At 35.9% G+C, this 72,089-nt stretch overlaps 1 pseudogene across 1 annotated transcript; it reads right to left on the minus strand.

Annotated features, from left to right (window-relative positions):
• Positions 1-23,577: 23,577 nt before the first annotated feature.
• Positions 23,578-26,081, minus strand: LOC147365540 (ribosome maturation protein SBDS pseudogene; annotated as a pseudogene). The gene has a single exon (XR_015132274.1). The product of XR_015132274.1 is annotated as a ribosome maturation protein SBDS pseudogene (transcript).
• Between the last annotated feature and the right edge of the window lie 46,008 nt (positions 26,082-72,089).

Below are 72,089 nucleotides of genomic sequence, written 5' to 3' on the forward strand. Positions count from 1 at the left end.
AAAGAAGACATACAGATGGCTAACAAACACATGAAAAGATGCTCAACATCACTCATTATCAGAGAAATGCAAATCAAAACCACTATGAGGTACCATTTCACTCCAGTCAGAATGGCTGCGATCCAAAAGTCTACAAGCAATAAATGCTGGATAGGGTGTGGAGAAAAGGGAACTCTCTTACACTGTTGGTGGGAATGCAAACTAGTACAACCACTATGGAGAACAATGTGGAGATTCCTTACAAAACGGGAAATAGAACTGCCTTATGATCCAGCAATCCCACTGCTGGGCATACACACTGAGGAAACCAGAAGGGAAAGAGACACGTGTACCCCAATGTTCATCGCAGCACTGTTTATAATAGCCAGGACATGGAAGCAACCTAGATGCCCATCAGCAGATGAATGTATAAGAAAGCCGTGGTACATATACACAATGGAGTATTACTCAGCCATTTAAAAGAATACATTTGAATCAGTCCTAATGAGTTGGATGAAACTGGAACCTATTACACAGAGTGAATTAAACCAGAAAGAAAAACACCAATATAGTATACTAACGCATATATATGGAATTTAGAAAGATGGTAACAATAACCCTGTGTACGAGACTTCAAAAGAGACACCAATGTATATATCAGTCTTATGGACTCTGTGGGAGAGGGAGAGGGTGGGGAGATTTGGGAGAATAGCATTGAAACATGTATATTATCATGTATGAAACGAGTCGCCAGTCCAGGTTCGATACATGGTACTGGATGCTTGGGCCTGGTACACTGGGAGGACCCAGAGGGAGGGTATGGGGAGGGAGGAGGGAGGAGGGTTCAGGATGGGGAACGCGGGTATACCTGTGGCGGATTCATTTCGATATTTGGCAAAACTAATACAATACTGTAAAGTTTAAAAATAAAATAAAATTAAAAAAAAAAAAAAAGAATTTCCCACAGTTTGTTGTGATCCACACACTCAAAAGCTTTCACCTAGTCAATAAACAAGAAGTACATGTTTTAATGGAATTCCCTTGCTTTCTCTCTGACCATGATTGTTGGTAATTTGAATCCTGGTTCTTCTTCCTTTTCTAAAACCAGCTTGTATATTTGGAAGTTCTTGGTTCACATACAGCTGAAGGATTTTGAGAATAACCTTGCTAGCATGTGAAATGAGTACAATTGTATGATAGTTTGAACATTTTTTTGTCATTGCTCTTTTTGGATGTTGAAATGAAAATTGACCTTTTCTTGTCCTGTGTCTACTGCTGGCACATTGAGTGCAACATTTTAATAGCATCATCTTTTTTTTAAATTTAAATTTATTTATTTTTATTGGTGGCTAATTACTTTACAATACTGTGTTGATTCTACCACACAGCAACATGAATCCGCCACTGGCATACATGTGTTCCCCATCCTGAACTCCTCTCCTACCTCCCTCTCCGTACCATCCCTCCAGGTCTCCCAGTTCACCAGTCCCAAGGATCCTGTATTAAACCTGGACTGGTGATTCGTTTCTTATATGATATTATACATGTTTCCATGACATTCTCCCAAATCATCCCACCCAAAGATCAACTGGATTTCCATCACCTCCACTAGCTAAGGCCCACCTGATTTCACATTCCAGCATGTCTGGCCCTAGGTGAGTGACTACACCATCGTGATTATCCAGGTCATTAAGACTTTTTTCATACAGTTCTCTGTGTATTCTTGTCACTTCTTATTGATGTCTTCCGCTTCTTTTTTGTCCTTACCATTTCTGTCCTTTATCGTGCCCATTCTTGCATGAAATACTTTCTGATATCTCCAGTTTCCTTGAAGAAATCTCTAGTCTTTTCCATTCTATTATTTTCTTACCTTTCTTTTAAAAAGGCCTTATCTCTCTTTGCTATTCTTTGAATCTCTACATTCAGATGGGTATATCTTTCCCTTTCTCCTTTGCCTTTCACTTCTCTACTTTCCTCAGCTATTAGTAACGTCTCCTCAGACAAGCATTTTGCCTTTTGCATCTTTTTTTGTTGTTGTTGTTCCTGCAGATGGTTTTAGTCACTGCCTTATCTACAATGTTATGAACCTGTGTCTATAGTTCTTCAGCCACTCTACCAGATCTAATCTCTTGAATCTGTTACCTCCACTTTATATAAGCATAATGGATTTGATTTTGGTCACACCTGAATGGCCTAGTGGTTTTCCCTACTTTCTTCAATCTAAGCCTGATATTTGCAATAAGAAGCTCCTGTTCTGAGCTGCAGTCAGCTTCATGTCTTGTTTTTACTGACTGTATGGAGCTTCTCCATCTTCAGCTGCAAAGAATATAATCAATCTTATTTCAGTATTAACCATTTGGTGACGTTCCTGTGTAGAGTGTAGAAAATCTTTGCCCTCCTTCATTTTGTACCAAGGTCAAACTTGCTTGTTCCTTGAGGTATCTCTTAACACCCTACTTTTATATTCCCATTCCCTATGATGAAAAGGATATCTTTTCATCTAACGTCTGTGTTCTACTCCAGATACCAATGCAATTTAGTGCTAGAAAGTGCCATCTAGACACCTAGTCATTCTCAGGTGCACGTACTCATCAAAGTCACAAGGAATCACAACTTATCCAGGTGTTTGGATCCAGGTACTGAATAAGAATTTTAACCATGTATCCTTTTGATGGCAAGCTCCTGGTTTAGAACAACTGAATCCAATTCTTCTATTTGATGAAAAAAAGTAATAACCCAAATAAAAAGCCAAATATTGGATACTTGCTTATGAATATTCTGATACTTAAATAAAATGGAGAGTTATATTGTTTTTAAATTAATATAATAATTTCATATATTGTGAATTTGAGTGAATATTCTGTCTTCATTTTATAATTCTAAGTTAAATCATAGAACAAATCCATTTCATCTTGAAACTTTCTCTCTAGTCTTTTACCAAAAAGTATGATGTTTAACCTAATCAAGTTTAAAAATAAGAAAGAACTCATTATTTGGAAGTTTAATAGTTTAGATGATTTTTTATAAGTTCCATGACTTAAATGTAATATTAACATGCGTAACAGCAATAGTAAACATGGTATAAGAGAGCTAAGCAATTGACATTTAACAAATTTTGTCATATTCCTATAGCAGAGCAATTTTTGAGAATGAAATGTGTTACTCTCTTCTTTTACTACTAAATTGGAAGGAATATTTAGATAGTTTTTTCTGTTTAGATTATTCTGGAGTTCTCACCTTTACTGAGTCAGAGTTTTGATGTTAATTTCCATCAAAGGAGATAATCAAATCTTCATAGAAAGAGAGGACAGGAAAGAAATGAAGGCTTTTCTATCTGGACAGAGAGCAGTTAGACTTATTCCACTTTGACGGGAGGTTTGTAATCTTTGAAAGACAGCAGAACCCAACATTTTAGTGGTTCCAATGCATTTTCTGAAGTGGCAACTGGGACTTGGCCACTAATTAGCTAAGAATCCTGCATTTGATGAGTTCAGAGAGGGTGCTGGGAGCCAGATTTGTTAGGAAAGGATTAGAGTCAGTTGGCAGATTTGTCTTTGAAAAGAGCATGGGCTCTCATAACACAATGGACATCTCAGTGGCAGCCAAAATGAACTGCAGAGCGGGTCTCTACCTCTTAATCCTGGATCGGCCACAAGCATTATTGACCATGCAATCCAAAAGTGAGCTGACACTCAAGTGACTGACATGGGTTTCACAACTGTATGGTGGGGAAGGCAGGAACACTTTATTGATTTAATTATTATTTTTCACTAGAAAGCACATAAATTCAGTTTGTTTTTTGACCTGTCTGACTGAGAGAAAATTTATATCTGTAGTGTACCAGTATATATTATTACGTATAATATATATACACAATATATACAAGATTTAAAATAGTTTCACATGAACAAAATCTTTGGTTTTTTCTACATATTGGTTCTACTGCACTATTTTTGTCTTTCTGTTGCAAAATTAAGCATTCATTTTTCGTGTAGGGTACAAAGGAAATTAAAAGTAAAATGAGAGGGAAATACTAGAATAATTTGATTATATATATTTAAGTAAACATAAAAAATAGTGTTTCTTAAATATACCTAAGAAAGTTACATGAAGGAATAACGCTTACGCTAAACAAACAGTATTTTATCTTATCATGTGCCATATATTCAAAGTTTTCTCTTTTTCCTCTTTCCACTTCCTTTTTTTCTTTTCCTTTTTTTTTTTTTTTTGGCTTGTTTGCTTTATTTTTAGGTTTATTGAACCATAAAGAAAGGGAAATAAGAAAATGGTCTTGCTGTTATTAAATGCTTCTCATCTTGGTTTCAAAGCCTTCTGATTTTCTGCTTTTTCTCTAAACTCACATTCATGATACTGCATACAATAATATGAAAATGCTCCAATTTTGAAAATGTTCATGTTAACACATATATATGGATTTGGAAAAACAGTGCTGATGATCCTACAGGGCATCCTAAAGGGCAGCAAAGGAGACACAGATGTAAAGAACAGACTTTTGGATTAGTGGGAGAAGGTGAGGGTGGGATGATTTGAGAGAATAGAATTGAATCATGTACATTACCATATGTGAAATATATTACCAGTGCAAGTTTGATGCATGAAGCAAGGTACCCAAAGGCAGTGCTCTGGGACAACCCAGGGGGAAAGAGTGGGGAGGGAGGTGGGAGAGTGTTCAGGATTGGGAGACACATGTATACATGTGGCAGATTCATGTTGATGTAGGACAAAAACTATCACAGTATTATAATTATCCTCCAGTTAAAAATAATTAAAATTAAATAAATAAAATGTAAAGGAAAATATATATATATATAGCCATATTACATTCAAAGAAGAAACAAGCCCCATGTCAGAGGCATTGCCTGGATTAGTTTAGGGAGTCCTAGCTACACACCAAGTAGGCTGCTGACTCTTATAATCAAATAAGAGTAACTTAGACTATATAAAGTCATTCTTTTGTTTATCAAAAATATTAAACATTTCATAGAAACTATATATTATATCTCTCTTCCACTTTAAAGCCTTCAAAGAGCATTTCAGAATTGGTCTTTTTGCTCAGACAGTAAAGAATCTGCCTGCAATGCGGGAGACTGTCTTCAATGAAGGAGACTAGAGTTTGATACCTGGGTTAAGATCCCCTGGAGAAAGAAATGACATCCCACTCTGGTATTTGTGACTCGGAAATCTTATGGACAGAAGAGACTAATGGGCTACAGTTTGTGGGGTTGCACGAGTCAGACATAACTTAGCAACTAAACCACCAACCACCACCAAACTTTGGGCCCCACACACACTATCTAAAAGCCATCAAATTCTCTGAACATTCTTTCATTATTTTTTTTAACCATCTGTCACCTCTGTAACATCTTCCCTTGGAAGAATATCACCAATCCAATGGTATTTCTCTTCTTACGTATGTGTGCTTAGTCACTCAATTGTGTCTGACTCTTTGCTACCCCATGGGCTGTAGCCTGCCAGGCTCCTCTGTCCATGGGGATTTTCCAGGCAAAAACACTGGAGTGGGTTGCCATGCCCTCCTCCAGGGTGTCTTCCCAACCCAGGGATTGAACCCAGGTCTCCCAAATTACAGGAAGATTCTATACTGTCTCAGCCACAGAGAAGCCCAAGTATACTGGAGTGGGTAACCTATCCTTTTTCCAGGGGATCTTTCTGTCACAGCAATCAAACAAGGGTCTCCTGAATTATAAGTGGATTCTTTACCAGCTGAGCTTCCCCTGAAGCCCTTCTCCTTTTATAATTAATACATAAATTATAGATGTTCTGCTGTGTTCAGTTGTGTCCAACTCTTTGCAACTCCATGGACTGTAGCCTGCCTGGCTTCTCTGTTCATGGGTTTTCCTAGGCAAGAACATTGGAGTGGGTGGACCTTTCCTTCTCCAAAATCATAGTTAGTAATTATGTAATTTCAGTGATCTCCTAGAGTATTCTAAAACATTTAAATTAACTAATAAGATACAATAATATAGTTACTGAAGTACAAGTTGAGAATTTTATTACCTTTTCTCCGTTCTGCTTTTTATTTTTAATTTATTCTTCACCTTCAGGTTTTTTTGAAGTATAACTGACAAATACAGTGTGGTCATTTGACATATGTATACACTGCAAAATTAATTAGCACATTGATCGCCTTACATAACTACCTTTTTAGTGTTTGTAATGAGAATGCTTAAGATCCACTCTCAGCAAATATCAAGTATACACCCCAGTATTATTAGTCACAGTCATTATTAGGTTATAGTTACATTGTTGTTATTTAGTCCATAAGTCATGTCCAACTCTTTTGTGACCCCATGGACTAGAGCCTGCCAGACTCCTCTGTCCATAGGATTTCTCAGGCAAGAATACTGGAGTGTGTTGCTGTTTCCTTCTCCAGGGATTCTTCCTAACCCAGAGATTAAACCCATGTCTCCAGCATTGGCAAGTGTATTCTTTACCACTGAGCTACCTGGGAAGTCCAATAGATACATTAGATGCATAAAACATATTCAGTTTATAACTGAAGACTTGTACTTTTTGTCTAGAATCTTCCAGTTTCCACCCACTCTCAATTTCTGATAACTACCATTTTATTATCCACTTTTGCAAGTTCCACTTTTTTAATTCTTATTTTTCCTTATTCTAACAATTTCTGGAAATATAAGTCAAGATTTTAAGCTACTGCCAGTCTAAAGTTAGTCTGAATAACTTCTTACTGGCAATTTATAAGATGAATAAGTGAAAGAACACTATATTTAGAAATTTTGATATTTGATATATGATACAGCTCTTAAAGTTGCAGTGCCTGACTTGCCAAATGACTATCTTACTGTCATGCACATAATTTGTTGGAAGGTCAGGTCTAGAAATGGAATCTTATGATTATGGGTATGAAGCACTTTCTATTATAATAAACTCCTATTATTCCTGAAGTTATGACTGAAATTGTAGACTAAAATAAAGTTTAATCACATTATGGAAATTAGATAATTTACCTGCAAGCCAAGGAAAGTCTGAATCAAGCTATACTTAAAAATAGACCATAAGTAATCTCACATAATTAGATTTTAGGAATAGGCAAGAAGCTGGGGGTTCAATAAGGAGATCAACAGTGATTTTCTTTCTCTGCTCTCTTGTCTTCAAGGTCACTCATCACTAGACAGCAACCAGTCCTCCCCGTAGGGTCTGAAAATACAACAACTACATGTATAAAACCCAGATGTTAGAAAGTCTGAAAAGGTCATTCCCATTTACATTCATCCTATATGCAGCCGAGGACAATTTTCCCTGGAAAGAATGCCACCCTTACTTCAGACACCAGAATACAGTGACACACCCAGGGCTATAAGAATCCCGCCCCCAAAATGGGATGGGATTGACTTACTTAGACAAAGCATCTGTGATGAGTAAAACCAAAGAAACTGAATAGTACACATACCCAACAGTGACTAGATAATCCCTGGCCATCAGTTCTTCTGGTCACAGCTGCCCAAACCTTAGTTATATTCTTCATTTAGGTGTCTGCTTTCCTTGTGCAAAAAAAAAAAAAACACAAACCAATTGCCTTCCTTGCTGTGTACAGGCTTTCTCTAATTGTGGTTCGTGATGGTTACTATCTAGTTGCAATGCTTGGGCTTCTCATTGCATTACTTGGGCTTCTTTTTGTTGCAGAACACAGGTTCTAGGTTACACAGGCTTCAGTAGTTGTGACTCATAAGCATAGTTGCTCCACAACTTGAGGAATCTTCCCTGGCCAGGGATTGAACCTGTATCTCTTGCATTAGCAGGCAGAATCTTTACCACTGCACTACCAGGGAAATACACAAATTACCATTTTATTGTGAAGCAGTGTTAGTACACTGTAGTCAAAATGTGTTGATGAGAATAGGTCTGTTTTTCAAAGTATTTGTTCCCTATCTTCATCTAGTGTAGTCCTTTCATGGCACTGCTGCTATGACCAGTTCTGAGCCTATACCAGCATCACAGCACTAATTTGTGTTGTGTGTTATATATTTTCTGAAGCCAGTCACTGAATCCACCTTGAGTAGACATTTTTTTTTTTTTTTTTAATGTCAGGCATCCTAATACATGAGGAGCCAGAAGGGATCCCATTGATTTGCCAACTGTACCATAGTCTGTTGAAGGCAGAATGGCACATGCTGTGACAAAAGAAATGACAAACGGGTATGTACTGAAGGAATAGCACCAGTGTAGATGCATGAAGGAAATGACAGAGGTACAGCAACTGACGGAAATCAAAGTAAATGCAACATTACAAATGACAATGAAATATATAGTATGTGTGTGTATCATACCTTGAGTTACGTGAAAGTGATGCCTATAAGGCTAATAGCTTTTCAGAATAATTTCTGAAATTTTACAGAAATTCAATATCATCAAGTGTTTTGAAACCAAAGAGTAAATCACTCATTTTATAATATTTATATCAACCTATATATAGTGGTGGAGAGAACATTTTTTATGACTAGATTGAGAAAATATTGCTTAAGTTTCTGTTTTCCAATCTAAGTAAGAATGCATATGTATATATACACATAGCAACATGCTTCAAAGCCAAATATTAACCATATAAGGTTAATTTCTGCTAGCCCACACTCATTAATAAGATTTATGAATAATAACAGGATGCAGATCTTCACAGGTAGAATTTTTCTCATGATCATTCAGGATGCAGTCCTCAAAGTCCTCTTTACATTTCAGACCAACAGAGCCCAGACTACGCAAACGGGAGAAGCCATCAATGACTGTAAGCAACAGAAAGAGGAACTCTAAACATTCTATTAATCATGGTGTAGGTAATTTTAATTACTCTAAAGAATGGTGTATTCATCTAAATCCATTTCACTTTTAACAAAAAAAAGTGGTGAGTTTTTATATTTTGTATTCAATTACACAACCATTTGCAACATTTTCTAAGTAACTATGTTGTTCAGTTTCATTAACTTAAAAGCTTAAATTATTTGAAATAAGAACGATCACAATGAACCTGTGGTAACAATTTAAAAAACAACAATAATGCACAGTTTTCTTTCTCTCCATTTCTTTTGCATTGTGAGTAAACAGTATCTATGATAAATAGGTCATTTTTGTATCAACTACATTTTTCAAGATTGCTTTAAGTTTAACAAACATGAAGTTAACTGGTTTACAAAGTTCTTTGTGTGACAGGATACATTAAAGTGCATGGTGATCTGAAAGTTAACAGAACTACTAAGTTTTAGTTAAAGGAGTTTTTACATTTCACCATAATCTTTTAAAAGTAATGATCTAAATACATCCTCTGTTTTACCATTAATGATGGAAAAAATAGGCTCTGAAGTTTCTCAAGGACATGATGACAGCTTGGTTGAGGTTGGAGCAGGCTGAATTGAATGAAACTCATCGCTATCCCTGAGACCCACCACATGGCCACACTGCCTCTGTGCCTGTACCTGATCTGACATTCACTAACCATGTAGGTCCTAGGTGGAGGCAACTCTGGCAATGCACTGTGGATCTTTACGTTATGTATATAATATATTTAATATCCACAATATATTTAAGGGGGTGCCTAGTATATATATAACAGTGATCAATGCAAAGAAATAGAGGAAAACAACAGAATGGGAAAGACTAGAGATCTCTTCAAGAAAATTAGAGATACCAAGGGAACATTTCATGCAAAGATGGGCACAATAAAGGACAGAAATGGTATGGACCTAACAGAAGCAGAAGATATTAAGAAGAGGTGGCAAGAATACACAGAAGAACTATACAAAAAAAGATCTTCATGACCCAGATAATCATGATGGTGTGATCACTGACCTAGAGCCAGATATCCTGGAATGTGAAGTCAAGTGGGCCTTAGAAAGCATCACTACAAACAAAGCTAGTGGAGGTGATGGAATTCCAGTTGAGCTCTTTCAAATCCTGAAAGATGATGCTGTGAAAGTTCTGCACTCACTATGCCAGCAAATTTGGAAAACTCAGCAGTGGCCAAAGGACTGGAAAAGGTCAGTTTTCATTGCAATCGCAAAGAAAGGCAATGCCAAAGAATTCTCAAACTACTGCACAATTGCACTCATCTCACATGCTAGTAAAATAATGTTCAAAATTCTCCAAGCCAGGCTTCAGCAATATGTGAACTGTGAACTTCCTGATGTTCAAGCTGGTTTTAGAAAAGGCAGAGGAACCAGAGATCAAATTGCCAACATCCACTGGATCATGGAAAAAACAACAGAGTACCAGAAAAACATCTATTTGTGCTTTATTGACTATGCCAAAGCCTTTGACTGTGTGGATCATAATAAACTGTGGAAAATTCTCTTGAGAAATATGTATGCACGTCAGGAAGCAACAGTTAGAACTGGACATGGAACAACAGACTGGTTCCAAATAGGGAAAGGAGTACATCAAGGCTGTATATTGTCACCCTGCTTATTTTACTTATATGCAGAGTACATTATGAGAAACCCTGGACTGGAAGAAACACAAGCTGGAATCAAGATTGTTGGGAGAAATATCAATAACCTCAGATATGCAGATGACACCACCCTTATGGCAGAAAGTGAAGAGGAACTAAAAAGCCTCTTGATGAAAGTGAAAGAGGAGAGTGAAAAGGTTGGCTTAAAGCTCAACATTCAGAAAACGAAGATCATGGCATCTGACCCCATCACTTCATGGGAAATAGATGGGGAAACAGTGTCAGACTTTATTTTTCTGGGCTCCAAAATCACTGCAGATGGTGACTGCAGCCATGAAATTAAAAGATGCTTCCTCTTTGGAAGGAAAGTTAGGACCAACCTAGATAGCATATTCAAAAGCAGAGACATTACTTTGCCAACAAAGGTTCATCTAGTCAAGGCTATGGATTTTCCTGTGGTCATGTATGGATGTGAGAGTTAGACTGTGAAGGAAGCTGAGTGCCGAAGAATTGATGCCTTTGAACTGTGGTGTTGGAGAAGACTCTTGAGAGTCTCTTGGACTGCAAGGAGATCCAACCAGTCCATTCTGAAGGAGATCAGCCCTGGGATTTCTTTGGAAGGAATGATGCTAAAGCTGAAACTCCAGTACTTTGGCCACCTCATGCAAAGAGTTGACTCATTGGAAAAGACTCTGATGCTGGCAGGGATTGGGGGCCGGAGCAGAAGGGGACGACAGAGGATGAGATGGCTGGATGGCATCACTGACTCGATGGACTTGAGTCTGGGTGAACTCCGGGAGTTGGTGATGGACAGGGAGGCCTGGCGTGCTGCGATTTATGGTGTCGCAAAGAGTCGGACATGACTGAGTGACTGAACTGACTGAACTAGTATATATGTTCTCGTTTTTTTTTTTCCTTGAAACCAGTAGTTAGAGGAGTTTAGGGACATGTGTGTGGCAGTTGCTCAGTTGTTTCTGATTCTTTATGACATCATGTACAAAGCCACAAGGCTTTGCACATGTGACATCATGTACATATGATATCATGTACAAAGCCACAAGGCCTTTCTGTCCATGGAATTCTCCAGGCAAGAATACTGGAGTGGCTTGTCATTTCCTACTCCAAGGTACCTTCCTGACCTAGATAATGAACCCAGGTCTCCTGATCGCAGACAGATTCTTTACCCTTTGAGCCACCAGGGAAGCCTATATATCATATATATAGAATTAGATATATTAACAAATTAAAACCAAATGCAATACAATGTGTAATTAAGACCCTGGGATATCATTAATCATACTGATATTTTAAAAGATGCTCATGATTACAAGTCATGTTGAATACTGATTCAAATTGGCAAGTAACAAACAGCTAGAGTCAAACTAATGTCAGTATAGCTGAAGACGTTCACTGTGTAGATAAATGATAAGTTATTTTAAGGAAAAATCGCAGCAAATGATAAATTAGAATTAACAGAAGTTCTGAAAAACAGAGTTTGCTTTCTGAATGTTGACTAGAAATGAGCTACATGTCCAATGAGAACGTGGAGAGTTAAACTGAATATCATGGGGAAAATAAACAGACATAATTTGTTGAAAACTTAAAACAAAGAAGCAATTATTTTTATCACATCTAATTTGTTAACTATGGCATATGTGATAATTAACCACTATTTTATCAGAAAATACTTTTTAAACATATTATCTTATTTTGTTGCTACTAATTTTACCAGAAAATAGTCATTTTATTTGTATAAATCTTTGTTTATAAATATCTGTACTACTATTTTGAATCGAAAATGCGGTCAGATGAGCTTTCTATTAATTTGTATGTATTATTCATTTTATACTTAAATAAACATGAAATATTATACTTTAGTGGTGCTGCATCAAAGTTTCTGATTATATAAAATTTTGTGATTAAAATGCAGAGTTGACTATCTTAGTAACATATTGCAAATGTGATGAATAACCACACAATGTTTGGAATTTACAAATTCACATATACATGTCACATTACACATGTTAATAGTAGTTTTGTACATCTAGTCATACAATAAATACTACTAAAGTGAGTTAAAAAAATTGGCTTCCCAAACTATTTTATTTTTGAGAAAATACTAAGAATACAATGTCATTGTTATGATGCTATCAATTTACACATACAATCTAATTTTAATACACGTTTTAGCCCTCTAGTAGTTAAGTCTTTCTGTATAGAGTCCAAAATATATTATGGATAATTTTGTTTCAAAACATATCAATAAATCAGGTATCCAAAATTTACATTTCATGCATTTACATTTCTCCAAACATTTAATAGCTAGCATTACATTGTAAGTAGCATATTCTGAAATTGTATTTTATTATAGTATAAATGTTAAAAAATTAAAATATTTACAGAGACCATATAAACTTATATATATAATATATGTATTAATGTATATATATTTTATATATTTATAAATATGTATTATATATAAATATATATATTTATGCCATCAGAACAAATAAGTGGTCATATGTAAACATATATTACTCTGATACTAGGGCTACCTAATATCTATAAAAGTCTGTCAGCCTCCCTCTCAGGCATACAATCCATACCTTCCTTGTTTCTAGTAAATCGCACAAATTTGAAAAACACTCCTAGTATCTCCAAATCCCTTTGGGTTTGAACTCAGAAATAAGATAACTGTGACTTATTCAAGGTAATTTAAGAATTTCACATATTTTAAAACACAATCTTTTAAGTACCAAAATCTGGGGGAAAAAAAGAAAGAAAGAAAAAAGACATAATAATGTCAGTTTAAATCAGAAGCAGTAAAGAGGTGGCCCATAGCCCCAAACATACTTGTATAGATGACACAACATTAGAACAACTAATTCCATGTTAATATATATGTAGGTACTCCAGTTTGCTGGGGTCCCATGACTATTATTTTAAACCTGGGCTTCTATACCCAGTTTTTTAAAAATACACTTCTTATGGACATGCTTTTGTAAATAATTTGCTTAAAAATTATAACTTCAGTTAAGTAATACCATTCAAAACAAAATAATTTTCTATTAAAATGTGTTTTTCACACATCACATTATTTTAACCATTTATTCATTTACTAAGAGATCATGTAAAAATTGTAAAATAATATTTTAAATTAGGTAAAATAAGGCAAAATAAGATAGACATCTTTTCTCCCCACTCTTTCTAACTCACTCTCTTTTCTTATTTTCCTTTTTCCATGGCTTTTAGCCATATCCCTGGTCACAGGGCTATATCATGCCCTAATTTTCCTGTGTCTTAACAAACATTATCCACTTTAGGCATGCTCTTCCACAGAAAAATTCACAGTCTGAAAGCTAATATTTATCTCTTCTTTTTTTCTTTTTCCCTTTTCCTTCCATCTACTTTTGTTTATTTTCTTCCTGACTCCTTCTTTTTGCTCTATAAATTTACATTCTTTCAGGAATACATATTTCAGTAGTAAGAAGTATCTGTGTGTGTAGTTAATAAATTAGCTAAAATATTTTTTGAAATCATTGTAAACAGAATGCTTTCCCATACCTATAAATAAATACTTTTCTCCAAAAAAGACATTCAGATAACTAAAAAACACAGAAAGAGATGCTCAACATCACTTATTATTAAAAAAAAAATGTAAATCAAAACTACAATGAGGTATCATCTCAGACTAGTTAGAATGGCCATCATCAAAAAGTCTACAAACAATAAGTGCTGGAGAAGGTATGGAGAAAGGAAACCCTCTTACACTGTTGTTAGGAATACAAAATTGATATAGCCACTATGGAGAACAGTGTAGAGGTTCCTTAAAAAATCAGGAATAAAAATATCATAAGACCCAGAAATCCCACTACTAGGAATATACTCTAAGGAAGCTATATTTGAAAAAGACACATGCACCCCAATGTTTGTTGCAACACTGTTTACAATACCTAGGACACAGAAGCAACCTAGATGTCCATTGGCAGATAAGTGAATAAGGAAGTTGTGGTACATATACACAATGTAATACTACTGCTACTGCTGCTGCTAAGCTAAATCTACTCGGCTATAAAAGTGAATACTTCTGAGTCAGTTCTAATGAGGTGGATGAACTTAGAGCTTATTATACAGAATGAAATGTCAGAAAGTGAAAGACAAATATTGTATATTAGCGCATATATATGGAATCTAGAAAGATAGTACTGATGATCCTACTTGCAGGGCAGCAAAGGAGACATAGACATAAAGAATAGACTTTTGAACACAGTAGGGTAAGTAGACGGTAAGATGATTTGAGAGAATAGCATTGAAACATATACATTGTCATATGTAAAACAGATAACCAATGGGAGTTTGATGAATGCCTCAGAGTACCCATGACAACCTAGAGGGGTGGGATGGGGAGGCAGGTTGGGGGTGGGGGTTCAAGAATTTAGGGACATATGTATACTTATGGCTAATTCATGTTGATGTATGGCAAAAACCATCCATTATTGTAAAGTAATTATCCTCTAATTATTTTTTTAATAAAAAAGATTAATTCTGACACCAGAACACAGAAGTCATGTTTTGTTAAATTTTATCATTTGCTACTATTACGAGTCACAAAAATATAAATTCATTTACCAGCATCAATGTGTTTTGTGAAAATAGTTGTCTCTGCTTTTGATTATTGAAGGCAAAATTAGTCACTAGATAACTGGGGTTGCATCCTGATCTATTTCATTCCTTTATTAGACCTTAAGCTGACTGCATTACAAGAATCCCTGTGGCTGAATGAGTGCAAGGTGACCGCCAGGTCAATGCAGGCAGGAATGATCACTATCTCATAGCAGAATCTGAAAAGCCCTGCCACACTGGCACTGGCACCCAAGGGGAAGTGATTCCAGATGCACTTTATCTCTACAAACAGCTTCATTCTCACAAGGATTACTAGCTTCACAAGGTCCAGATTTACAGTGTGAACTTCAAAGGAAAGAATCAGAGTGTCAGTGTTTATCCAGTGAACAAATCTCCCCAATACTGCTGTCATTTACTGGCATATTTCTGCATAAACACATTCAATTTAGTCTCTAGGCAATGACTTATAACTCTCTTCCACATTACAATTTAAGAAAGAACTGCTCTCTCCTCTCTCCTCTCCTTTGCAATTTAAGAAAGAAATGCTATGTATGACTTCTATGCTTCATCTAACAAAGTACCAACAGGCAGAAATCTTAAATGACAGCATTTTTAAAAATACTATTTTTCCCATACTTCTCACCTCTTGTTCAATAATGTTCTCTGAAGACATTGCAATTAAGAAAGTACATTTTCAATGCTCTGATGCTTCCTTATGTTTTATTTCTGGTACCCTAGAGGTTGCAATAGTGATAAGCTTTGATAGATTTCTTGCAATTACCAAAAATATTATTGAAATAAGCCTTCAATTTTAAGAGTAATACCTCAGTCCTGAAACTAAATTTTATGTTTTACTCAGAAAATACACTAAATAAATGGTTGTGATTAGGTGAAGTGCACACAAGTATTTGGATATAAGAAATAAGCTGACTTAACCCAAGGGAATTCATAAGAAACAAAAGTGAAGCAAAACAACATTAAAACTAAATTATTTTCAAGTGTCAGTTTTCCAATCATAGTTGAAATATGTGGATATTAGCTATTTGGAAAGTATTTAAGTAATAACACATATTTAAATGGTGCATTTACATTTTCATGCATTTCAGTTCAGTTCAGTTCAGTTCAGTCGCTCAGTCATGTCCTACTCTTTGTGACCCCATGAATTGCAGCACCCCAGGCCTGCCTGTCCATCACCAACTCCCGGAGGTCACTCAAACTCACTTCCATCGAGTCGGTGATGCCATCCAGCCGTCTCATCCTCTGTCGTCCCCTTCTCCTCCTGCCCCCAATCCCTCCCCACATCAGAGTCTTTTCCAATGAGTCAACATGAGGTGGCCAAAGTACTGGAGTTTCAGCTTTAGCATCATTCCTTCCAAAGAACACCGAGGACTGATCTCCTTTAGAATGGACTGCTTGGATCTCCTTGCAGTCCAAGGGACTCTCAAGAGTCTTCTCCAACACCACAGTTCAAAAGCATCAATTCTTCAGTGCTCAGCTTTCTTCACAGTCCACCTTTCACATCCATACATGACCACGGGAAAAACCATAGCCTTGACTAGACGGACCTTTGTTGGCAAAGTGTCTCTGCTTTTTAATAGGCTATCTAGGTTGGTCATAACTTTCCTTCCAAGGAGTAAGCATCTTTTAATTTCATGGCTGCAGTCACCATTTGCAGTGATTTTGGAGCCCCCAAAATAAAGTCTGACACTGTTTCCACTGTTTTCCCATCTATTTCCCATGAAGTGATGGGACCAGATGCCATGTATTTACACATGTTCTAAAGATATTTGCTGAATACCTTAGAGAAGAGAATGTTCAATAATCATTATGTTCTTTAACTTCTCAGGTTTTATCAGTAATTTCACACCTGTAGGGATCAGGCATAACAAAGAATTAGAATATGGGCTAATGTTTCCAAAGTTTGAAAGTACAGTGGCACTTAGAAAAACTTTAAAACTTCAGAATCCCTATGGTAGTCCCAAGGGGCCTTAGAAATTACTGAAGACAATGATCTACATACAGTGAAAGACCCCAGTGATGGTCAATGTCCAAAAAAAATAAGAGAAATAGAAACTGTATCAAGTTGAATAGAAGTATTTCAAGTTTCCAGGGACATTAAAAAAAAAAAAAAGATAACAGTACAACACTACTTCCACATAACATATAAATAAAGATTTCCTTCAAAAAAATACATTAAGTGGATATTTTTGCAAGATTTATAGTAAATAATATGGTTAATTCAATTACAAACAAGGTATTTGCTTTGTCTTTAAGTCATTATGAAATTCAAGTGTCTTATAAATTATACATTTCTGAACACTTTTTAAAATTTTATTTTATTTTTAAACTTTACAATATTGTATTAGTTCTGCCAAACATCGAAATGAATCCACCACAGGCATACCTGTGCTCCCCATCCTGAATCCTCCTCCCTCCTCCCTCCCCATACCCTCCCTCTGGGTCGTCCCAGTGCACCAGCCCCAAGCATCCAGCATCGTGCATCAAACCTGGACTGATGACTCATGAAAGTATTTTTCCTTATAAAATAGGAGAAATGGTTTTGAATGACCATCTACCAGAAACACATGAAAAAATGAATTATCCTTAACAAGTTTTCATGCATATTTTTTTTCCCTAATTACATAGTTTGCACCCCAGTGGGTTGTAGCCTTCAGGATTCCCATGTCCATGGAATTTTCCAGGCCAGAATACTGGAGCAGGTTGCCATTTCCTAATCCAGGAAATCTTCCCAACCCAGGGAAAAAACCTATATCTCCTGCATCTCCTGCATTGGCAGGTGGATTCGTTACTACTCTACCACCTGGAAAGTCCTTTTCAGTGGTAAAGAATTTTTTTCTAATTACTACTTCTAAATATGTAATTGTAAGGAAAGGTGTTTTGCTTTGCTAGTAGGAAGTTAACCTAGCTTGTCTTGTCCATAAATAATTTTATACATATAATCCATTATATTCCTGAACAATAATTCTTGTTCATATTTGAGAAAAAGACTACTACAAGAATATCTTTTACAGAATATACATGAGTTCAATGCACCTTTGATGCCATGCTGACTTGTATATTACTTCTACAAATGCTAAATGAGTACCTGCCCATGGGACGTTCAATGTGACCAAAAGTATGGTAGATATTGAAGTTATGAACAATGAGTGGTTTAAATAGGGAGTAGATCAGTGCAGTGTCATAACAGGACCCATGGTCAATTTCTCATGCTGAAGAGTTACATGGTGACTTCCATTCTGTGGTGGTAGAATCTAAATAAGTACCCTGAGATCCCCACCCTTAGCTTACTAGTCTTGTTTGCTAAATCCTCTCCCATTGCCAGTGTGATGGAGCATCATTCCCATGATTATATTGCATTACATTGGGGAAGGGATTTGTGGATATAACCACAGTCACCTAATCAGATGACTTGGAGTTAATTAAGAGAGATTACCTTGGGTGAATGTGACCAAATCAGGTAAGGCTTTACAAGAAATTGCTGGAAGGAACAAAGTGAAGACTGTGGGTTAGAGAGCACCATGTGGCAGGGAAGGGTAGTGGCTCCTAGGACCTGAGAGCCTCCAGGTAGACATCCAGTCAGAAGGTGAGACCCGAGCACTAAATCCACAAGAATCTAATTTCTACCAACAACCAGCGGGTTTGGGGGAGGAACCTGTGCCTCTGGTCAGTTGACAGGCCTAACAGATATTTGACTCCAGCCCCGTGGGACCAGGGGCAGAAAACTGTGAAGTCACACCAAGATTTCCGACCTGCAGACATCATATGACAAATGTGAGTTCTAACTGCTAAGTTTGTGAAAACTTGTTATGCACATAGAAAACAAATGCAATCAAGTATAATGGTGACTAAGACATCATAACTGGTGACAGAAAGTTTCCTGAAGAGAAATATTGGATGGACCTAGAGATTGTCATGCTGAGTGAAGTAAATCAGACAGAGAAAGAAAATATCACATATCTTTTATATGTGAAATCTAAAAATAAGTAAAGATGAACTTATCTATAAAACAGAAATAGAGTTAAAATGTAGGGAAAAAAAAAAAAAAAAAAAAAACTATGGTTACCAGGGGAAATAGGGAGATTGGGATTTATCTACACACACACATAAACACACACACTACTATGTATAAAATAGATAACTAATAAGGTAATAAGGACCTATTGTATAGCACAGGGAACTCTATTCAACACTCTGTAATGACCTATATGAGAAAGGAAACTAAAGAATGGATATATGTTTGTAAATAACTGATTCATTTTGCTGTACACCTGAAATTAACACATTCTAAAACAGCTATATTCTAATATGTATATTTTTAAAAGAGTCTTAAAAAATTGACATACATTATCAAGACAAGGCATGTCGAATAGAGGAATGGGAAGGGAATTCTAGAGAAGATGAACATTAGAATAAGCCCAGGAAATTGAAATCCAATAGGTCCCAAGGCAAAACAAATCAAGAAATAAATGCTTCACCATATTTCATTAATTATGGGAGGCCACTTATTTTAGGAAAATTTAAATGTAGTGTGCTGCTGCTGCTGTTAGGTCACTTCAGTCGTGTCTGACTCTGTGCGACCTCATTGAGGGCAGCCCACCAGGCTCCCCTGTCCCTGGGATTCTCCAAGCAGGAACACTGGAGTCGGTTGTCATTTCCTTCTTCAATGCATGAAAGTGAAAAGTGAAAGTGAAGTCGCTCAGTCATGTGTGACTCTTAGCAACCCCATGGACTGCAGCCTACCAGGCTCTTCTGTCCATGGGATTTTCCAGGCAAGAGTACTAGAGTGGGGTGCCATTATCTTCTCCTAAGTGTAGTGTAGTAAGTTGAATAATGCCTCCTCACAGAGGTATCCAGACCTTAATTCCTGGAGTCTGTGAATATTACCTTAACTAATAAACATTAATATGCAGATGTGGTTAAAATAAGATCTTGGTATGTTGAGATTATAGTGGTTTACCAGGTAGGTCCTGAGAGAGACCTGAAAGAGAAAATCACAAGAGTTCTCCACAAGAGGGGCAAGATATTCAGTTCAGTTCAGTTGAGTCTCTCAGTCATCTTTGACTCTTTGCGACCCCATGGACTACAGCACGCCAGGCCTCCTTGTCCATCACCAACTCCCGGAGTTTACATAAACTCATGTCCATTTGAAGAAGGCAATGGCACCCCACTCCAGTATTCTTGCCTGGAAAATCCCATGGACAGAGGAGCCTGGTGGGCTCCAGTCCGTGGGGTCTCGAAGAGTCAGACATGACTAAGCAACTTCATTTTCACTTTTCACTTTCATGCATTGGAGAAGGAAATGGCAACCCACTTCAGTGTTCTTGACTGGTGAATCCCAGGGATGGAGGAGCCTGGTGGGGTGCCATCTACGGGGTCGCACAGTTGGACACGACTGAAGCGACTTAGCAGCAGCAGCATGTCCATTGAGTCGGTAATGCCATCTAAACATCTCATCCACTGTTGTCTCCTTCTCCTGCCTCCCATCTTTCCCAGCATCAGGGTCTTTTCAAATGAGTCAGTTCTTTGCACTATGTGGCCAAAGTTTCAATTTCAACATCAGGCTTTCCAATGAGCACCCAGAACTGATCTCTTTAGAATGGACTATTTGGATCTCCTTGCAGTCAAAGGGACTCTCAAGAGTCATCTCCACCAACAGTGTAAGAGGGTTCCCTTTTCTCCACACCCTCTCCAGCATTTATTATTTGTAGACTTTTGGATCGCAGCCATTCTGACTGGTGTGAAATGGTACCTCATAGTGGTTTTGATTTGCATTTCTCTGATAATGAGTGATGTTGAGCATCTTTTCATGTGTTTGTTAGCCATCTGTATGTCTTCTTTGGAGAAATGTCTATTTAGTTCTTTGGCCCATTTTACAGCCCAGAGGGATGGTATGGGGAGGGAGGAGGGAGGAGGGTTCGGGATGGGGAACACATGTATACCTGTGGTGGATTCATTTTGATATTTGGCAAAACTAATACAATTATGTAAAGTTTAAAAATAAAATAAAATTAGAAAAAACAAAACAAACAAACAAACAAAAAAGAGTCATCTCCAATGCCACAGTTCAAAATCATCAATTTTTTGGCACTCAGCTTTTTATATAGTCCAACTGTCACATCCATACATTACTACTGGAAAAACCATAGCCTTGACTAGATGGACCTTTGTTGGCAAAGTAACATCTCTGCTTTTTAAAATGCTGTCTTGGTTGGTCATAACTTTCCTTTCAAGGAGTAAGCGTCTTTTAAATTCATGGCTGCAATCAGCATCTGCAGTGATTTTGGAGCCCCCCAAAAAAAGTCTGACACTGTTTCCACTGTTTCCCCATCTATTTGCCATGAAGTGATGGGACAAGATGCCATATCTTCGTTTTCTGAATGTTGAGCTTTAACCCAACTTTTTCACTTTCCTCTTTCACTTTCATCAAGAGGTTCTTTAGTTTTTCTTCAGCTATCTGCCATAAGGGTGGTGGTCATCTGCCTATCTGAAGTTATTGATATTTCTCCCAGCAATCTTGATTCCAGCTTCTGTTTCCTCCACCCCAGCATTTCTCATGATGTACTCTGCATATAAGAGGGTGACAATATACAGCATTGGCATACTCCTATTCCTATTTGGAACCAGTCTGTTTTTCCATGTCCAGTTCAAACTGTTGCTTCCTGACCTGCATACAAGTTTCTCAAGAGGCAGGTCAGGTGGTCTGGTATTCCCATCTCTTTCAGAATTTCCCACAGTTTATTGTGATCCACACAGTCAAAGGCTTTGGCATAGTCAATAAAGCAGAAATAGATGTTTTTCTGGAACTCCCTTGCTTTTTCCATGATCCAGCGGATGTTGGCAATTTGATCTCTGGTTCCTCTGCCTTTTCTAAAACCAGCTTGAATATCTCAAAGTTCATGATTCATGTATTGCTGAAGACTGGCTTGGAGAATATTAAGCATTACTTTACTAGCTTGTGAGATAAGTGCAACTGTGCAGTAGTTTGAGCATTCTTTGTCATTGCCTTTCTTTGGGATAGGAACAAAAATGGACCTTTTCCAGTCCTTTGGCCACTGCTGAGTTTTCAAAACTTGCTGGCATATTGAGTGGAGCACTGTAACAGCATCATCTTTCAAGATTTGAAAGAGCTCAACTGGAATTCCATCACCTCCACTAGCTTTGTTCATAGTGATGCTTCTAAGGCCCACTTGACTTCACATTCCAGGCTGTCTGGCTCCAGGTAATTGATCACATCATCGTGATTATCTGAGTCATAAAGATCTTTCTTGTACAGTTCTTCTCTGTATTCTTGCCATCTCTTCTTAATATCTTCTACTTTTGTTAGGTCCATACCATTCCTGTCCTTTATTGAGCCCATCATTACATGAAATGTTCCTTTGGTATCTCTAATTTTCTTGAAGAGATCTCTAGTCTTTCCCATTCTATTGTTTTCCTCTATTTCTTTGCATCGATCCCTGAGGAAGGCTTTCTTATCTCTCTTTGCTATTCTCTGGAACTCTGCATTCAAATGGGTATATCTTTCCTTTACTCCTTTGCTTTTTACTTCCATTCTTTTCACAGCTATTTGTAAGGCCTCGCCAGACAGCCATTTTGCTTTTTTGCATTTCTTTTCCATGAGGATTGTCTTGATCCTTGTCTCCTGTACAATGTCATGAACCTCCCTCCATAATTCATCAGGCACTCTGTCTATTAGATCTAGGCCCTTAAATCTATTTCTCACTTCCACTGTATAACTATAAGGAACTTGATTTAGGTCATACCTGAGTGGTCTAGTGGTTTTCCCTATTTCCTTCAGTTTAAGTCTGAATTTGGCAATAAGGAGCTCATGATCTGAGCCTCAGTCAGCTCCTAGTCTTGTTTTTGATAACTGTATAGAGCTTCTCTGTCTTTGGCTGCAAAGAATATAATCAATCTGATTTTGGTTTTGACCATCTGATGATGTCCATGTGTATTGCTTTCTCTTGTGTTGTTGGAAGATGGTGTTTGCTATTACCAGTGCATTCTCTTGGAAAAACTCTATCAGCCTTTGCCCTGCTTCATTCCATATTCCAAGGCCAAATTTGCCTGTTACTCCAGGTGTTTCTTGACTTCCTACTTTTGCAATCCAGTCCCCTAAAATGAAAAGATCTTTTTTGGGTGTTAGTTCTAAAAGGTCTTGTAGGTCTTCATAGAACCATTCAACTTAGCTTATTTAGTGTTTCTGATTGGGGCATAGACTTGGATTACTGTGATATTGAATGGTTTGCCTTGGAAACGAACAGAGATCATTCTGTCGTTTTTGAGATTGCATCCAAGTACTGCATTTTGGACTCTTTTGTTGACCATGATGGCTATTCCACTTATTATAAGCTTTTTCCTGCCCAGAGTAGTAGTAGATGCCCACAGGTCATCTGAGTTAAATTCACCCATTCCAGTCCATCTTAGTTTGCTACTTCCTAGAATGTCAATGGTCACTCTTTTTTTTTTTTTTTTTACAAACCAAACTTTTTAATTATTTTTGAATAATGAAATTAATATAAGGTAAACATTTTTTTATTTGTCACAGGTTCAGAAACATGACTCAGGTTGGTCTACATTTGACATTTCTTAAAGTTCCAGCTTTTTAGAAGAAATAAGTATGAGAACGGGAAAAACTTAAGGCAGTGTTGTAGTAACATTTATCTTTCTCGCTTTGATATGCAGCTGTTGAACATTTTTAGCAATTATGACTTCTGATCTGAAATACTGCTTTATCTGTTTAAGCTAGAAATAAAAAATGTAAACCTCATTGGCTCAAATTTCTTCCCAGGATTTCAAGTTTCGATTATCGTCATAAAAAACAAATTATGTAAGTAAAACGGAATCAGTGAGGGGGGTCTTGAAGACTGTATCAAAACAATATTTCAATTTCAGCATTAAAGTGTGTGTCCCATGTTATTCAACAACAAAAATACTTCTTCTAACGTTATGAGAAAAAACTTTAGAGTTCGTCATTTCAATTGAAGTTTTTGTAAAATGGGGGCACTTCTGAGAGATTGTATTAGCAGTGAATTCTGTGTGCTTATAAAACCAATCAAGACCTGTTTAGGTCAAGAAATCTTTTTCACTTAAAATACTTCCGTCCATAAAATACATCTGATCTGTATGTTTATTTTGAGTGAAACCCTACTTTGTGTTCTAGACTATCTCTTTTGAGGATAAGCAGATTTTAAACAACTTTTACATTGTCTATTCAAGTGCTCAAATACTAATACTCAAATTCAATTACGTCCCAAATTATTTTCACTAAGATTTACCAGGTATTTAACAGAACAGGCCTGCCTTGAACAACCCCCATTCCCCAAACAAACAAGTTTAATCCTGCTAAGAACTTGCCCATACTCGCCCATCCTACCAGACAAAAGGCAGAGAAAAGAAAGGGAGTTAGGAAGCTGTCTAGAAATACAAGCCATAGCTTAACAAAAACAAAAAGTGGTTTATTGATTACATAAGATTTTAGCTCTAATAATATATAATATAAACTTTAAGAATTAGAAATAAATGACTTTATATTTTACCAAGAATAATCTAAGTTACTGCAGCATGTTTGATGAATATTAAAGTCCTGCAGTCATCATATATCTATTTTTCAGAAAATCAGGAAGTCATCATCCAAGTTTTATATTATGTCGTGATATAGTTACCCCCATACACACGTTTCATTAAGTAGAAATAAGACATTCTATGTTTTCTTTTTTGGCAAATCCTCCTTTTCTGTCATACAGATATACCCTCCTAACATTAATTTCTTACAACGTACAAAATTTAACTTTTTATCCGAAAGAGTTATCTCAATAACTTTCACCTGGGAAAGCTACAAAGGGCATGAGGCAACAACTGAATGCTTCTCTGAACTTCGTATCTTGGATTTTCACTTTTGCCTAAAACCCCATCTTATAATTAAAACTAAATGAATTCCACATCATCATACTTACTGAGGAACGTCTTTTCGTGTACATGTTTGCCACAAAGATGCAAAACAGCAACTCACTCATCTGAACAAGTATTTGGCTGATCACACAAAGAAAACAGGACTGTGGGAAATGAAAACGCTTTAGTGTTTGATAGCTGAAGAGATGGGTGACGGTCACTCGAACTTCTCGTCTCCTTCTTCCACGTCTTTCAAGCTGAGTACTTCCAAGGAGCCCTTGCCTTTTGTCTCCTTTTTTATGAGCTCATCGACTTCTCTGAAGCAGCCGCGGTCAATGAGACACACAATTTCTAACTGTTGACCGTAGTCTTCACTTTCGATAACCTTGATCAGTGGCTTGAGTTTTTCTTTCAGCTTCTTCCCTTCATTTACTGGAAGGATGAACCGAAGTCTCATGTGAGCACGTTCTATCTTCATTTTCTCTTTTAACTGCTTTATCACTTCCAAAGCCTGTTGTTTTGTGCTCTTGTTGGGTTTGACTGAATAGTGGATGTCCTTCATGGCTCTCTCAATAAGGATAATGGTGTATGGTCTCTTTGTTTCAGGGTTCACACATTTGTCGGCCACAATAGTTGCAATGTCCCTGAACATCTGCTCCAGCTGTGTGTGCCGTTCTTTGTCTGACACTTGAACCTCTCCTTTAGTCAAAATCTGCTTACAGATTTCAGTCTGGTCATCTGTTCCAAATGCACTGATGAGATCTTCCTTCTTTGCAACCTGACCTTTGGAGACATTTACAAACACTGAGTGGGTCTGTAGCACTTCATCAAGGTCTTTTTCCACGCCGCTCCGCCAGCCCACGACCTTGTTTTTGTAGCAGGCGATTTCGAAGCGCTTCCCGGCTCGCTTCATCCGTACCATGGCCACATTGGTCAGGCGGATCTGGTTTGTGGGGGTGAAGATCGACATCTTGGCAGCTCACAGATCTTGGGGCCGGCGAACCAAGGGAGGCCCGCGCCGCTGGCCACAGGGCCACCCGCACCTAGATGTAACCACCCGGCGGCGCGCGGCACAGTAACGCCCGCACACTGCGCAGCGCGTAACTAACCCAGCCGCCACAATACAGCCACCCTCAATGGTCACTCTTATCATCTGCTGTTTGACCACTTCCAATTTGCATTGATTGATGGACCTAACATTCCAGGTTCCTATGCAATATTGCTCTTTACAGCATTGAAGCTTGCCTCTATCACCAGTCCCATCCACAACTGGGTATTGTTTTTGCTTTGGCTCTATCCCTTCATTCCTTCTGGAGTTATATCTCCACTGATCTCCAGTAGCATATTGGGCACCTACCAACCTGGGGAGTTCATCTTTCAGTGTCCTATCTTTTTTCCTTCTCATACTGTTTATGGGTTCTCAAGGCAAGAATACTGAAGTGTTATTGTTATTATTTGATAATATTAGCTAATATGTGATAAAAGTGATAATGTTTTAAATATACTTCACTAATTTGAAATAAATTTTTTGTTATTTGAGGGATCAATAAATGTTTTATGAATCACAGGACTTGAATCTGTACACATTGAAAAAACTGTTAAAACCTTAAAATACACCTTAAAAAGTGGTAATACAGTATACTTGGCCTTTTCATACTGAGAATCACATTTTATTTACGTTATATTTTTAACATATATACTGTTTATTTTTCCCTAACGTTTTATTTTCTGAAAACTCCTTTTGACATTATTTAAAACTGAGGAACCAAGATAGTATACATTTTATTTGCATACATCATTGGTATGAAAAAATAAGAACCTATTTCCATGAGTTTCCTTTTTATAATTCTGAGTTTAACTTGAAAAATCGCAAATTATGAACTTTCCACTGAAATTGTAATGTTAGTAGAAATGTGTATGTTGCTGACTGCTTTTCCTCTGGCTGAAATTTGCAGCAATCACATAAGTCTGTTACTTTCGAGTTTATGCATCACTTTCAGGATCAAGTTCTTTATGACACTGTTAAACTTCTTAAAGGGAAATACTGCTTTTGAAGCCTCTAAGTGGATGTATTAGTAGATGTTTATAAAAATGTGAAGAAGCTAAAGATGAATCTTATGCATCTAGTGGATTGCATTTTAATTGATGGTGATTTAGGTAAACTCAAAGGAAACTTTAAAGTTTTAAAGTGATAGCAGAATTCAGATATTTATAAAAGTGTGTCAATGGTATAAGTTATTAAATAATAGGTTAAGTGCTATCTTTCTAGTAGGATAACCTACTAGACTCATAAGACTCATCTTTAGCTTCTTCACATTTTTATAAACATCTACTAATACTTATAGTCATATAGAAGTCATATAGGAAGTATAAGTGACAATAATAAAGGCACAGTGTCATTCATTATAAAGATAAATGATATGTAAATCAACTCATCCCAATTTTGAAATCTGCAAAAGCAGAATTTCCTCCTCTTAAGGTTAAATATTTTTCACATATAGGGTATAATTTCTTTATCTATTCATTGTTCCACAGACACTTAAATTATTTCCATAACTTGACTATTGTAAATAATACTGAAGTGAACATGGGAGTACAAATATCTTTCACAACTACTGATTTTACTTCCATTATATACCTAGAAAATAATTCTTGAATCATAAGATAGCTCTATTTTTCATTTTTTAAGAACCACTATTCTGTTTTTCATAACAGAAATATGCCAATTTACATTCCCACCACCAATGCATAAGGATACATTCCATTTTCCCCATATTCTTGCAAATGCTTCTTATCTTTTATTATTTTTGATAATTTCTACCTTAAGAGGTGTGAGGTGCTATCTCATGGTCTTAATTTACATTTTTCTGATGATGTGTAATGTTGAACACATTTTTATGTGTTCCTATTGACAGTTTGTACGTCTTTTTTCTGTTTTCCACTTGGAAAATTTATATGCAGAGTACATCACACAAAGTGCCAGGCTGGATGAATTGCAACCTGGAAGAGAAATATTAACGACCTAAGATATGCAGATGATACCACTCTAAGTGAATAAAGTGAAGAGGAACTAAAGAGCCTCTTGATGAGGGTCAAACAGGAGAGTGAAAAAGTTGGTTTAAAACTTGATATGCAAAAGAGACACTGATGTATAGAACAGTCTTATGGACTCTGTGGGAGAGGGAGAGTGTGGGAAGATTTGGGAGAATGACATTGAAACATGTAAAATATCATGTAAGAAACGAGTTGCCAGTCCAGGTTCGATACACGGTACTGGATGCTTGGGGCTAGTGCACTGGGACGATCCAGAGGGATGGTATGGGGAGGGAGGAGGGAGGAGGGTTCAGGATGGGGAACACATGTATACCTGTGGCAGATTCATTTTGATATTTGGCAAAACTAATACAATTATGTAAAGTTTAAAAATAAAATAAAATTAAAAAAAAAAAACTTGATATGCAAAGGAATTAAGATCATGGTATCTGGCTCCAATCATCACTTCATGACAAATAGGAGAAAAAGTGAAAAAAAAAAAAAAAGTGGATGCAGTAACAGTTTTATTTTCTGGGGCTCCAAAATCACTGTTGTCGGTGACTGCAGCCATGAAATTAAAAGATGCCTGCTCCTTGGAAGGAAAACAATAACAAACCTAGACACCCATGGCAGATTCATGTTGATGTATGGCAAAACCAATACAATATTGTAAAGTAATTAGCCTCTAATTAAAACAAATAAATTTACTTAAAAAAAAAGAAAAACATAAAAAGAAAAAAAAAAGCAAAGATATCATTTTACCAACAAATGTTCCTAAAGTCAAAGCTATGGTTTTTCCAGTAGTCATGTATGGATATGAGTGTGTTAGTTGCTCAGTCTTGTCTGACTCCCTGTGACCCCGTAGTCTGTAACCTGCCAGGTTCCTCTATCCATGGGATTTTCCAGGCAAGAATACTGGAATAGATAGTTCTTTCCCTCTCCAGGGGATCTTCCCAACCCAGGTATGGAACCCAGGCCTACTGCATTGTAGGAGATTCTTTACCATCTGGCCCACAGGAAAACCCTGGGATGGATGTGAGAGTTGGACCATAAAGAAGGCTTAGAATCAAAGAATAGATGTTTTTGAACAGTGGTGTTAGAGAAGATTTTTGAGAGTTCCTTGGACTGCGAGGAGATGAAACCAGTCAATAGTAAGGGAAACCAACCCTGAATGATCATTGGAAGGACTGATGTTGAAGTTGAAGCTCCAATATTTTGGTCATCTGATGCAAAGTGTTGATTCATTGGAAAAGACCCTGATGTTTGCAAGACTGAGGAAAGAAGGCAAAAGAAGGAGCATCAGATGATGAGATGGTTAGCATCACTGACTCAAGGGACTTGAATTTGAGCAAACACTGGGAGACAGTGGAGCACAGAAGAGTCTGGTGTGCTTCACTCCTTGGGATCACAGTCAGACACAACCTAGCAACTGAAAAACAACAGCAACTGTCTTCTTTGAAAGATGTCCATCCCATTTCCCATTTTTAATTGGATTGTTTGTTTTTCTTTTTGGTAATGAATGCATGTATTCCTTATAAATCTTGTATGTTAAGCCTTTCTGATACAGGGTTAGCAAAATATTTTCTCCTAATGTATAGCTTGCCTTTTCATTTTATTGTATGTTTTCTTTGTTGTGTAAAAACTATTTAGTTTGAGTTAGTCCACTTTATTTTTTTTTTTATTTTGTTGACTGAGGTTTTTAATTTTATTTTTTACTTAAGAAAACAGGTTGCTGCTTCAGCCTGAATTCAAGCATATCAACTCAATTATTTTCAGCTTAATTTTTTAATTGACTCTTCAGAGTTTTCATTATTCTTTAAAATAATGAAACACACCTTCAATATATCTTCAAGTAGGGATGAATGGAGTATTAAAATCCATGTTTAGATAAAGTCTTTCAATTTTATATTATATATATAACAAAATTATTTTATCATCTAAAAATATTAATAAAACATTTTGTGAGTTATAAAATGGAGCGAGAACAAAGCTGTCCTTGCCTGGGGCTGACTGACTGAAATGACTCTATATTCTTGCTGTGCTATTCTTCTGCTTAAGTAACTCGTTTCCAGAAATACTGTTATCAGACAGTGTTTCTCTATGTCTATGAGATAAAAATTAGATCCTTTCAAGTTCATGTCTGTCCATTCACAAAAGAAGAACATTATTCAAGTACAAAATTGCTAAACACTCCCTGAATATTCATAGAAGGACAGGTGCTGAGGCTGAAGCTCTAATATTTTGGCCACCTGATGTGAATAACTGACTCATTGTGGGGGGGTGGGGGGAACTGATGCTGGTAAAGACAAAAGGCAGGAGGAGAAGGGGATGACACAGGATGAGATGGTTGGATGACATCACTGACTCAATGGACATGAGTTTGAACAAGCTTAGGGAGTTGGTGATGGACAGGGAGGCCTCGCCTGCTGCAGTTCATGGGGTCACAAAGAGTCAGACACTACTGAGTGACTGAACTGAACTGAACACCTTCTCCTGCCTTTTCTGCTGCATCTTGGAAATTATACCTTTAGCTTGATCTGTTCTTCCAAATTAAATGTTAAATATTTTAAAAATACTCCCCTTTGGTAACAACACTCATTGTAGACTAAAACACAAAATTCCTGGAAACATCTCCAAATTTACTAAACAGAAACCCAAATATCATAATAATCCCTTGCACCAAAATGACACCAGATGGTCCATGGTATTCTGTTTCCTTACTGTGTGGAGTCAAGAACCTAAACTCTGTTAGGTTTAAACAGAGTTAAACTTATTTAAACTCTGTTCAAATACAGTATTGAGTTTCTCATGGTCTTGGATATAAGGGCCTCAATAAAAGAGTTTACTTAAAAGTAGAAGTAAGAACCAGGAACAAGACAAGGGTGTCCACTTTCCACACTATTATTCAACATAGTTCTAGAAGTCTTAGCTACAGCAATCACAGAAGAAAGAGAAATAAAAGGAATCCAGATCAGAAAAGAAGTAAAGCTCTCACTGTTTGCAGATGACATGATGCTGTTCATAGAAAATCCTAAAGATAGTATCAGAAAATTACTAGAGCTAACCAGTGAATTTAACAAAGTTGCAGGGTATAAAATCAATACACAGAAATCACTTACATTTCTATATACTAAAAACAAAAAATCAGAAAGAGAAATTAAGGAAGCAACCCCATTTATCATTGCAAAAACAGAATTAAATATCTAGAAATAAACTTACCTAAGGAGACAAAATAACTGTACACAGAAAATTATAAGACACTAATGAAAGAAATCAAAGATGGTATAAACAGATAGAGAGATATTCCATGTTCCTGGGTAGGAAGAATCAATATTGTAAAAATGAATATACTACCAAACACAATCTACAGATTCAATGCAATACCTATCAAATTACAAGTGGCATTTTTCACAGAACTAGAACAAAATATTTCACAATTTATATGGAAACAAACAAGACCCTGAAGAGCCAAAGCAGTCTTGAAAAAGAAGAATGGAGCTGGAGGAGTCAAGCTTCCTAACTTCAGGTAATACTACCAAGCTACAGTCATCAAGATAGTATGACTCGCACAAAAACAGAAATATAGACTAATAGAACAAGAGAGAAAGCCCAGAAATAAACCCATGCACCTATGTGTACGTTATTTTTAACAAAGGGGACAAGAATATGCAATGGGGGCAAAGACAACCTCTTCAATAAATGTTTATGAGATAATTCAATAGTTACATGTAAAAGAATTAAATTAGAACACTTCCTAACACTATATACAAAAATAAACTCAAAATAAATCAGAGACCAAATGTAAGACCAGAAACTATAAACTCTTAAAGGGAAACATAGGCTGAACACTTGATGACATAAATCAAAGCAAGATCCTCTATGATCCACCTCTTAGAGCAATGGAAATAAAAACAAAAGTAAACAAGTGGGACCTGTTTAAACTTTAAAGCTTTGCACAGCAAAGGAAACTATAAGCAAGGTGAAAAGACAACCCGCAGAATAGGAGAAAATAATAGTAAATGAAACAACTGACAAAGGAATAATTTTCAACCCATACAGCTCAATGACAGGAAAACAAACAAGCCAGTCAAAAAGTGGGGAAAAGACCTAAACAGACATTTCTCCAAAGAAGACATACAGATGGCTAACAAACACATACAAAGTTGCTCAACATCACTCATTATTAGAGAAAGGCAAATCAAAATTACAATGAGATCACATCATACCAGTCAGAATGGCCCTCATTAAAAAGTCTACAGACACCAAATGCTGGAGAAGGTGTAGAGAAAAAGGAATGCTCCTGAACTGTTGGTGGGAATGTAAGTGGATACAGCCACTATGGAAGATGGAATGGAGATTCCTTAAAAATCTAGGAAGAAAACTGCCATATGACCCAGCAATCCCACTCCTAGCCATATACACTGAGGAAAATAAAGTTGAAAAACATGTATCCCATTGTTCATTGCAGCACTATTTATAATAGTTAGAACATGGAAGCACCCTGGATATCCATCAACAGATGAATGGATTAAAAAGTAGTGTTACATATACTCAATGGAATATTATTCAGCCATAAAAAGGAACTTAGTTCTAATTAGGTAAATTAATCTAGAACCTATTATACAGAGTGAAATAAGTCAGAAAGAGAAACATAAATATCATACTCTAATGCATATATACAGAATATATAAAAAATAATACTGAAGAATTAATTTGCAGGGCAGAAATTAGAAACAGACAGACAGAGATAGGAAATAGACTTATGGACTTGGGGAGAGGGGAGCAGAGGATGAGATGTATGGAAAGAGTAACATGGAAATTTACATTACCATATGTAAAATAGATAGCCAATGGAAATTTTCTGTATGGTTCAGGAAATTCAAAAGGGTCTGTATATCAACCTAGAGGGATGGGATAGGGAAGGACATGGGAGGGAGGTTCCAAACAGGGGAGATATACGTATACCTATGGCTGATTAGGTTTGTATGCAGGTCAGGAAGCAACAGTTAGAACTGGACATGGAACAACAGACTGGTTCCAAATAGGAAAAGGAGTTCGTCAAGGCTGTATATTGTCACCCTGTTTATTTAACTTATATGCAGAGTACATCATGAGAAACTCTGGACTGGAAGAAACACAAGCTGGAATCAAGATTGCCGGGAGAAATATCAAGAACCTCAGATATGCAGATGACACCACCCTTATGGCAGAAAGTGAAGAGGAACTCAAAATCCTCTTGATGAAAGTGAAAGTGGAGAGTGAAAAAGTTGGCTTAAAGCTCAACATTCAGAAAACGAAGATCATGGCATCTGGTCCCACCACTTCATGGGAAATAGATGGGGAAACAGTGTCAGACTTTATTTTTCTGGGCTCCAAAATCACTGCAGATGGTGACTGCAGCCATGAAATTAAAAGACACTTCCTCCTTGGAAGGAAAGTTATGACCAACCTAGATAGCATATTCAAAAGAGACATTACTTTGCCAACAAAGGTTCATCTAGTCAAGGCTATGGATTTTCCTGTGGTCATGTATGGATGTGAGAGTTGGACTGTGAAGAAGGCTGAGCACCGAAGAAATGATGCTTTTGAACTGTGGTGTCGGAGAAGACTCTTGAGAGTCTCTTGGACTGCAAGGAGATCCAACCAGTCCATTCTGAAGGAGATCAGCCCTGGAATTTATTTGGAAGGAATGATGCTAAAGCTGAAACTCCAGTACTTTGGTCACCTCATGCGAAGAGTTGACTCATTGGAAAAGACTCTGATGCTGGGAGGGATTGGGGGCAGGAGGAGAAGGGGACGACAGAGGATGAGATGGCTGGATGGCATCACTGACTTGATGGACATGAGTCTGAGTGAACTCCAGGAGTTTGTGATGGACAGGGAGGCCTGGTGTGCTGCGATTCATGGGGTCGCAAAGAGTCGGACACGACTGAGTGACTAATCTGATCTGATCTGATCTGATGGATGATTAATGCTGAGGGTTGACAGAAAAGAACAAAATTCTGTAAAACAATTATCCTTCAATGAAAAAAATAAGTAAATACATTAAAAAAAAATGTAAAAGACCACTAACAAAGTACTAGGATAGAAACTGGGTGGCTTAAACAGCAGAAATTTATTGTCTCACATTTCTGTGGGTAAGAAGTACAAGATCAAGGTGTGGCAGTGTTGATTCCTCCTAGGCTGTGAGAGAAAATTTGTTCCAAGTCTCCCCTAGCTTTGGTGGTCTGCTGGCCATCCTTGTTGTCCAGTGGCTCACAGAAATATCATTTGATCTTTTCCTTCATCTTCACATGCCCATTTCCCCCTGAGCATGTGTCCAAATGTCCTATCTTTATAAGCATACTGGTAATATTAGAATAGGGCCTTCCTTTCTCCAGGAACTGCAGAAGGAAATGGCAACCCACTCCACTACTCTTGCCTGGGAAATCCTATGAATGGAGGAGCCTGGTAGGCTACAGTCCATGGGGTCTAGAGAGTTGGACACTACTGAGTGACTTCACTTCACTTTACTCCAGTTAAACCTCAGAATATCTTGACTAACTGTATCAGCCCTAGCTCTATTTCCAAATCACGTCATATCCTAAGTTACTAGGGGATTAGAATGTTAGTATATTAATTCTGAGAGAATGAAACCAACCAATAGCAATGTTCTATGATGTGAATGAGGCATATATATATATATATATATATATATATATATATATATGAATGAGACTTTTTTGTTTATAAACTTTTTTAAAGACCATGTTCTGATCCTTCACAGAAACTGCCACACTGAGAATGTATTTGCCCTAAACTCATCTTTAATGGGCTTCCCTTGTGGCTCAGCTGGTAAAGAATTTGCCTGCAATGTGAGAGGCCTGACTTTGATAGACAGATAACAAACATATACATGCAGGGTGAAGCAAATTGTTTTTGACTGGATTTCAGTAAGCAAAGTAGACTTGAATGAAAATTACCAGATAGATGAAAGTGAAAGTGAAAATTGCTCGATCGTGTCTGACTCTTTGCAACCACATGGAATACAGTTCATGGAATTCTCCAGGCCAGAATACCAGAGTGGGTAGCCATTGCCTTATCCAGGGGATTTTCTCAACCCAGGGATCAAACCCAGGTGTCCCACATTGCAGGCGGGTTCTTTACCAGCTGAGCCACCAGCGAAGCCCAATAAGTAGAGCAGAGTCCAAAAGTCTACCTAACAGTTTGGAAATACTGTCGGACACCAAGTACCTGTTCAGATATCTCTGACTAATCCATTACCACAGAGTTTATTCTAACCTTCTTATTTATTTACAGCACTTTTCTTTGATGGTGAGCAATTTGATTGCCATTACAATTCATTAACTTACTTATTTAACCCTAATAATTCAATCAAATCATCTGATACCACTTGTCATATTCTAGTAAAGTATAACGTGATAAATGTATACATGTAGGGTATTAGGTGGAAGTCAAGGACAATTTTACCACAGACATATCTCTGTATTTCATTGGGATGTGCTGAAAAGATGTTCATTTGCCTGTTGAATCGCTTCAGATCCTTTGTTGAAAATGAATTGCATAAGTGTGATTCTATTTCTGGAATCTCACTTAACTTCCATTGATCGATGTTCCTCTTTTCCTCCCTCCATCCCTTCTTTTCTTCCTTCCTTTCCAGTAAAATATTCTCTTGATAGTGAGTCATGAAGTCAGCTATTACAACCACCAAAGGATGTGTTTTATTCAGTAGATTTTTTGTCATTGTAAGTTCATACAATTTTCCCATTTAAAGTCAAACTGTCAATTACAAAAATAATGCTTGTATTATAACACAGGTTGCATTGAACTTATAGATATATTCTTCTAAGTTTACATTTTTTCCATCTGTATAAATCTTCTTTAATTTTAGCAATATTTTATAGTTTTCTACATAGTTATTTTAAATTTTAATTTAACCCTAAGCTTTTATGTTTTTGCAGCTCTTGATAAGGGCTGAAAATTTTAGAAATTTTTATTTCCTAATGTCTACATAACCCTGATGCTGTGATGGAAGAAGACTTGGAGGGGAGTGTGGATTCTGCATGTAGATGACATATAAATACTCTTTGAGCACATGCAGACTGAGCAGGGAAGGACTGTGCTCTTTCCTAAACCTGGATGAGCTCTGGAAATGGCCTGTCCTTTGTAAGTGTTACTTTATTAATTTTGCATCATTGATCTTAAGAGACTGACAGTTTTTTATACCTTCCCTCAGATACTTCATCTAAGAAAAAGTTTGCTCTGTATCAGCAGTACTGAAATTTCCACCAAATCTTTATTTGTTGTTGCTTGTTATAAGGTATTTTCAGTATCCTTTCCCCCACACCTGTTTAGTTTTCTAGGGCTTCACCAGAAAGATTTGAGGACTTACATGGCAAAAATTTATTATCTCACAGTTTTGGAGGGGCAAGAAATCCAAGATCATGATGTTGACAAAGTAGATTCTTTCTGAGGATTTTGAGATTTAATCTGTTTCATGCTTTTCTCCAATTCAGTCTCTGGATTGCTAACAGTTATTGGTGTTTCACAGTCTGTAGAAGCATTAGCTTGATCTCTGTCTTCATCTTCACCTGGGGACCTTCTTTAGTGTGGGTCTGTGTTTAAATTTTCCCTTTTGAGAAAGATGATGTTCATTTGGATTAGGGTCTTCCCTATACCAATGTGATTTCATCTTAACTACTAATGTCTGAGAAGACCCTATTTCCAAATAATGCCACATTCATAGGTATGAGGGGTTAGGACTTCAACATATAAATTTGGCGAGGACACAGTTCTACTGATATAATAACCATTAGATATTCCTCATCCCTCCAGAATTGAAAAACAAAATATCTCTAGGTTTTTGCAAAAGCTCCCTGGAGGGACAAATCATTTGAGAATCACTATTTGAGAATCACTTTTGTAAAATAATTAGCTTTTAAAAAATCTTATTACCTTTGAACTGTCATGTTGTAAGAAAGCCTGAGATAGTTAAATTGAAGGCCATAAGACAGAAGGGTGGTCAATCAGCACCATCTGACTACAGAGGGTAACCCATGGCTATTTTAAGATGTTTAATGCCACAGTCCAATTTCTGGTCACTATAACTCACATGCTTAATATGAAAGACATATTATTTTCATTCACAAATTCTTTGTCTCATTGGACTTAGCTTGAAATCTAAGTTGTCATTTATTTATTTATTTTTATTATTATTATTATTTTTTAATTTTATTTTATTTTTAAACTTTACAATATTGTATTAGTTTTGCCAAATATTGAAATGAATCCGCCACAGGTATACCTGTGTTCCCCATCCTGAAACCTCCTCCCTCCTCCCTCCCCATACCCTCCCTCTGGGTCGTCCCAGTGCACCAGCCCCAAGCATCCAGTATCGTGCATCGAACCTGGACTGGCAACTCGTTTCATACATGATATTATACATGTTTCAATAAATTAAGCCCAGATATAGAAGAATATACTTAACTATACTTTCTCTGTTTTAGTGTTTGTATTTGGCTTGTCCTGATTTAGAGATACATTGATTAAAAATATAATTTATCTGCTTGCCCACACTGTCGATATGCAAGCAATGGACTCTCATTCAAGGAGAGAGGAGAGGAGAAAGGTACAAAGTAAAGCCTGATGCACAGTGCTTCTGTGAATCCTGCTTTGCAAACCATAAGGAATAGTTTTCTCAGATTCCTTCCTGCCAGATCTATCTGCTTCTTTGTATTATTTCCTCTCTACCTTAGAGTGACAATTAGATGTTGTCTTCAAGGTATTTAGAACTTATTTGTTTTTTTTTTTTTTTTTTTGTCTAGCTAAAGAGATCTATATGCCTCTGTCTTAACTTATTCTACAGTCTTAACAGCTGTTTAAAAGCCATACACCCTTCACCTTGCCCATGAAGCTCAATTTTACGGGCAATGTCCTAGATTTGATCATTATTCTGAGTACATTTTGAAAATCTCTGCCAGATGTAGTCTGGAAATAACTATCATATTTATTTTCAGCACCACAGTCCTGGGTTAAAAATATATTTTTTTTTCTAAAATCTGGTTGAAAATATCATTAGCTCATCTTCTTCCTCTTCTAGTTGTTCAAAGGTCATTCAACTAAACTAGTGGGCAATTTCAACATTTTGCCATAGAATATTATTTGTCATATCTATGAGACTTCTATGTGTATCTTTTATCTGTCATTTCAACATGGGACATGGAAAGGATCTCCAGTTTGTGGTCCCACATGACATCATCCTCCTTGGCCAGCACCTATAGGTTTCTCACTGCTCTTGTAGATGTCATTAAAATTATATCCATGCCCTTGCATCCTGTTCCTAAAATCAACCCAATGCCACATGCATTTGGTTTTAGTTATGAGAGCACTTCTAGATACTATTTCTAGTTCAATTATCTTTACCTATGGAACAGACAACAATCCTCATAGAGACTTATAACAAACACGTGTACTATTTCACAAAAATATGTGTGTTGACGGGTGGTCTTGCCACTCTGCATGTTGCTTGCTGGAGTCAATGATGAATAAATCTTTCATTATTATACTCACATTCTACTTTTTTTCCTGAATATATATTTTTTCTAAAATGAATATTATATGGAGAAGGAACCTGTGGTCCTTGGCCCCATATTCTCACCTTGTCTTTTGTTTGTGGGGAAAAAAAAGTTAAAGATTAAGCTTAATGAAAGTAGTGAGAAAAAGCAAAAGGAAAGCAAAGGAAAATAGTCCAGCAAGCCCAAATAATAAGAGTATATACATTAAGCAAAGTCAAGGACCTTTAGTTCCATGTCAAGGGCTATAGATAATTTGAGTCATATCCTTTGAGCCATTGTGCAGAAAATCCTCAGCAGTGGAAGGAGTTACTACAATCTGGTAGTACGATCAGACTGTAGTCATGACATGTGCTGCCACAATTCTGAGAAATCACCTCAAAGAATTGGGAACAAATTGACCCTGGAATTAAAGACTAACTGTACTTAAAACAATCAAGATGATGCTGATCAGACCACTGATGACCAATTTCAATATGACTATCAGAGCTGACTGTGCTATTTCTGCACGCAGCCCTCTCCCTCCATCTATAAAAGCTCTTGTTCACTGATTGTCAGAGATGGGGGAGTTAGTCTTTGGACAAGTGTCCCCTAGGTGCTGGTATCCAAAATAAAGCAAATTTTCCTTTCTACCAATCTTGACCCTTTGTTGGCTTTTGCACAATAGGCAGTCAGTTATTTTTAGTTAACAAACATAGCTCCATTAATTGTTCATGCTTTTTAAAAATAGTGTAAACTTTCTTTTTAACTTATTTATGTCTTTATATTTATATGCATTTCCTGAGTCTAAATAGATTGGACAACGTGAAACTCAATTGTATATTTTTTAGCTCATTGACTTTAAATATAATTATGCTATGAGAATTTTTGTTCAACCATTTGGCTTTTGTTTTCCATTTTCTTCTGTTTGTTTATGCTTATTTCATTTTTGTTATACTATACATTTTCTTGTTTTCATTTTTGTCAAATAATATTATTTAAATGTATTTATTGGTTTTAATAATGTTCATACATATCTGTATTATTTTTTAAATTGTTGCTGATTGTATAGTCTACTAGAGTTAATTTGTTCTATTTCACATAAAATATAAGAATATCACATCAATATAGTTCCATCTACCCTATTTGCTATACTATTATTGTCACATCTATTATGCATATTTATGTTGTAAATGCCACAATTCAGTGTTATAAAATTTTCTTGAAACACTTGTTTAATATAATAAATTATACAAATAAAGATAAGAAAATTATATATTTTAATATATTTTCTTAGATATTTCTCATTTTGAAAACCTTCCTATCCACTTATAAATGAGTTTTCATTTGGCATTATCTCCCTTCAGCCTAAAGAACTCCTTCAAAATGTTTTATACTGAAGGTATTCTAAGAATAAAATCTCTGTAGTAATATTTAATTTGATTCTCCACATTGTGATACTTTGTGTTGTTCTTGGTTTCTGTTTTCTTCCTTTATATAATATTAATTAATTATTGTAGAATGTTAGCATGGTTGAAATAAAACTCCAAATTCTGTCTCACTGGTTTGGAAGCAGCTGAAAGTGCTTAGCTCTTCATATTTTGACTGGTTGATTTCATTGGGAATCTTGGAATTCCCCTATATATGTACTGTTCAGAAATTAACCAAGGATTTGTGATCTCAGTATAAAACCTATGTGCCCCTCCATATTTCCTTCCCTCCGTTCCTGGGCCACTTTTGTACTCTTTTGGAAGTCTCAAACTCTTTTCTGACTCTTTACATCTGAAAGATTGTAGCTTTCTGCTACTGCTTCCACTGCCCGTACAAAGTGGACTGAAGGTGCCCTAAGATGGGAAACAATATAAGCACAGATTTAATCCAATTAAGAGTTTCTTTCATTTATGAGTTGACTCCTCTCCAGTGTCTGCCTACTTCTGGTCCTGTTTAGTGTTTTCAAATAGTTGTGTTTTTGTTGTTGTTGTTTTGTTTTTTATTGTAATTTGTTCAATGTTTACGTTTGTCTCTATACTATCCCACTGTTACCAGAAGTCTCTAGGTTAAAGTATGACCTCTTTTGGTGTGCTTTCCTAAGCCTAGTTTATCTCAGATCTCTGTAAGCTCTGATAATTGCCAAAATAAAATATTTACTGTGCATTTTTTCTAATCCCTTTATTCCACATTGTGCCTCTTTCATGAATCAACCACCCACTGCTATTGTATCCTCAACCTTGTCATTGCATTCCTTTTATAATTAATAAGCTTCCTATGTATTTATTAAGAACAGTCCTTACCTTTTTGTATTAAAACCTTCTCCATTGTAGTTATGTCATACTGCATCCAGCCCTCTTCAAGGCAGCAATTTTTTCTATACCACTGAAATTTCAAGGTCAAGGAGTGGAGCCAATTCTTATAATTAACTGGTACACACACACAAAAAGAAAAAAAAAATGTAATTTTCCCTGAATTCCTTCAATTCCTATTTAATCCAGTTCCCTTGTTCTCTCTACTTCAGCTCCTCAACACTGCTGGAGGAAGACCACACAATTATGAAGATAGATTCCAACATAAATTTATGATCTCTACTTTTGACTGAACTTTAACACTACCTAAGTTTTTGCAACTGAAGCTTTTTTTTTTTTTTTTAATGAAAGAGACAGAACCCAGTAGGATCAGCACTACTACAGTGATAAATTTATTTGTTTAAACAGTAAACAGTAAACTTGGGAGTGGGAACAATGTCATTGGCCCAGATCCATTAGGGATGGGAACTCTGCCACATTTGGTTGTCTCTCTCTCTCTTTAGTTCCTTCGGATATCTTTCTGCTTCTCCCCTTCTTCAAAATTCTATTTCATCAAATTTCTCCCACAAAGTTGAGCAAAATTTTTTGCCAATAGTTGTGGGTTGTGTTTTGCATTTCCAATATCAAACCCAGTCTGAGCATCATTTTCTCAAATTACTCAATCTAAATCCCAAGAACGGTCCTTGACTCTGGTTTAAGGAAGATGCAAACTCAAATTAAAGTTACAGCTCCCGCAGAAAAATGTAGCTGCAAGGATTATTTTTCAATTAAATTCAATGCAACATGCAAGAAAATAGATACTCAATTACATATGAACTATTTTTCACTCTCCTTGTATTCTCAAATATATCACTTTTCCCATCATTCACAGAAGATAACTAAACTTCTGAATTCCACAGAAAATAGGTGTCATCAGATGATAACTCCCCAAAATTCTCCCCCAAATCTCTACTCTGACTTATATGTATCTGTTCTCTCCATTTGGTTAATTTTCTGCTTAATGACAGATCTGTCTCTCTTCCAGTCTAAAGATAATGTTGTCACGGGATTTCTAGACCTTTGTCTTACCATATCCCCTCTGTCTTTTGATTATTATCTGTTTCCTGTGTATTTCTCCTCTCTGTTTGTATTAAGAACATCCCATGAGTGCACAAATATTAATAAACAAGATTGGATCCTGGCAAGAATGAGATGACCCATTCAAAACAATAAATTTGAGGATATTTAGTAGAATACTACTTACAAATGGGGGCAGGTGTACTGAAAACTGAAAGATAAGGTTGGATCTTTTCTGCTGGTCAATCTGAGGGGTTGAGTGGACATACATGAGCCCAACCCAGGGAGGCTCTGTGGAGACTGAGGCTTGGGAGTAATGTGAAGCAATGATCAGAGATGGGGGACAGCAGGCTGTAGGAGCCCACAAAGGGAGGAACCAACTTCTGTGTCCTCCTCCTTTCTTTTTACAGAGGATCTCACTTTCCAAATTTAAATTTAAAGCAAGGTATCCTCCTGGATATAGAGTAGATCTGGAAAACAAATAGGAGATAGCCATATACTCCATGAGACACTTAAAATTTCAGAGAAAAACAAACTTTCTCTTCTTTCACACTTTCCCCTTTAGACTTATAGCACCTTCTCCCCTGACCTCTCAAATATTCTCAGGCAGTAATTTCATCTTGCTTCCTCCACTTTCTTGTTTAATCTATCTCTCCCCTTCCCCCTTCAACATTATCAGCAACACTAAGTGCCACTGAAACTGTTCTTCAGTACTTCTCTAAGAGTATTTTTTTCTGGACAGTTTTCACACCAAATTGTACTGGACTGTCCCACAATATTTGGCAATTTCTTACCATCTCTTCTTATCTCACACACTCTCTTCTCCTCCTTTTACTTCTGATTCCAGTGGTGTAATCCTTTGTCTATCCATCCCCATATTTTGGTTTCCCTAAGTGCCTGTCTTTCCTCTGTCATTCTTTCCTTTGTCACTTCCTAACTGATGTTGTAGAAACGGCAGGCCCTCCAGGACTGTCCCCTCTGCTTTGATGCACAGATTAGGATTATGCAGGAAAGACTCTACTACAATAGTTTACAGTCTCGCACACACAGTGTGTCTGCAGTTCCGCTGCTTTGTGGCTCCACTGAACACACTGCTTCTCCTCCTGTGACCCCAGAGCAATTACCCACTTATCTATTCTGGGGATCTGAGCAGGTTTTTTTGTTTTCTTTTTTTCTCTTTTTTACTTTACATTTCTGAACACCATACAAATCTATCCTGTTATATTGTTAACTAAATATCTTCTGAAATGATCCAGTTACGTCAAGCCTTGTTTTCGTATCTATGCTCTAGACAATTGATTGTTGCGAGCATTTGACATTTTTCCCTCCTTCATATGTAACCCTTCTATAAAAGAAAAGGAAGAAATAAAATTATATTATTTTTTAGAATGTATTATTTATTATTTTAATATAAATTTATTTATTTTAATTGGAGGCTAATAACTTTACAATATTGTATTGGTTTTGCCATACATCAACATGAAAAATTGTACACGTGTTCCCCATCCTGTTTTATGATTAGAATTACCTCTCAAACTGTACATTTGATTAAATTTATCAGTTTAACAGCTCCCCATTGTCCTAAATATTCCTAAGATGATGTTTCTGATTTTGATTGTACCTAATACACCAACCTCATTGCTCTCAGAGTAATTTTTGTCTACACTGAACATCTTTGAGTCCTTTGAATTCCCATGCTTTCTTTCTCTGCTCACCATATGTTATTTTATTTGAAATTTCTTCCTGCAACAGTCATAGTATTAAGATATACATGACAGTTTATAAATCATCAGCATGTAGTTCTTTCAATCTGAAGATAAAATTTCATTTTCCACATTATGGGAATAAATTTGTCAGCTCATATGAATAGATTTGGTCATCTTGAAAATCATACATAGTGAAAACCATTGACTTTTTGGGGGGGTCCATTATTTTGGTTTAATGACATCAATGTTTTACAAAGCTGTAAAAATAGTGTGAAATTTTACACTTTTTTAAAAACTTAAAATTATATCAAAGTTTGTTAAAGATTTAAAATATCCAGAATAATCTTGAAGTTAACTTTAGTCATTTAATATTCTGCTGAAATGATGAACTGTAATTCATCAAACTACGCATATTATTGAATCTGGAGGTTGATTTTGATCATTGGTGAATTTGATGGTATAGCAATGACCATCTTGTTGATCTAATTTTCATTCCTCTGTTGAAATTTGGGCACAAATTTATTTTTATGGTGCTTGATATGTTTCTTTAACTTTTTTGCAGAGGAGAAGGAACACCATCTATTAATTTTTTTTTTTTTTTCTATCAGATTCTTGTTAGGAACTCAGTACTTTATAGTTCAGCTCATTTATTTAGCCCCTTCAAAGTAACACATATTATTACTTTCATTAAAATAAAGAAAATTGACTTTCTGTTAGTATAATAAAAAGATCTGTAGTTGAATTTGAGAAATTTTCAGAAAATTAGATATGGGCTTGTGTAGCCCTGGTGAAATATGTTGCCTCTGGGAATGTTAGTCTAACTGTGGATTGGCTGCTCTGGAGCAATGAATCACAACATTTCTAGTTCTACCATGACTCAGCATAAAAGTGATTGTGCTATGGCCTGTGGAAGCTCAAATTAATTTTATATCCTATATCCTAGTCTTTTTCTTTTTACAAACACTTAAAAATATGTGCTTAAATCTACTTTCTAGTTATCAAGTTCTCATCACACACACAAAAAATCCTATCCATAGAACACTATTCAGATTTTCAACATACAGTGCATTTTTAAGCATTTTGTTGTGTTTTCTTTTTTGTTGTTGTTGTTTACTTTCATTTGCCAACATGTTTAATGGCTAACCACCACTTCTTTTTTTAAAATGTCATTTGTTACACATTTAGAGATGTGTGTCATTAAAGTTTTAGCAGATAAGTTTTGCTCAAATAATATTTCAATTTCACTTGCTCATACCTAGTCTTGCTAAAATGGTGTTCTTATTTGCTTAACCACTTATTACTTGAGAACCAAACAAGAATTTACATCAAGGATGTCTTCTTTGTGTTAGATATTGGAAGCCTTTATATTTTAGGAAACAAAAAGTAACAACTTATTTCTCGCCATCAAAATGTGGTGGAAATAGAAAGACTAATGTTATAATAATGGTATATTGTTGTTGTTTAGTCACTAAATCACGTCCAACTTTTTGCAGCTCCATGAAAGAGAGCATGTCAGGCTTACCTAGACTTTACTATCTCTCAGAGTTTGCTCAAACTCATGTTCATTGAGTTAATGGTGCCATCTGATCATCTCATCCTCTGTCACCCCCTTCTCCTCCTACCCTCAGTCTTTCCCAGCATTAAGGTCTTTTCAAATCAGTCAGCTGTTTGCATCAGGTGATTCAGCTTCAGTATCAGTATATATGCAATATTATTTTCTTTTGGTATTACATTAATTACTGAAATTCAATATGCAAATCATTCAAGAATTATAAATTCATCAACAGATTAGTTAATTCCTAGTTAATATACACTTAAAATTTGAATTGACCCATCATACTTATCAGACTCTTTTGTTGACCATGATGGTTACTCCATTTTTTCTAAGGGATTCCTGCACACAGTAGTAGATATAATGGTCATCAGAGCTAAATTCACCGATTCCAGTACATTTTAGTTAGCTGACTCTTAGAATGTCAATGTTCACTCTTGCCATCTCCTGTTTGACCACTTCCAATTTGCCTTGATTCATGGACCTAACATTCCAGGTTCCTATGCAATATTGCTCTTTACAGCATCAGACCTTGCTTCTATCACCAGTCACATTCACAACTGGGTATTGATTTTGCTTTGGCTCCATCCCTTCATTCTTTCTGGAGTTATTTCTCCACTGATCTCCAGTAGCATATTAGGCACCTATTGACCTGGGGAGTTCCCCTTTCAGTATCCTATCATTTTGCCTTTTCATACTGTTCATGGGGTTCTCAAGGCAAGAATACTGAAGTGGTTTGCAATTCCTTTCTCCAGTGGACCACATTCTGTCAGACATCTCCACCATGACCCACCCAACTTGGGTGGCCCCACATGGCATGGCTTAGTTTCATTGAGTTAGACAAGGCCATGGTGCTTGTGATCAGATTGGCTGGTTGTATGTGATTATGGTTTCAGTGTGTCTGCCCTCTGATGCCTTCTTGCAACACCTACAGGTAGTCTTACTTGGGTTTCTCTTACCTTGGAAGTGGGGTATCTCTTCACAGCTGCTCCAGCAAAGCACAGCCACTCCTCCTTACCTTGGATAAGGGATATCTCCTCACAGTTGCCCCTCCTGATCTTGAACGTAGAGTAGCTCCTCTCAGCCCTCCTGCTCCCATGCAGCCACCGCTCCTTGGACATGGGGTTGCTCCTCTCAGCCGTCACCCCTGACCTCAGGCGTGGGGTAGCTCCTCCCAGCCACAGCTCAACATTCAGAAAACTAAGATCATGGCATCTGGTCCCAACACTTCATGGGGAATAGATGGGGAAACTGTGGAAACAGTGTCAGACTTTATTTTGGGGGGCTCCAAAATCACTGCAGATGGTGATTGTAGCCATGAAATTAAAAGAGGCTTACTTCTTGGAAGAAAAGTTATGACCAACCTAGATAGTATATTGAAAAGCAGAGACGTTACTTTGCCAACAAAGATCCATCTAGTCAAGGCTATAGTTTTTCTTTTTTTTTTATTTTATTTTATTTTTAAACTTTACATAATTGTATTAGTTTTGCCAAATATTAGTCATGTATGGATGTGAGAGTCGGACTCTAAAGAAAGCTGAACGCCGAAGAGTTGATGCTTTTGAACTGTGGTGTTGGAGAAGACTCTTGAAAGTCCCTTGGACTGCAAGGAGATCCAACCAGTCCATCCTAAAGGAGATCAGCCCTGGATGTTCTTTGGAAAGCCTGATGCTGAAGCTGAAATACTTTGGTCACCTCATGCGAAGAGTTGACTCATTGGAAAAGACTCTGATGCAGGGAGGGATTGGGGGCAGGAGGAGAAGGGAACGATGGAGGATGAGATATCTGGGTGGCATCACCAATCGATGGACATGAGTTTGAGTGAACTTCGAGAGTTGGTGATGGACAGGGAGGCCTGGCGTACTGAAATTCATGGGGTCGCAAAGAGTCAGACATGATTGAGTGACTGACCTTAACTGAATCATACTTTTCTATGGAGAATCACATTACTTTAGTGTCACTCGAAGTTCAATGTAGGCAATTTGAGAGTTTGGGCCAGCTTCATCTACTAAGAAACATTCCAAATTCTGAGACAGACTTTGCCTCTTTAATTGAATCACAGGCTGAATTTATCAGGAGCAATATTTTCATTATAGCTAGCCATCATCACAACTCTCTTTTACCTCCATTATATTTTATGGATATTATTAATGCAATTTAAAATTGATGATTGGAAAATGACTTACTATTTAACAATGATTATGCCTTTTTAATAAAGAGTAATAATTAACTTCTGTAAAACATGACCATGTTAACAATTGCATTTAATCCTGGAGGGAGGATGAATAAGTGTACTTAACCCAAGATCTGTGTGTGTAAATATGTATCTGTGTGTAATGATAATTTTCTTTTATATTTCATATGAAGAAGGAAAATTTACACATTAAAGGCTGATTTGTCTCCATTAGGACAAATTGTGTAAATTTTCTTTCTTCATATGAAATATAAATGAAAGTTGAAAAGAATATATTTGAATCAGTTCTAATGAGGTTGAAGAAACTGGAGCCTATTATACAGAGTGAAGTAAGTCAGAAAGAAAAGCACCAATACTGTATACTTATGCATATATATGGAATTTAGAAAGATGGTAACAATAACCCTATATGCTAACTGCTAAGTTGCTTCAGTCATATCCGACTCTGTGAGACCCCATAGATGGCAGCCCACCAGGCTCCCCCATCCCTGGGATTCTCCAGGCACCCTATATGCAAGACAGCAAAACAGACATAGATGTATAGAACAGTCTTTTGGACTCTGTGGGAGAAGGCGAGAGTGGGATGATTTGAGAGAATAGCATTGAAACATGTATATTATCATATGTGAAACAGATCTCCAGTCCAGGTTTGATGCATGAGACAGGGCACTCAGGGCTGGTGCACTGGGATGACCCTGAGAATGGGATGGGGAGGGAGGTGGGAGGAGGGTTCAGGGTGGGGAATACATGTACACCTGTGGCTGATTCATGTCAATGTATGGCAAAACCACCACAATATTGTAATTAGCCTCCAATTAAAATAAATAAATAAATAAATAAAATAACAGCAAAGGACATTTTGCACAGCAAGATAATTTACTATTAATATCACTTCATTGTTTGGAAGTGGTGGTCTCAGTAGCGAGAGCTAGGGAACAGTGACTAGCCACGACAACAAACTGGCTCATGTTAATATAGATCATTGACAATGATTGATTAATATATTTGTATTCTAATTAATCTTCCTAGGTGGCACAGTGGTAAAGAGTCTGCCTGTCTATGCAGGAGACTCAGGAAACATGGGTTTGATCCCTGGGTTGGAGAGATCCCCTCAAATAAGAAATGGCAAACCACTTCAGTACTCTTGCCTGGGAAACCCCAAGGACAGAGAAGCCTGGAGGGCTAAGGTCCATGGGACATGACTTAGTGGCTAAACAACATAGATGCAAACTCTCACTAACCAGTATGGAAGAATGATTGTATAGAGGAATTTATTCTTTCTTATTCATTTATAAAAGGATTTTTTATTTTATTTTACACTTTGTGAAAATAGAAAAACAAAGTCTATAGATTTCAAAAGACACATACAGCATTAAACATTATGTGTGAAAGATATAGTATTTGTGGAAGATCTGTAATTATGATGCTGGACAATAACTCACTATAAAAGCATTAAAATCACTTAATTTTTCAGAAGTAATTAGGTAAATATTTTTTTCTATTATACCCATAAATGAACTGTATAATCACAATTAACTTTTTGGATACATTAATTTTTCTGTGGATGCTTTACTGTTATGACTAAATGAAATATAATCTCTCTAAATGGCAAAATGTTTTAACTAGAGTATTGACTCAAACTAAACACTTAAAAAACTATACTTTATAAACTCAAATAGCTGGTAAACAGTGATTGTACATATTTTTTAAGGTTTTTCAAAAAAAAATTCTCATGCATTTATGAATGTATCATTTTTTCCGGCATAAATTTTACTTAGAATGAAATAAGTATGATATTCCTCTAGTACAATGAAATAGAATTACATTTGCCTATAAAAATACTTTTACATCACTATAACAAAATATATGATATCTAGATAAAGAACCAGAATTGGAAACTTGGATTACACAAAACAGAAGTCCATAAGACAGAGTTTAAAAAATAGATTACTGAGTATTTTCTATAGTTATACCTAGGGTCAATAAACATGTTTTGAAACAGCCACATAATTAATGATTTAGACTTGGCAGCTCAATGCACTCTAAATTCTGTCTAAAATGGTTGTCAATAGTATATAAATGGATGAATGTGCTGATCATGAGATGCACCAACAGGGGGGAGCTCGGACTTCCCCCACTGGACAGTTCACTAACACAAAAGACTAACCTTACTGAATTTTAATTTTTCACTAAAATTTACTACTATATTTAATATAATAAAATTCACAAAAAAATTATTACAATATTTACTAAACTTAATCCCACTATTGTAACGTATTTTGCTGATAACATGTCAAGGCTGTATATTGTCACTCTGTTTATTTAATTTATATACAGAGTACATCATGCAGAATGCCTGGCTGGATGAAACACAAGCTGGAATCAAGATTGCTGGGAGATACATCAATAACCTCAGACATGCAGATAACATCACCCTTATGTCAGAAAGCAAAGAGGAACTGAAGACCCTCTTGATGAAAATGAAACAGGAGCGTGAAAAAGCTGGTTTAAAACCCAACATTCAAAAAACTAAGATCATGTCATCCAGTCTCATCACTTTATGCTAATAGATGGGGAAACAATGGAAACAGTGACAGACTTTATTTTCTTGGACTTCAAAATCACTGCAGATGGTGACCTCAGCCATGAAATGAAAAGATGCTTGCTGCTTGGCAGAACAGCTATGATCATCCTAGAGAGTATATTGAAAAGCAAAGGTTATTACTTTGCCCACAAAGGTCCATCCAGTTAAGGCTATGGTTTTTCCAGTAATCACGTATGGGTATGAGAGTTGGATGATAAAGAAAGCTGAGTGCAGAAGAATTGATGCTTTTGAAATGTGGTGTTGGAGGATTCTTGAGAGTCCCTTGGACTGTAAGGTGATCCAATCAGTCCATCCTAAAGGAAATCAACCCAGAATGTTCATTGGAAGGACTGATGCTGAAGATGAAGTTCCAATACTTTGGCCACCTGATGTGAAGAACTGACTCACTGGAAAAAGACCCTCATTCTGGGAAAGATTGAAGCCAGGAGGAGAAAGTGAAGACAGGGGAGAAAATGGTTGGATGGCATCACCAACTCAATGGACATGAGTTTGAGCAGGCTCTGGGAGTTGATGATGGACAGGCATGCCTGGAGTGCTGCGTTCCTTGGGTTCACAAAGAGTCAGACAAGACTGAGCCACTAAACTGAACAGAACCCTCAGTTCAGTTCAGTCGCTCAGTCGTGTCCGACTCTTTGCGACCCGATAATTGCAGCACGCGAGGCCTCCCTCTCCATCACCAACTCCTGGAGTTCACTCAGACTCATGTCCATCGAGTAAGTGATGCCATCCAGCCATCTCATCCTCTGACGTCCTATTCTGCACCTGCCACCAATCCCTCCCAGCATCAGGGTCTTTTTCAATGAGTGAACTCTTCGCATGAGGTGGTCAAAGTATTGGAGTTTCAGCTTCAGCACATCCACAACTGGGTATTATTTTTGCTTTGGCTCCATCCCTTCATTCTTTCTGGAGTTATTTCTCCACTGATCTTCAGTAGCATATTGGGCACCTATTGACCTGGGGAGTTCCCTTTCAGTATCCTATCATTTTGCCTTTTCATACTGTTCATGGGGTTCTCAAGGCAAGAATACTGAAGTGGTTTGCCACTCCTTTCTCCAGTGGACCACATTCTGTCAGACTTCTCCACCATGACCCTCCCATCTTGGGTGGCCCCACATGGCATGGCTTAGTTTCATTGAGTTAGACAAGGCTGTGGTCCATGCTATCAGATTGGCTAGTTGTATGTGATTATGGTTTCAGTGTGTCTGCCCTCTGATGCCCTCTTGCAACACCTACCATTATAACTCAATATTTACTAAACTTTATCTCACTATTTTAACACTTTTGACAGTTCATTTTAATGCACTTTTTATTTCTTTTTGAAATAGATTTTGAAATTGCTTATAGGCTTAGAGAAAGCTTAATAATAGAATAATTACAAAATTAAATAATTATGAATATTCACATAAAAACTGGATTTGTAACTGCGTTACATTTTTTTATTTCTCTTTAGAAAAAGAGATTAATCATGGATTTAAAAAAATTAATTGTAATAATATTTTCAAAGAATTGTAAAGGATTTTAGTTGCTATAAAGTGTGGATCCCAATAAACTGTGGAAAATTCTTCAAGAGATGGGAATACCAGACCACCTGACCTGCTTTTTGAGAAAACTATATACAGGTCAGGAAACAACAGTTAGAACTGGACATGGAAAAACAGACTGGTTGCAAATAGGAAAAGGAGTACTTCAAGGCTGTATATTGTTACCCTGCTTATTTGACTTATATGCAGAGTACATCATGAGAAACGCTGGGCTGGAAGAAGCACAAGCTGGAATCAAGATTGCCGGGAGAAATATCAATAACCTCAGATATACAGATGACACTACCCTTATGGCAGAAAGTGAAGAAGAACAAAAGAGCCTCTTGATGAAAGTTAAAGAACAGAGTGAAAAGTTGGCTTAAAGCTCAACATTCAGAAAAGGAAGATCATGGCATGTAGTCCCAACACTTCATGGGGAATAGATGGGGAAACTGTGGAAACAGTGTCAGACTTTATTTTGGGGGGCTCCAAAATCACTGCAGATGGTGATTGCAGCCATGAAATTAAAAGACACTTAGCCCTTGGAAGGAAAGTTGTGACCAAACTAGACAGCATATTCAAAAGCAGAGATATTAATTTGCCAACAATGGTCCATCTAGTCAAGGCTATGGTTTTTCCAGGGGTCATGTATGGGTGTGAGATTTGGACTGTGAAGAAAGCTGAACCTTAAAGATTTGATGCTTTTGAACTGTGGTGTTGGAGAAGACTCTTGAGAGTCCCTTAGACTGCAAGTAGATCCAACCAGTCCATCCTAAAGGAGATCAGCCCTGGGTGTTCTTTGGAAGGAATGATGCTAAAGCTGAAACTCCAGTACTTTGGCCATCTCATGCAAAGAGTTGACTCATTGGAAAAGACTCTGATGCTGGGAGGGATTGGGGGCAGGAGGAGAAGGGGACGAAAGACGATGAGATGGCTGGATGGCATCACTGACTCGATGGACGTGAGTTTGAGTGAACTCTGGGAGTTGGTGCTGGACAGGGAGGCCTGGCATGCTGCAATTCATGGGGTCACACAGAGTCTAATACGACTGACTGACTGAACAGAACTGAACTGAAAGATTTTTTAATCTTTTTAAAATCTTTAATCTCTCTTTTTAATCTTAGAAAACAAGCTTTTCTCTTTATTATTGTTTATTCACTGAGTGCATGTGGATGTTCCTGGCTCATCAGTATGTTCTACACGGGAATTTATTCAGTGACCTGTGATCTTCCTACTTCTGACTCTTGTCTTTAGTTCTTCAGACGTCTCACTTTCAATAAAAATGTTGAAGAAGAAAAGGAGTGAAAAGATATATTCATTGCAACACTATTTGCAGTAGTCAAAGCAGAGAAGCAATTTAAATATCCATCAACATGAATGGAAAATGAAGATGTGACATACATATATATATGATATATTCAATATAAGTGTATATCTACATATATACATTCATATATATATATGTATGTATATATATATATATGTATGTGTATATATATATATATATATATATATATATACTAAGTCGCTTCAGTCTGTCCAACTCTGTGCAACCCCATAGACAGCAGCCCACCAGGCTCCCCCATCCCTGGGATTCTCCAGGCAAGAACACTGGAGTGGATTGCCATTTCCTTCTCCAATACACGAAAGTGAAAATTAAAAGTGAAATCGCTCAGTCGTGTCCGACTCTTAGCGACCCAATGGACTGCAGCCTACCAGGCTCCTCGGTCCATGGGATTTGCCAGGCAAGAGTACTGGAGTAGGCTGCCATTGATAATGGAACCGTGCTCAACAATTTAAAAAGAATGAAATAATTCCATTTGTAGCAACATAGATGGACCTAGTGATAACCACACTAAGTGCAGTAAGTTGGAGAAAAACACATACCACATAAAATCATTCTTTTGTGGAATCTAAAGTGCAACATAAACAGACATTTTTTTTTATGAAAACAAAACAAACAGGTTCACAGATATAGAGAACTGACTTATGGTTGAAAAAGGATACTGAGATGAGGAAGGGAAGAATTGGGAATTTGGGATTAACAGATGGAAACTATTATATAGAAAACTGATATAGAACAATTTCTTACTGTAGAGTTTAGGCAACTATATTCAGTATCTGGAGATAAACCATAATGGAAATATATATATGAAAAATTATATATATATATATATATATATATATATATATATATATATAAAGTGTATATGGATGGTGACTGCAGCCATGAAATTAAAAGATGCTTGCTCCTTGAAAGAAGAGCTATGACAAACATAGATAGAGTATTAAAATACAAAGGCATCACTTTCCTGAAAAATGTCCACATAGTCAAAGCTAAGGCTTTTCCAACAGTCATGTAAAAATGTGAGAGTTGGATAATAAAGAGGGCTGAGCGCCTAAGAATTGATGCCTTTGAATTGTGGTGCTGGAGAAAACTTTTGAGAGTCCCTTGGATTCCAAGGACACCAAACCAGTCACTCCTAAAGGAAATCAACTCTGAATATACATTATAGAAGGACTGATCCTGAAGCTGAATCTCCAAAACTTTGCCCACCTGATGCGAAGAGCTGACTTATTGGAAAAGACCCTGATGCTGGGAAAGATTGAAGGCTAAAAGAGAAGAAGCAGCAGAGTATGAGATGGTTAGATAGCATCACCAATTCAATGAACATGAATTTGAGAAAATTCCGGGAGATAGTGAAGGATAGGGAAGTCTGGCACGCTACAATCCATGGGGTCTCAAAGACTCAGACATGATTTAGCAACTGAATAATAAAAACATGACTCAGTAACTTTGCTATACAGCAGAAATTTAATACTACATTTTAAATCAACTATACTTCAATAAAATTTTTTAAAAAAAGAGCAAAAGATTTATAGGACAGTTTTATCAATGTAACTGCAAGATAAAAATATCCATTTTCAATTGATCAGACCTCATTTACACAGTCTCATATATATGCAGGATAATTAAGATTGTACCAGAAAAGGAAAATAAGAGCCAAGCAAATAGCTTCTACTATAAGTTTTCTGCTGACAGATGTATAAAAATACAAAATAATTTATAAATTCTCGATTGTTTTTATATAGTATTTTGTATGTAGTATTTCTAGCATAAATGTTACTAAATCACATGATTATCCAAAAATACTATATGCATTATTAGGCTCATTTAACTTTGTTTAATTTTGTTTTTGCTTTTTCGTTTAATTTGTTTTTTTTTTCCTCCTGCATTTTATTTTATTTACTTGTTATATTTATTGCTTTATATGAAATCCCTTTAAACATTTTAATATGTTTTACAAATATAGGGCACTAATATTAACTAGTACAAATATATCTCTGAGATATGTTGGGTTTGATTCCAGACCACAACAAAATTTGAAAATCTCAACAAAACACTTCTATATATATTGTTTTGTCATTGGTTTCTAAGAGCATATAAAAGTTATGTTCACACCCTACTGTGGTCTATTAAGTGTGTAATAGCATTATGTCTAAAAAATGCACATCCAAGCCGTAATTAAAATATACTCTATTTCTTAAAAAATGCAAATAATTCTTTGAGCATTTAGCAGGTTGTAATCTTTTTGCTGATGGAGGATCTTGCCAAGAGGTTGATCACTGGTTAAGGTTGAGGTAGGTTGCAGTAATTCTTTAAAATAGGGCAATGGGATTTGCCACATTGATTGACTTTCTTTTCTGAGTGATTTCTCTGTAGCTTGAAATGCTATTTGATAGCAGTTTACCCACAATTGAACTTCTTTCAAAACTGGAGTAAAATTTCTCAAATATTGGTGCTATTTTTATCAACTAAGTTTATAGAATATTCTAAATTATTTTATTGCCATTACAATTATCCTCACAGAATTTCAGGAACTCGCTTTCTTTCCCCATCCGTAAGAAGCAACACCTTATCCATTCAAATTTTATCATGAGGTTGCAGCAATTCAATCACATCTTCAGGCTCCATTTCAAATTGTAGCTGTCTTGCTATTTCCACTACACTAGCAGTTACTTCCTCCACTGAAGTATTGCTCCCTTCAAAGTCATCCATGAGGGTTTGAAATGACTTCTTCCAAATTCCCATTAAAATTAACAGTTTGACCTCTTCCTATGAATTGTGAGTGTTCTTCATTGCAATCAGAATGGTGAATCCTTTCCAAAACTTTTTCAATTAACTTTGTTCAGACCCATCAAAGGGATCACTAACTATGGCAACTATAGTTTTATAAAAATGTATTTCTTAAATCATGAGATTTGAAAGTCAAAGTGACTCCTTGATTTATGAGCTGCAGAATGGATCTTGTGTTAGCAGGCATGAAAACTATTAATCCCTTTGTCCATCTACATCAGAGCTTTTAGATGACCAGGTGCATTTTCAAAGAGAGCAGTCAATATTTTGGAATACTTTTTTTTGTTTTCCTGAGCAGTAGGTCTCAACAGTAAGCTTAAAATATTTAGTAAACCATGTTGTAAACAGATGTGCTGTCATTCAGGCTAAGATCTTCCATTAATAGAGTGTAGTCTGAGTAGATTTAGCATAATTCTTTGGGACCCTAGGACTTTCAGAATGGTGAATGAGTAATGGCTTCAAGTTAAGTCACTAGCTACATTAGCTGCTAACAAGAATTTGAGCCTGACTTTGAAGCTTTGAAATAAGACATTGGCTTAACCTTTCTAGGTATGAATACCCTAGATGATGTTATCTTCCAAGAGAAGGCTGTTTCATCTACACTGAAAATCATTGTTTAGGGTAGTCACCTTCTTGAATCATCTTTGCTAGACCTTCTGGATAACTTGCTTCACCTTCTATTTCAGTACTTGTTGATTCACCTTGTACTTTCATGCTATGGAAATGGGTTCTTTACTTAAACCCCATGAACCAACCTCTGCTAGCTTCAAGTTTTCCTTCTGTATCTTCCCACTGTGCTGAGCCTTCACAGAGTCTAATAGGCCTTGCTCTGGATTAGATTTTGGCTTAAGATAATATTTGTAACTGGTTTGATCTTCTTTTCAGACCACTACACCTTTCTCTGTATGAACAATAAGGCTGTTTCACTTTCTTAATTCTTTATTAATTCATGCTCACTGCAACAGCATGTTTAACTTTCCTCAGGAACTTTTCCTTTGCATCCACAACTTGTTTGTTGGTGCCAGAGGCCTAGCTTTCAGCCTGTCTTAGCTTTCTATATTCCTTCCTCATTAAGCTTAATCATTTCCAACTTTTGATTTAAGGGAAAAAACATGTGACTCTTCCTTTCACCTGAATACTTCCAAGTTATTAATTGGACTAATTTCAACATCATTGTGTCTCAGGGAACAGGTAGACCTGAGGAGAGACTAGGGAATGGCCAGTCAGTGGAGCAGTCAGAATAATCAACATATACTGATTAAATTTCCCATCTTATATTGATGCAATTCTTACAGCTCCAAAGCAATTACGATAGCAGCATTAAATATCACTAATCACACATCATCATAATAAATACAACAATAATGAAAAGTTTGGAGTATTTGCAGAATTACCAAAATGTGACACAGACATACAAAGTGAGAGAATACTGTTAGAAAAATGGTGCCAATAACCTGCCTACATAGGGTTGCTACAAACATTTTTTGTGAAAACCTTATTTTATGAAAAATGTAATGTCTATAAATAGCAGTAAAACAAGGTATGTCTGTAGTCATTTTATATTAAGTCACATATATTAATAAAAATAAAAATGAGTATGTAAAAGGTTAAACATTTAGGATTATCTAAGTTTACTATATTTTACATATTTTCTGTTTTCTTTAACTGTAAACTCTTTTGAATTAGGAATTATTTGCAATCATTCATTTTTAATTAAATGACTTTATTTTTGAATACTTTTAGATATGCTTAATAGAAACAAAGATAGTACAGTGAAACTGAACACTGTAACTGGCTTCCACTGCTATATATACGTTATGCTAAATACTATGCTATATTTATCACAATTAATGAACCAAAACTGATAAATAATTTTTTACCAAGGCCCATATATTATTTGGATATCCTTGCTGCTAAGTCACTTCAGTCGTGTCCGACTCTGTGCGACCCCATAGACGGCAGCCCACCAGGCTCCCTCGTCCCTGGGATTCTAGAGGCAAGAACACTGGAGTGGGTTGCCATTTCCTTCTCCAATGCATGAAAGTGAAAAGTGAAAGTGAAGTCGCTCAGTCGTGTCTGACCCTCAGCGACCCCATGGACTGCAGCCTTCCAGGCTCCTCCATCCATGGGATTTTCCAGGCAAGAGTACTTGAGTGGGGTGCCATTGTCTTCTCCGTGGATATACATAGTTTTAATCTAATACCACTTTCTTTTCTTTTCAAAGATCCAATCCAAGATACCTTGTTACTTTCGTTTGTCATATCTCCTGAGAGCTCCACAGACTTTCCTTGCTTTTGATGGATTTGACATTCATAAAGACTACTGACCCAGCATTTTGTGGAGTGTCCCTTGGGTGAGATTTGCCTGATGAATTCTCATGCTTAGACTTAATGAACATGCTTTTAAGCCGAAGTTCATAAAGTGTCATTGTCATTTCTTCATTGGATCAGATCAGATCAGATCAGTCGCTCAGTCGTGTCGGACTCTGTGACCCCATGAATTGCAGCACGCCAGGCCTCTCTGCCCATCACCAACTCCCGGAGTTCACTCAGATTCACGTCCATCGAGTTGGTGATGCCATCCAGCCATCTCATTGTCTGTCGTCCCCTTCTCCTCCTGCCCCCAGTCCCTCCCAGCATCAGGGTCTTTTCCAATGAGTCAACTCTTCGCATGAGGTGGCCAAAACACTGGAGTTTCAGCTTCAGCATCATTCCTTCCAAAGAAATCCCAGGGCTGATCTCCTTCAGAATGGACTGGATGGATCTCCTTGTAGTCCAAGGGACTCTCAAGAGTCTGCTCCAACACCACAGTTCAAAAGCGTCAATTCTTCAGCACTCAGCCTTCTTCACAGTCCAAGTCTCACATCCATACATAACCACAGGAAAAACCATAGCCTTGACTAGATGAACCTTTGTTGGCAAAGTAATGTCTCTGTTTTGAATATACTATCTAGGTTGGTCATAGCTTTCCTTCCAAGGAGCAAGCATCTTTTAATTTCATGGCTGCAGTCACCATCTGCCGTGATTTTGGAGCCCAGAAAAATAAAGTCTGACACTGTTTCCTCTGTTTCCCTATATATTTCCCATGAAGTGATGGGACCAGATGCCATGATCTTTGTTTTCTGAATGTTGAGCTTTAAGCCAACTTTTTCACTCTCCACTTTCACTTTCATCAAGAGGCTTCTTAGTTCCTCTTCACTTTCTGCCATAAGGGTGGTGTCATCTGCATATCTGAGGTTATTGATATTTCTCCCAGCAATCTTGATTTCAGCTTGTGTTTCTTCCAGTCCAGCGTTTCTTATGATATACTTTGCATAGAAGTTAAATAAACAGGGTGACAATATACAACCTTGACGTACTCCTTTTCCTATTTGGAACCAGTCTGTTGTTCCATGTCAAGTTCTAACTGTTGCCTCCTGACCTGCATACAAATTTCTCAAGAGGCAGATCAGGTGGTCAGGTATTCCCATCTCTTTCAGAATTTCCTACAGTTTATTGTGATCCACACAGTCAAAGGCTTTGGCATTGTCAATAAAGCAGAAATAGATGCCTTTCTGGAACTCTCTTGCTTTTTCCATGATCCAGTGGATGTTGCCAATTTGATCTCTGGTTCCTCTGCCTTTTCTAAAACCAGTTTGCACATCAGTGTTTTTACTATTAACATCAGTCTTTTTGAGTGTAACTTATCTGCACAAATTACTTGTGATTGTTTTGTATAGATGTGCCTATTTTTCCTATTTTATGAGTGTGGACTCATGGATATTTATTTTATATTTTGAGTAATAAACCAATGTTCCTATATATTGCTGCTCAAAAGATTCTGGTCATTGGGAGTTGGCACTTTTGTTCCTTTGACATTCTCTCATGGTTTTGTTTTTGGAGTACTTCAGTATTTGAAGTCTCCACAATCATTTGTATATTACATGTCATAGTCCCAGAATCAACTAGATCTCTAAGAAGATCTAGTTCTTTTTACCAAGATTAGTATAAGAAATCATAATTTTTGCACTGAGCAAACTTTATTATTTTGTAAATAAAATCTAAGGTTTTTCTTGATTGAGACTGTTTATACTATGGGTCTTTAAGATGTCTAAGTAAATTCATATTGAATCCTACCTATCTAAACATTATAAAATATTACTTACTGTATAGATTTTACATATGCATGTTAGAAAATTATTTAAAATTACAATTAAACACTTGAAAAATGTTCATTTCCATCTGGCAATGTGGTATTTATATGATTTATCCTACCTAATTTGCATTAAAATCAATTACATATTTCTTATCTCCATTTAACAAATAAAAACACTATAGTGAGTTTAGTGCTAAACATTTGAACTTGGCCAGATGATATGTATTTTTATTAATAATTATAAAACAAGGTTAAGTTTAACAGTTAACAATGTCTAAATTGATTATATTAAGTTGAACAATGGGGTTGTTAATTTTATGTTATTAATAACTTGCCTGAGTCATAGGAGGCTCAGATTAAACATCATTTCTAGGTGTGTCTGTGAGGATGTTCTCTAATGAGGTTAACATTTGAATCAGTGGACCCATTAAAGTAGATGACCCTCCCCAATAGGAGTAGGCATTATTCAATCTGCAGAAGGACTGAGTAAAACAGAAAATGAAAGAAGAGAAAATGTGTTCATTTCCTGCTTGCATCCTTGAACTGGGACATTCATTTTCTCCAGACTTTGGAGTGGAATTCACACTATTGGCTTCCCTGGTTCTCAGGGTTTAAACTCAAACTGGAATTTTACCACCAATTTTCAGGTTCTCAGCTCAAAAACAGTAGCAGACCATGACAATTTTTATCCTCCATCACCGTGTGGGCCAGTTCCTCATAATGCATCTTCATAATAGATATAGATATATGGCTGATGGCTCAGATGGTAAACAATCTGCCTACAATGCAGGAGACCCAGGTTTGATCCATGGGTCGGGAAGATCCCCTGGAGGAGGAAATGGCTATACACTCAAGCATTCTTGCCTGGAGAATTTTGTGGACATAGGAGCCTTGAGGGCTACATTTCATGGGGTTGGAAAGAGTTGGATAGGACCAAACGACTGACATTTTCACTTTCATATAGATATGGATGTATAGATATAAATCCCATTGGTTCTATTTCTGTAAGTGACACAACTTTTAAATTTCAGAGCATAAAAAAAGATACTAAAATTCAAGGAAATATTCAATGATTAACCTTCTATATACTAGTTTGCAATTTATCAAAACATATATTTACAAGATAAAGTGTATATTTATTTAGTTTTTGAAGAAAAAATATAATTTCTCAGTTTAAAATGAACAGTATCATCAAAGTTGAAAGCAAACTAAACAGTGTGGAGATTCCTTAAAAAATTGGAAATAGAACTGCCATATGACCCAGCAATCCCACTGTTTGGTATACACACCAAGGAAACCAGAATTGAAAGAGACACATGTACCCCAATGTTCATTGCCTCACTGTTTACAATAGCTAGAACATGGATGCAACTTAGATGTCCATTGACAGATGAATGGATAAGAAAGTTGTGATACATATACACAATGTAATACTACACAGCTATTAAAAATGAATTTGAATCAGTTCCAATTAAGTGAATGAAACTGGAGCCTATTGTACAGAGTGAAGTAAGTCAGAAAGAAAAACACCAATACAGTTTATTAATGCATATATATGGAACTTGGAAAGATTGTAATGACTCCCCTATATGCAAGACAGCAAAAGAGTCACATATATAAAGAACAGACTTTTAGACTCCTTGGGAGAAGGTGGGTGTGGGACAATTTGACAGAATAGCATTGAAACATGTATGTTACCATACGTGAAATAGTTGACCAGTTCAAGTTTGATGCTTGAAACTGGGCACTCAAAGTTGGTGCACTGGGATGACCCAGAGGGATGTGATTGGGAGGGAGGTGGGAGGGGGGTTCAGGATGTGGTGAATACATATATATTCATGGCAGATTTGTGTTGTTGTATGGCAAAAACCACCACAATATTGTAAATTAATTTAAAAAAGAGAGAAAATACTCAAAATAAGCATATGCATTGCAATTGAGCAAAATATTTTTTTTTCAAGTAATAAAGATTCTGTTTTTCTTAGTGGAAAAAAAAAAAGTATTTGTTAATGTCTGCTATGTGCTAAGCACAGCATGCTGCTAAGTCGCTTCAGTCGTGTCCTGCTCTATGCGACCCCATAGACGACAGTCCACCAGGCTCCACCGTCCCTGGGATTCTCCAGGCAAGAACACTGGAGTGGTCTGCCATTTCCTCCTCCAATGATGAAAGTGAAAAGTGAAAGTGAAGTCGCTTAGTCGTGTCCGACCCTCAGCGACCCCATGGATTGCAGCCTACCAGGCTCCTCCGTCCATGGGATTTTCCAGGCAAGAGTACTGGAGTGGGGTGCCATTGCCTTCTCCAAGCACAGTATGACTACATTCAAAAATTAGATAAATGATTGTTTAGAAAGAAAGAAAAAAAGAAACCTTAGCAATCACATGAAAAGGTGAATAACAGAAACAGTATTTCCAATGTAACATGATAGACCGATTATATATTTCTTCATTACTTTTTATCATTTGATTGTAGGGTGGCATTTCTAATAGGAAAATTATAATCTTGATGATTTTAGTGTATGTATAAACAAAGTTCATTTAATTCTTTTTTCTATATAAGGGATAATTGGTTAATCACTTTACAAGCTGACTTTAAGGGAATGAAGGTTCAATAATGTTGTTGGGAGTCTGAAATGAGATCAGACAAGAGAAAGAAATGCTCTTTAAAGTTAATTATGTTTGCTTTTTCTTCTCCCTTCGTGTTTGTTGTCTTTAAATAGAGGCACTCATTGGTTGCAGTAATTACCAGCTTGGTCAATGCAGGCAGCTCCATTCTTCCAAATATGTAAACGATACTCATCTACATCTATTTCATATCTTATAAATTTGAAAAAAAAAAAAAAAGATTGTAAATTTTAATAAGACAAGCAGGTGCCAGGCTATCATTCTTAAATTTGTCCATTTTAAGCATTTTAACCCTTACAGGAGTGATATTTGAGATTAAACTCCTCAGATAAGAATGTCACATATATTAGTGTCATAGCTCATTAATTTCATTTTATTACACATGGCAGAATCTTCTTTTGGTGTTACTAAATGTAGACTAATCCCTGAGTTGGTAGGCAAAGACAGCTTAGATGTGCACTAATTTATCTTCTGATATGGAGTCTAGCGGTAGAATAGATGCTTCACGTTAATGAAATGCAAATCAAATGTTCAGCTAAGGGAAATTTAAAGAGCAACAAAAAAGAAATACTAATGAATCAATAATATCCTGATGTATGTCCCCCAGGGCTAAATGTTCTTTACAAGGCACAATTGTCAAACACTACTTACCAGTAAAGTCAAGGGAACAGATGCATTTTAATTTATCCATGCTATGTGTAGTACTCTGGAGGCATGGTGATGAATCACAACTCTTTCTGTTTAGTTAACAAACCAGGGCTATATAAAAATAAGGGAAAACAGAAACATCTGCTAACTATATGGTTTTAACATTACCTGTTAACTAGTTCTCCAGTCCAAATTTTCCACTACTGCTCCACCTAGAACTTTTGTTGCTATAACTGACTTCATATTATATCACTTTGACTGTTTGTCAATTTTCAGAGTTAGAAATATAGCCTAAACTGACACTGAATTGATTACTGACTTCTAGTAACTATTCATTTCCAATATTTGACAAAAAAATTTTTAAAAAAGACAGTGACACATAACACACTGTATTTATAAATTAGTTGAATGGAAATCTTCCTAATATTATTAATTTTTCTCTAAATAGTGAAATGAATCTGAGCTGGAGAAAAATTAATGTAATATGTAGCTAAAAGGAAAAGAACATAAGTACGTATAAAATCTACTGATATTACCTTTGTCACTGACACAATGAAATATTAACTGACAATATGACTTAGAATATAAAGTGAAGAAAAAGTGAAATTAATAATTAATTTAAATTCATTGATTAATAACTAGTAATGAGGAACTCCCCTAGCAATCCAGTGGTTAAGAATCCATGATCCCACTGCAGGGGGCACAGCTTTGATCCTTGGTTGAAGAACTAAGATCCTGCATGACTTGCTGCTGTTGCTCCTGCTACTAAGTCATTTCAGTCATGTCCAACTCTGTGCGACCCCATAGATGGCAGCCCACCAGGCTCCCCTGTCCCTGGGATTCTCCAGGCAAGAACACTGGAGTGGGTTGCCATTTCCTTCTCCAATGCATGAAAGTGAAAAGTGAAAGGGAAGTCTCTCAGTCATGTCTGACTCATAGTGACCCCATGGACTGCAGCCTTCCAGGCTCCTCCATCCATGGGATTTTCTAGGCAAGAGTACTGCAGCAGGGTGCCATTGCCTTCTCCGTGCATGACTTGAGATGCAGCCAAAAAATAAATAAATGATTAGTAATGAAATGAAAGTTAATAATGAATGAAAACTTCTTTATTTATACCTTAAAAACATTTATTTGGTAATTTTAAGTGTGGATCAGCTTTGTGAAGATAAAGGCACATTTGAAAATCTTTGTTTGTTCCTGGGAGTTGGAGATATATCAAAATTCATCTCTCCAGAGATCTTATTTTTGCTTTCTGTCATGTAATTTTAAATCTTAAGTTTTTGTTCATTATAAACAGTACATTAAGTTTATATAGGTGATCACATATTTTCTGAAAATTATTGTTCTTAAGATGCTTAACCACATCTTAAAACCAGTCTCTTAGAGTTAATAAGGAAAAAAAAAAAAAAAAAAACCTGATGGATTCATGGTTTTTAAAACAAATTTCAATTACTCATTGCCTAAAGATTATGCAGAGAAGGCAATGGAAACCCACTCCAGTACTCTTGCCTGGAAAATCCCATGGATGGAGAAGCCTGGTAGGCTGCAGTCCAAGGGGTAGCTAAGAGTTGGACACGAGTGAGCGACTTCCCTTTCACTTTTCACTTTAATGCACTGGGGAAGGAAATGGCAACCCATGCCAGTGTTCTTGCCTGGAGAATCCCAGTGACAGGGAAGCCTGGTGGGATGCCATCTATGGAGTCACACAGAGTCGGATACCACTGAAGTGACTTAGCAGCAGCAGCAAGATTATGCATTGCTTTTATTTTTCAATCATTCCCATAGGAGTAGAACTAGGAATCGTTCATGGGAGCATATATTGGAGCAACATTATGACTTGTAATGACGACAGTTGTATGGTATTTGTTCACCAATAAGAAATGTATTGAGCATTCTACCACTTTTTCCATTCTTGAAAACAAAGGTTTTATCTGTATTAAACCTTCCTCCTAATGTAAAACATACACAAGCACACACACACACATAGGGAAAAAAATATTTTAATGCATGGCAATTCTTTATCAAAATAAGTGATAAACTGCATTGACAAAGGCCACTGTAAGAATTACTATGGTAACAAATGGGTGTGGTATATAAAAAGAAATATGATGTTTTACATTTCTTTCTTTTATATATATGTTTTAGTTTTGGGCTTCGCTGGTGGCTCAGCCATAAAGAATCCCTTTGCAATGCAGGCAACCTAGGAGACATGTGTTTATTCCTGGGTCTGGAAGATCCTCTGGAGGAAATGGCAAACTACTCTCGTATTCTTGCCTGGAAAATCCTATGGACAGAAGAGCCTGGTGTGCTACAGTCCAAAGGTTGCAAAGTGTTGGATACAACTGAACTACTGAACACACACACGCACACACACACAAACACACACGACAAGTTTTAAACATAAGTCTAAGGGACTTCTATATTGAAAATTCAAACAACTGAACTGAAAAGTTTTCTAACAGCTTAACAGCAGATGTTACAGGGCAGAAGAAATAATCAGTGAATTTGAAGATAGATCAATAGAAATTAACATATCATAGTGAGAATCCACTACCATCTTCTGAAACACTAATGCTAACTTTGTTTTCAAATCATTGGCTTATGTTGCATAACATGGAGTAGGGCTTAATTCATATTTCTAGGCCTCCATTTCTGTCTTCATTAACTTATTTTCCTCTTCCTTTGTCTCCCACTTAGCCTCTTGGCTTTTTCCAAAGCATTCACTATTCATCCTATTTTCCTCCCTGTGTCCTCTGCACTAAGGGGTTTTCTTAAACTACTATAACATGTTCCCTACAACCATAGTTTGGGGTTTGCTTTTGATTCAATTCCTAGTATTTGTGTCAGAATTATTCCTAGTTATATTGTTTGCAAAATCTAAATTCTTCTTCAATTAAAATGCTTTTATCAATGGTATAATAATTAATAGTCAATAATAGTTTACTAAATTATCTTCAAGTGCAAAATTTAGGAATAATTTTTATCCTATGTCTGATACTTATGAAGTGAATACATGACAGTAATCACAACATAGACCAATACATTTTATTTACAGAGGGAGAATGTTTACATGCAAATTTATTTAATGCAACTTTTTTTTGAATATTATTGTCATGATTTTCATTATAGCCTTTGTCAGGAGTCATGTCTATAATTTACTTTAAAAATAGCTTAACAAAGTAACAGGAGCATGTCTTATTTAAACACAGACAAGGAAAATAAGGAGCTTCTGGTTCAAGATAGCAGAGTAGAAGGACATGTACTCATCTCCTCCTGCTTTAACACCAAAATTGCAACTAGCTTTTAAAAAGACATTCAGAGAAGGACACTGGAACTCACCAAAAAATGATATCCCATGTCCAAAGGTAAAAAGAAGCCAGAGCAAGATGATAGGAGGGGCGCAATCACGATAAAGTCAAATACCAATCTTGCTGGATGGGTGACCCACAGACTGGAAAGCAATAATACCAAAGAAGGTCTTGCACTTTTCTGAAGGTTCTGGACCCCTCATTAGTCTTCCCAGCCTGGGAATCTGACAAAGGGGCTTTGAATCCCCAGGGAATCTGGCCTTCATTGACAGCAGGATTTGATTGTAGGACTTCCAGAGGACTGGGGGAAACAGAGACTACAGTCTTGGAGGACACAAATAAAATTTTTCATCCACCAAGATGCAGAGGAGAGGAGCAGTGACCTCACAGGAGACCAAACCAAAACTGCCTACTAGTGTTGGAGGGCCTCCTGTAGAGGTGTCAGTAGTCAGGGGTTCACCACAGGGATGGGGACTGCAAGGTCCCCCTTGGTCTAAACCCCCTTGAAGTAAAGTATTAACCCTATTTTAGAGCCTGTGGACCTCAGGGCTGGGTCCCCTCAGGCCAATCAATCATGGAAGGAGTGCAACTCTACCCATTAGCAGGTAATTTGGATTAAACCCTTACTGAGCAAGTCCCATGAAATTAAAAGACGCTTGCTCCTTGGAAGAAAACTTATGACCAAGCTATACAGCATATTAAAAAGCAGAGACATTACTTTCCAGCAAAAGTCCATCTAGCCAAGGCTATGGTTGTTCCAGTAGTCATGTATGGATGTGAGAGTTGGACTCCAAAGAAAGCTGAGTGCTTATGAATTGATGCTTTTGAACTGTGGTGTTGGAGAAGACTCTTGAGAGTCCCCTGCATTGCAAGGAGATCCAATCAGTCCATCCTAAAGGAAATCAGCCCTGAATATTCATTGGAAAGACTGATGCTAAAGCTGAAATTCTAATGCTTTGGCCACCTGATGCGAAGAACTGACTCATTTGAAAAGACCTTGATGCTGGGAAAGATTGAAGGGGAGGAGAAGGGGATGACAGAGGATGAGATGGATGGATTGAATCAGTGACTTAATGGACATGAGTTTGAGTGAACTGCAGGAGTTGGTGATGGACAGGGAATCCTGGAGTACTGCATTCCATGAGGTCTCAATGGACCAAGGAAGGCTCTGCCAACCAGAGCAAGATCCAGTTTTGCCTCCCATCAAGAAGCTTACACAAGCTTCTTAGCCTCATCCATCAAAGGGTAGACAGAAGAAGCAAGAAGAAACACAGTCTGATAGAGGCTAAAACAAAAACCATATTAGAGAAAATTAATCACAATGAAAAAGCAGAGTTATGTTCCAGATAAAGGGGAAGATAAAACCCCAGGAAATCAACTAAAGTGGAGATAGGGAGCCTTCCAGAAAAATAATTCAGAATAATGATGGTAAAGATGATCCAGGATCTCAAGAAAAGAATGGAGGCAAAGATTGAGAAGATACAAGAAAAGTTTACCAAAGACCTAGAATAAAAAACAAATAAGTAATAAATAAACTGAGATGCAATAATACACTAGAATGGATTAATAGCAGAATAACTGAGGCAGAAGAACAAATAAATGATCTGGATGGCAGAATGGTGGAAATCACTGCCTCAGAACAGAATGTATATTAAAAAAAAATAAAAAAGGATTAAAGGGAATGAAGACAGCCTAAGAGACCTCTGGGGCAACATTAAATGCATCCACATTTGCATTATCAGAACACTAGAAGGAGAAGAGAGAGAGAAAGAACCTGAGAAAATATTTGAAGAGATAATAGCTGAAAACTTCCTTAACATGGGAAAGGAAATACTCAACCGAGTCCAGGAAGCACAGAGAGTGACAGGAAGGATAAACCCAATGAGGAATGCAGCAAGACACCCAAAAAATCAAACTAGTCAAAAATTAAAGACAGAGATAAAATATTAAAAAAACAAGGGGAAAATGGCAACATACAAGGGAACTCCTATCAGGCTATCAGCTGATTTCTCCACAGGAACTCTGCAAGCCAGAAGGGAATGGTATGATAAATTTAAAGTGATGAAAGGGAAGAAACTACAACCAAGAATACTCTAACCAGCAACATTCTCCTTCAGATTTGATGAAGAAATCAAAAGTTTTCCAGACAAGCAAAAGTAAGATAATTCAGCATCACCAAACCAGCTTTACAACAAATGATAAAGGAACTTATCTAGGTAGAAAACACAAGAGAAGGGAAAGACCTATACAAAATAAACCCAAATTAACAAAAGAGTATTAGGAATATTTTGGGGCTTCTTTGGTGGCTCAGATGGTAAAGAATCTGCCTGCAATGTGTAACATTTGCATTAGATCTCTGGTTGGGAAGACCCCTGGAGAAGAGAATGTCTACCCACTCCAGTATTCTTGCCTAGAAAATCCTATGGACAGAAAAATCTTGCAGGTACAGTCCATGGGATCGCAAACAGTCAGACACCACTGAGTGACGTTCACACACACACACAATAGGATTATACATATTGATAATTACCTTAAAGGCAAATGGATTAAATGCACCAATCAAAAGACATAGACTGGCTGGGTGGATGAAAACATGTGCATGTATGCACTTCCACTTAGCATATCACTCTGCTTGACCCTTTCCCCAACTTGGATGCAATTTTTTTATATTGTTAAGTTAATCACGTTCGCATTATGGCTTGCAATTGTAATTACTTTTTATTTTTTGCCTGGCTATTGATAGTGAAAACTGATAAACATATTTTACTATTGTGATTATGTGATTATGTAACTATTACTCACTTAATACCATTGCATCATGATTGGTCAACAGAAAAATAATAGAACTCTATATCACCAAAACTAGTATCTAATAGAAAAATCTGTAATCATTTTTAAAAATTCAGATGCATATTAAAAATTATCTTGAAATTTTTTGAAAAATACAAATGTTCAGGTACTGCTTTTTTTTTCTCCAGAATTCTAGATATGTTTCTAATAAGCAGTTTTGTTTAAAAACAACTGGACTGTATGATGAATTTTTACTTTTATCTTGTTTCATTTTTTTTCTATTTCATACTTAATGCTCCCATTTAATGTACTTATTGTGCTTCAATTTCTCCATTTCTTTTCTTTTTTTTTACATTCTTTCTCAAGAATGTATCAAGTGTATTAGAAAAGCTTTTGTATGCATATATAAACATGTACAATATATAAATTTTTAGAAAAATTATGAATTTTTGCCTAACTAAAAAATATCATGACATTTTGATTCCACTCTTTTGATTTCATATAAATAGAAAAAAGAATATTCAAGAGGAAGAGCTTGGTTAAGGGAAGTATTTTTATGTGGAATGACATTTCAAAGTGATGAAAGCTAACATAAGTGAGTGAATGATGAAGCAGAGGCAGAGCTGAGAAGGTAATGAAGAATGATTTTCATGATTGAGTCCTAGAACCAATCAGGGGAAATTTAATGAGAAATTGAGAATTTTTTTACAAAAATTGCAGTCATTTTTCACATGAAAATATGGAAAAACATTATATACACAAAATAAGATGATACATAAAAGAAATGATCAAATATTAAAGTGGAAATAAAATATTTTATAAGAGTAAAGAAATTATACTGCAAAACACACTTAAGGAAAACCTGAGAGAAAAATGAAGTCACATATAAAATCAATTCAAGTAGAACACCATTCAAAGGAAGTACAGGGAGATAGGAAAAATGGATAAAAGGAAGATCAGTCATATTATCAATGGAAGAAATGTGCTAAAGTTTATGAGACCTGAGTTGCTATACAGAAGCTATGTGTGTATATATATATATATATATATATATATATATAATACATATATATATTTATATAAATTATAAATAATAAACATATGTGTATATATTTATATAATAAATGAATTATACATATTATATTATATATTATATAATTATATAATATATAATTATAATATATTTATAATATATATATATGTTTATATACATACAAATATATAAAAATGGTATATGGTACATGTTATATTTTATATTAATACATATTTTATATATCATATATTTTATATATATAAATAAATGTATTTATATATGATACACACTTTATATTATATATATGTTTATATATATTATGCAATATATGTATATGTAATACATAATATATATAATATATATTATATATATGGTATATATGTATATATAATATACATATGATATACATAATATATAATATTTATATATTATATTCATATACTTTATGTATATATTACATAAAATATAATATATATTGTATATATTATATATTATATGTATACATATGATATAATATATATGTATAAATAATATATATAATATACATATATTATATATATTGTATTATATATTACATACATCTACATAATTATAAATAAACATAATATATATAATATAATTTATACATATATACATATATACTATATATAACATATATACTATATATAAATATAATATATATATAAAAATATGAAATATATATAACATAATTTATACATATATACATTATATTATTTATATAATATATAAAATATATATTTATGTATTATGTATTATATATAATATAATATATAATATAATACATATTATATATATTTATATTTAAATATATATGTATATAATATATAAGATATAATACATTAATATTACTATATTAATATTAATATATCAATAATATGATATATTAATATATTAATATAATATAATATATTATATTAATATATATTATATTTTATTATAAATCTTATATATATTGTATATACATTTGTATACATACAATATACATAATATATATAATATTATATATATTATATTATTATAATTATATTATATATGATATCCATATATATAAATATGTATAATATACATGAAAATATGTCATATAAAATATATAATGCATAATATATAATATTGTATTTATAATGTATTATGTATTAATATATAATATATTAGAATATATATTACATACATATTTTAATATATGTAAATATATTATATATATTATTTAATGTGCATATATTATATTAATATATGTGTATATGTATACGTACATATTAATATATGTGTATATATACATATGTATGGATGTATATAGATGCATATGGATGTACATATATATGTATGTATATATATTTATATGTATTATATAAAGTATTATATAATAATATTCACAGGCAGTTACTTTAAATTACTTTAACATGTAATCCATAGAAATCAAGTTAATTAAAAAAAGAGAAGTAATATATGAAAGTATTTAATTTAGGAATTTATTGACAAAATGTAACATGGCAATGAGTGCAATGTGTCATTTTCTAAATTAGAATAGAAAATCAGTGACTGCTGAAGAAATCCTTTTCTCAAGAATAGTTTTTACCTCCATTCCACATATAAAATAGATGTGAAGCTATATTGTGTAAAACATAGAAATAAATTAATTTCTTCTTTAAATACAAAGGAGCAGTCATCAATAAATGAACAAAAATATGATCACATAAATATACAAAACTTTGATCTGTTTGAACAACTGATTCAGTAAAAAGCAAACAAAAAAATTATGTGAATCTCAAATCTAGAAATATTATCCTTCAAATAAACTTGGAATAACATAGAAAACTTCAGAAAGAAATGTAATTCCAACATCATTTCTTCAGTAAAGAGTATTTACAGATTCATAATAAAATAAGTCTTGGTGACTTGTTTTCAACCTTTAACTTTTAAGCAAGCACAAATG

The sequence above is a fragment of the Bos grunniens genome, chromosome 9 (assembly GCF_055505025.1).
Source record: "Bos grunniens cultivar Pamir isolate PY7600 chromosome 9, Bosgru_T2T1.0, whole genome shotgun sequence".
Taxonomy (NCBI): Eukaryota; Metazoa; Chordata; class Mammalia; order Artiodactyla; family Bovidae; genus Bos; species Bos grunniens.